General features: G+C 42.4%; 1 protein-coding gene and 1 long non-coding RNA gene across 8 annotated transcripts; one reads left to right on the forward strand and one right to left on the reverse strand.

Moving 5' to 3' along the window:
- Nucleotides 1-10518: 10518 nt before the first annotated feature.
- LOC132238625 (uncharacterized) lies at nt 10519-14665 on the reverse strand. Its single transcript, XR_009453839.1, has 3 exons — nt 14468-14665; nt 13403-13515; nt 10519-10808 (listed from the first exon to the last, which is right to left on the reverse strand). It is a non-coding gene; the product is annotated as an uncharacterized LOC132238625 (long non-coding RNA).
- A 9792-nt stretch (nt 14666-24457) lies between these two features.
- Nucleotides 24458-31800, forward strand: NR4A2 (nuclear receptor subfamily 4 group A member 2). Of its 7 annotated transcripts, none has more exons than XM_059704413.1 (8): nt 24464-24942; nt 26621-26750; nt 27432-28119; nt 28916-29045; nt 29430-29593; nt 30472-30674; nt 31057-31235; nt 31382-31800. In XM_059704413.1, the coding sequence occupies exons 3-8, from the start codon at nt 27445-27447 to the stop codon at nt 31636-31638; spliced, it is 1608 nt and encodes a 535-aa protein (XP_059560396.1). In that variant the 5' UTR covers nt 24464-24942; nt 26621-26750; nt 27432-27444; the 3' UTR covers nt 31639-31800. The 7 variants fall into 7 exon arrangements, with proteins under 7 accessions (XP_059560393.1, XP_059560390.1, XP_059560396.1 ...); XM_059704408.1 differs by having other exon boundaries at nt 24465-24942; nt 27254-28119; XM_059704410.1 differs by lacking the exon at nt 26621-26750 and having other exon boundaries at nt 24458-24942; nt 27254-28119; nt 29430-29518.
- Nucleotides 31801-72089: the final 40289 nt, after the last annotated feature.

The raw sequence follows: 72089 nt of genomic DNA on the forward strand, positions 1-72089 counted from the left end.
GGCTGGACCCCGGCACCAGGCGGGTAATTAATCACTTTAACTACGAACAATCATGCTTAAGCTACATAATCTTTACTCCCTGGAATGGAGATAAGAAACGCCTTAACCTTTGGAATAGAGATTGATAGGATTGGAATCAACTGGTATAAATACAGATGTAACAAGACAATAACGAAGCAGAGCCTCTCTGGAGATCAAGACCAGAACTTGGCTGGAGATCCTGGCTAGGCTGCTGATCAACTGAACGCTGTCTCCGTGTCATTCCTTCTTCGCCGACTCCGTCCACACCTTTGGGGACCCCTGGACCTGCTGGGGTTGGACCCCGGCATATATTTATGTATATATATATATATATATTTTGAAAGAAAGAAGGAAGGAAGGAAGGAAGGGAGGAAGGAAGGAAGGAAGGAAGGAAGAGAGAGAGAGAGAGAGAGAGAGAGAGAGAAAGAAAGAAAGAAAGAGAGAGAGAAAGAGCAAGTCACAGGAGTGGATGTGCAGGTCAGTATGAGGATGAATGTCCAGGCTACGGGTCAGCAAACTTTTTCTAAAAAGTGCCATATAGGAAATATGTCACATTTGGCAGGCCAGATGGCCTCGGTCACAACTACTGAACTTTACCTGTTTAGTGCAAAAGCAGCCATAGACAATATGTAAAGAAATGGGAGGGATTGTGTCCCAATAAAACTGTATATACAAAAACAGGCAATGGGTTGGATTTGATCCCAGGGTAATAAAATGAGCTTGGCCTTTGCATGGTAAGTGAGGTCAGATGTAGGAATGTGAGTGAATGGGTGTTTGATACTTTCCTGGAGAATGAGGAGAACCAGTTTAAGGTGGGTGATGTGAGGCTCCCAAGCGACTCTTGGCTCCTGCAGTTCCCAGATGTGGTGGCCAGGAATGAGAGAAGATCTTGACATGGAACTACTGTGATGGGGCAAGGAGCATTCCTTTTGGTGAAAACATCTGCTTTTGAGTGGACCCAGTGTAATACAGAATCGTAAATGGAGCTAGCAGCCGTGGGCAAACTACGGCCCGCGGGCCGGATCTGTCCCGTTTGAAATGAATAAAACTAAAAAAAAAAAAAAAAAGACCGTACCCTTTTATGTAATGATGTTTACTTCGAATTTATATTAGTTCACACAAACACTCCATCCATGCTTTTGTTCCGGCCCTCCGGTCCAGTTTAAGAACCCATTGTGGCCCTCGAGTCAAAAAGTTTGCCCACCCTGATAGAGGCTTAGGACTACCTCTTCTCTAGGATGCTCAGTGTTGCTGACTTCGTGAGTTGACTCCAATTCATTTAAGTCAGTGGTTCTCAACCTTCCTAATGCCACGACCCTTTAATACAATTCCTCATGTTGTGGTGACCCAACCATAAAATTATTTTCGTTGCTACTTCATAGCTGTAATGTTGCTACTGTAATGACTTATAATGTAAATATCTGATATGCAGGATGTATTTTCATTGTTACAAAGTGAACATAATTAAAGCATAGTAATTAATCACAAAAACAGTATGTAATTATACACGTGTTTTCCAATGGTCATAGGCGACCCCTGTGAAAGGGTCATTCGATCCCCAAAGGGGTCGCGACCCACAGGTTGAGAACCACTGATTTAAGTGGAAACATATTGAGCTTCTAAAGAAAGAAGACCCAAGCCCTGGTAAATATGGCAAGGTTTTCTTACTCCACTCATATCTACATCCAAAAACTCAGTCACATTGGGTATCTCCAGTTTTAAAAATTGCCCTAGCCAGTTTTGCTCAGTGGGTAGAGCATTGGCCTGCAGATTGAAGGGTCCCGAGTTTGATTCCGATCAAGGGCACATGCCAGGGTTGCTGGCTTGATCCCCAATAGGGGGCATGCAGGAGGCAGCCGATCAATGATTCTTTCTCATCATTGATGTTTCTATCTCTCTCTCCTTCTCCCTTCTTCTCTGAAATCAATAAAAATATATTTAAAAAATTATTTAACAGGCTCCAATCAAACAGGCTTTTAGATTTTGTTGGACATCAATTTGTCTATCTGAGATAATAGTGTCTTGTATCAGATTCATTAAGAGTCACTCATAAATCACTCACTATGAGAGCAACTTGAGCTCAGTATCTATAATAATAAAAGCATAATATGCTAATTAGACCTGATGTCCTTCCAGATGTCCTTCCGGACGACCTTCCAGACAAAGCCAGGGCTGTGAGGGAAGCCTGGGTCCCAGGTGTCAGAGGGAAGCTGGTGCTGGCAGCTGGGGGAAGGAAAGCCTCTTCTTGCATGAATTTTGTGCATCCGGCCTCTAGTATAGAAATAATTTTAAAAGATCCCTGCTTTGAGTTCACTGCAAATTCTAAGTAAACACTGTACCCAAAAATGATCTCTTAGATGCTAATTTTTAGTGATTCTTGAACAGGTTTTCACCCTCATTTCTAAAAGATTTTTTTTTTAAATGTTCCTTTATTTATTTATTTATTTTAAATATATTTTATTGATTTTTTACAGAAAGGAAGGGAGAGAGATAGAGAGTTAGAAACATTGATGAGAGAGAAACATCGATCAGCTGCCTCCTGCACATCTCCTACTGGGGATATGCCCGCAACCCAGGTACATGCCCTTGACCGGAATCGAACCAGGGACCTTTCAGTCCACAGGCTGACGCTCTATCCACTGAGCCAAACCGGTTTCAGCTCTAAAAGATTTTTAACTCCCACACCTAAATACACCCTGCAGAATTGGACCAAACATCATTGATGCTACTGTTGATTTGTTGATATTATTAAGACATTCCCTAAATGTTTAAATTATTCCCTGATAATAGACCAAGTAGCACTTAGGGAGATATTAACTCTTTAAGACCCCTGGAGTATACTTGGGTATATTTTGCTAGTAATCTGAAGGTATTTAATCTGCTTCTTGATAGTAAATTAGGCCCTGGGATACTGGTTTATTGCTTATAATGTGTGAGGTTTCTGTTATACCGATGACAAAGAGATGGGTCTTTTAAGAGAATGCTTCATTTGATCGTACTGAAGAAACACACAAAAAATGGTTTGATTCAATGAAAATATATAGTGTGGAAATCCATCATCTTTTTTCTTCATTCAAACAACTTCTTCCTTATAATAAATATATATTATAATTAAAGACATTTCCTGGTGGATTGAACAAAATTGAACACTCATTTATCAATTATTATATGCAGTCTTGGGGAAACAAAGTTGAACAAAGCTTGATGACTTATATATCCTTGGATTATATAGGTTTATATATCCTTTGAATATATATATATATATATATATATATATATATATATATATATATATGTATATAAATACTTATAAATATAAGTATATATAAGCATATATAGATATATATGTTAGACATCAAATCGTCTATTTGAGGGATTGGTGTCTTGCATCAGATTCATTTAGAGCCATATGTGTGTGTGTGTGTGTGTGTGTGTGTATTCTATATTTGATTCCAAAAAAATAAATAATTTAGCAAGACTACTTAAATTATACAATATCAATCACATACATAATAATAGTAGCTCACATTTATTAAAGCTCTACTATTACTCAGCATTAATTTAATAATTTTACATGCATGATTAATTTGCTTCTTACAACAACCCTATGAGGTAGGTACAGGTGTTCCATCTTAAATACAGTGGTGGGCAAAAGTAGGTTTACAAATAAATAATACAATAATTAATGAATAATAATACAAGAATAAACTCTGCATTGTGTACTCACAACTGTAAACCTACTTTTGTCCACCCTGTACAAGCAAATTGTGACTAACAGCTAGCAAGTGGCAGAGTTGAGTTTCAAAACCAGATCCATTTGACCACAAAACCCTTGATCTTATCTGCATCTCATTATGCTTCAGAAACACACATTTTAAGCTGGATAGAATCAATAAGTAAAAGTTGGTTATTATAGGATACTAGGGGCCTAATGCATGAAATTCATGCAAGAGTAGGCCTTCCTTCCCCCGGCTGCCGGCACCAGCTTCCCTCTGGCACCCGGGACCCAGGCTTCCCTCGCAGCTTCGGCTTCATCCGAAAGGTCATCCGGAAGGACGTCTGGTCTAATTAGGATATTATGTTTTTATTATTATAGATGGATTTTTGCCACTCTTGATAGACAGAAAGATGTGACATTTCAAGTGTTGGCCACAGGTCTTTAAGAATTCCTCTTGCCTTAGCTGGTTTGGTTCAGTGGATAGAGCATAGGCCTACAGACTGAATGGCCCCAGGTTTGATTCTAGTCAAGGGCAGTCCTGGGTTCGATTCCAGTCAAGGGCACATACCCGGGTTGCGGGGTCCATCCCCAGTAGGGGGTGTGCAGGAGGCAGCCAATCAATGATTCTCTCTCATCATTGATGTTTCTATCTCTCTCTCCCTCTTCCTTCCTCTCTGAAATCAATACAAAAATATATTTTTAAAAGAGTTCCTCTTGCCCTAGCCCATTTGGCTCAGTGGATAAAGCATTGGCTTGCAGACTGAAGGGTCCCCAGTATGTTTCCAGTCAAGGGTACATGCCGAGGTTGCGGGCTCAATCCCCAATAGAGGGTATGCAGGAGGCAGCCGATCAATGATTTTCTCTCATCATTGATGTTTCTATCTCTTGCTCCCTCTCCCTTCCTCTCTCAAATCAATAAAGATATCTTATATAATAAAAGGCTAATATGCAAATAGACCGAAGGTGGAAAAAACAAACCACTGGTCGCTATGATGTGCACTGACCACTGGGGTGCACGTGGAACATGGCGGGCATTAGCAGCCAGCAGCAGAGCGCAGAACATTGGCCGCGGCAGGATGGTGGAGCAAGTGAGCGGGGTTGCCAGACCAAGGCAGGGCGCTAGTGGCTGTCATTGGGGTGAGCCTCTGGTGGTTACTAAAAATTCTTTGCTCCCGCATGCTGCAGTTCTGCCTGGCGCTCGCACCTGCTGAGGGAGCCAGCCCTGCTCACACCCGCTGCTGGCACCTGGTGCCGGCCCTGATCGCCCCTGAGGGCTTCTCCACCTTCCCTTGCTCTTGAAGGGTGATCGGGGCAGCAGCTGCTGCTCGCTTCCACTGATGGTGCTGGCCCCACTCTCACCCGCTGCTGGCGCCGGCCCCAATTGCTCTGCACCATCAGTGGGTGCAAACAGGGCCAGCGCTGTCAGCACGTAGGAGTGGCGGCAGGAGTGGCAGCAGGAGTGGGGGCTGCAGTGGGAGGGGCTGGGCAGGGGCACGGAGGATGGGCCGAGACCCGCCCCTGTGCCCACCACAGCCTCATAGCCCACAGTTCCTTTCAAGGTACATGAATTTGTGCACTGGGCCCCTAGTATTAAAAAATAAATAAATAAAATAAAAATCAATGGAAAAAGATCCTCTGGTGAGGATGAACAACAACAAAAATAAATAAAATCTTGCCAAAAAATAAAATAAAACCAATTCCTCTTAAAAAATGCAAATTTGTATACCTAGAAAGATAACATATTAAAAAATAAATATTTTTTAAGTTCTTAACATGTATGTCTTTGTAAAATATTAAAGAAATTGGACAAAGGACAGATAAATTTTGATAAAATTGTGTTTTGATAGGAATAAACTAAGTAAGGGGAAAGGTATGAATTAAGAGTAGGGGATAGATAGTGGGCAGCATCAAAGAACTGGGTATGTATGGTGGGGGCTTATAAGTGGGGACAAGATGGAAGAACATCTAAGACACTATTTTATAGCTAAATAATTTTGCACAAGGCCATTATTGCTGCTCCTAAAAAAACTTTCAGTGGTACACCATTAAAAAGCATGATGAAGACATTGATTTGTGTGAATTAAAAAATATTATAGCCAAACCGGTTTGGCCCAGTGGATGGAGCATCGGCCTGCAGACTGAAGGGTCCCAGGTTCGATTCTGGTCAAGGGCATGTGCCTTGGTTGTGGGCACATCCCCAGTGGGGGGTGTGCAGGAGGCAGCTGGTAGATGTTTCTCTCTCATCGATGTTTCTAACTCTCTATCCCTCTCCCTTCCTCTCTGTAAAAATCAATAAAATATATTTTAAAAAAAATATTATAGCTGCTTTAAGCAATGACTGAGATACAATTTCTGTTGTTGAAGAGCTTACAGTAACCAAGGAAGCATATTTTTCCCTTTCCACACCTGTTTGTTCCACCATTCTTTACATAACCTCAGAAGACTTTCATCCATGACCACTTGCAATATATGATTCTGAATTAGCCTTATACCCAGGACAGGGATGCAAATAGAATTGATTGCTAATTAGTTTTGTTGCTCTTTTTCATTGTTACATTTTTAAGTATGAGCCTTGTAGATACTGTGACTCATTCACAAACCTTAACTGCAATTTTAGTTAAATATTTAGTTACCATCATTATAATACTGCTAGAGGCCCTGTGCACGAATTCATGCATGGTGGGGTCCGGCCGGCCCGCCCCATAAGGGCCGATTGGGTGGGCCAGCAGGGGGGAGGGACTATGGGCAGTTGGTTGGCCTCGCCCCCTGGTTGAACTCCCTGTCGATGGGACAATTTGCATATTGGCCTTTTATTATACAGGATTAGTTATCAGGATGAATATGCTCATAATAATAATAAACTGAAGTGGTTTTAGGGTTAGAAATGTGTCTAAAAATGATATCTTCATGATCTGCGTTTATCCTACATCAATAAATTTGCATCAAATTTGCTAAATTTACAAATCAAAAATAGATTTTTCTGTCAGCAAAGATCAGTCTTGTATCTGAAAATCAAGCACAGCTTGTACATCACCATTAACCATAAAGGCTCTGAAATCAGAACTTAGCTGCCAATTTTGTTGATGATGCATAAGATGAAATCGAGTACAGCTGGCTCTTCTGTCCTATGCTAGCTCTGCAGTACTGACATTAGTGAAAAATCTGTTTGTTTTCTGTTTCAGGAAATTAAATAGCTATGACTAAAATGAAGCAGAGGGAACAGATATATCTGGGTAATAAACAGGTGCCATTTTTATTTTTAAGTTTATTTTTTTCTTGCAGATTCACCTCAATTACTTGCAGCAGTTCTTTAATTTGGCCAATTAGCATGACCTTGAAAAGATATGTGAAACTTCTTCAAAAGACCACTTAGCGGAGCCCATTTTTTGGTAAATGGGGACCAAATAACAAATCATTTATAATTTTAAAATCCCTCATAAGTAAATATATTTTCTCAATGATTATTCCTTCTAATAAAGTGTCTGTAGGCAAATTGTATCTCTAAAAATCAGATTTATTTGCTCACATGTTAACTGCCTTTTCAGAATGGGTATTTTCTATGATTTAGGCCCAATTTTAATGCCTTAGTTGTGGATAAATAAACCAATTTTTAAATATTACCTCAAAATGAGGAAATGAGAGAATTTTCAGGAAGGCAACAGTAAGTTAATGAGTGGCATAAAACTAAATTCTGATTCCTAAGCCTATTGGAAGCTTGGTGAATCAAGGAGATCATTATCCTCTTTTCCAGAAAAGCATGAAATATGCTGGGCCAGTGTGGAGTTAAGGCAAGAACTGAACACACATGCACATTAACTGTCACCACTTCAGAAAATACAGAGACAACAATCTTCAAGACATTTTTTTTTTTTTAAGACAGGGAAAGATGGGGAGGAAGAGAGGACTTAAACAACAACATACTTTGGAAAACTAAGTCAGATCCCACAGTGGAACTAAGCTGATCATGGGGAACGCTGAGAATCATCCCCAAGAATTTAACAGAAACCTCAAATGGTTTAAGAAATGCCAGCACTGGGTAATTCTGGAACTGAAAGTGAAGGAGGGAGAGCCAGTGCTCTAAAAGAATGGGGTGGGAGCTAAAAGAAGCAGCAATTATCTCCTTTGATCTCCTTCCCAACTCCATACCACTGAGAGAAAGAGAGAGAGAGAGAGAAACATAGATGTGAGAGAGACACAGTGATTGGTTGCCTACTGCATGCGCCCTGAGTGGGGCCAGGGATCAAACCTGCATCCAGGTAGGTGCCCTTGATAGGGAGTGGAACCTGCAAAACACCCCCCCCAGGTGGTCAGTCTGATGCTCTAACTACTGAAAAACACTGGCCAGGCCCTTTTGAATGTTTTATCACAATTCAAAAATGAATAAATTGCATTCCTTAAAAAATTATAACATAGTTTTAACCAATAAATACAACTTCTAGGAGTTTATACTAAACAAATATTTGTGCCCTGGCCAGTTTGGCTCGGTGGATAGAGCGTCGGCTTGCAGACTGAAGGGTTCTAGGTTTGATTCCAGTCAAGGGCACATGCCTGAGTTTTGGGCTGGATCCCCAGTAGGGGGCGTGCAGGAGGCAACTGATCAGTGATTTTCTCTCATCATTGATGTTTCTATCTCTTGCTCCCTCTCCCTTCCTCTCTGAAATCAATAAAAATATATTAAAGAAAGAAATATTTGTCCACAAGTAAAATAATGTAAGTGTGGGAATATTTTGCATTAGCAAAGTTTGAAAACAACTTAAATGTCCATTCAATTGATACTTGTGAAGTAAATTATGCCTATCCTTGCAATGGAATAGTATGCAACCAGAAAAAATAATTTAAAACTCCTTTGTGTACTGATACAAAACTATCTCCAAAATAAGTTGTTAAGGGTTAAAAAAATATATACTTTCTTAAATAAACATGTGTGCTTACATTTTATAACATTGGGTTAGCCTGGAAAGAACTGGATGTCAGGAGAATGAGAAATTATACCTTTTGCATTTTTAGTCATTTGAATGTTACCTTTGAAAACCAAATTGAATTACAATATTGAAAATATGGGGCATTTAAAAATAGCCTAGATTATTTTCATCTTGATTCTTTCTTGTTTCTCTATTGCAAAGCCAGTATGAGATCTTTCATCTAATAATAACATTCTGGTTGTAGTTCTGCAATGCTTAAGAAATAAAATCTGTTACTCCTGCTGGGATCAGAACAGTTGTCAGCATATGTGGGCAGCAGTGGGTGAAGAGCTTTTGAATTTAAGGCATGTAAACTAAATACCAAGGTTGAATGTATTATAACATTGTTATTGATATAGGAGAAATCTTATATTAATGACATTTATGAAGACATCAGTGATGTTCTTCTCTATGATACACAGGAAGACAAGACTCTATATATCAGCTTTATGCTACCCATTCAACCAAGATAGACCAGAGATATAAACTAGAGTGGTAATGGGGACTCTATACTGGATTTCAAAGCTGTGAGTGGGTCCCTTTTCAATGGCATGATTTATTGGGACAGTAAGAGGGGCATATTTTCTTGTTCTTCCATTCTCTTCTCTGTGTTTATAAACTATTATGCATATTAGAAATTTGGGCATAAACTTAACTTCAAAGAAGACTTTTGAAAATGCTATATATCTTAATTTCAGGAAATTAAGTGGGCTCCGTGTGTCATAAAGCTCCTGATAAAACATGACAAAAATGAGCTGCAGAGGTGAAGAGCCTTGACCCCCCAAATTAATCCAAAATTTATGTTCACCAGTCCACATGCTATCTATCATATCCCATATTATCATCTCTCCCCATCCAGATTCATCTAGGACCAGAAATATTTGATGGAATTATAGATTTATTAAAGAAGCATATTCCACAAGTCTTTTGATTACTGTGTGAACATTTACTTTCCCCAATTTGACAGATTTTTGAGGGCACTGTTGCCTCTACTGTGGTGCCATCTGTCTCAATATTGAAAACTTGGGTAATCTTTAAATAGATAGTTCTTTAAATGAAATTATATTAGCATGACAAATAACTTCAATGGCACCTATTTAAATACAAGTCTCCAAAGGAAAGTTGCAACTTTCTATAGAAATCCTGAAGACAAGAACAGGCAGAAAGAAGGTTTTTATTGGAGATACTGGCAGGGGGAGATCATGGGCCAGTGCTCTTTAGAAAGACAACCATGGTGATAGAACCAGACCACAACAAGAAAGCCACTGGTTGCAAGAGACAACACAGGTGGCTGTTGCCAAAAGTCCAGGTTAAAAATGATGAGAGTTGAAGGAAGAGGGAAGAAATAGCCAGATTTTTAGAGGAAGGAAAGTGGAGGATACAGGGATTCAGTTCTCAAAGGTAGAATGGACAGGAGGCTCTGATACTTTTGGCAAAATTTTCCCTACCCCCCTTCCCCACCCCCCTTCTACCCACCCTGTCTGTTCCCAAGTTGTCAGGGGCCTTGTTTTCCATGCTCCTTCTCAGGCCACCACTCATTTCCCTAATATTTACCAGAAGTTGGGACTGTTAGTGGTGGTCTTAGACTTCAGTCCTTGAGGTTGGCAAACAAAGAATTCAGAGCCAAGAACACTAATGCAAGACCTTTATTTATCCTTTTAGAAAGAAGAACAGAGGCAGAATAAGTGAGCCAGCTGGGCTGCATGGACTCAGGAAACAAGTTACAGAGGCAAAAGAAGGCCCTTGGAGTAACAAAGCAAAGATATGTGCCTTAGAAAAGAAGGGAGGTGGAGAAGCACAGGAGAGAGAGAGGGGGAGAGAGAGAGAGAGAGAGAGAGAGAGAGAGAGAGAGAGAGAGAGAGAGAAAGCCTATGCTGGATCCTTTGTCTTAAGGGTTTTTATCTGTTTTCTAAAGGCGAGAGTTTTAGAAGAGGTCTCAGGGGAGGATCTCAGTAGAATATTCATCAGTTTTCCAGGTGTGTCCTTTCAGGGTCATGGCCTCTAATGATTGGTCAGTACTAGGACTGGAAGTCATTTGTCACTGCATCTGGTCCTGATGTCAGTCATGGTGTTGCTTCATCTGTTTTGCTGCTTTTCTGGGCCTGGAGCTGAAACACCAAGGGCCTAGATGTTACCTCTTGTTTGACCAAAACTCAGACCTGAGGCTTTGTTCCTAAGATTATTTGATGCTGATCAGAACCTCACTGTCCTGAGGGCTTAAGGCAGCGGTTCTCAACCTGTGGGTCGCGACCCCTTTGGGGGTCGAATGACCCTTTCACAGGGGTCGCCTAAGACCATCGGAAAACACATGTATAATTACATATTGTTTTTGTGATGAATCACTATGCTTTAATTATGTTCAATTTGTAACAATGAAATTGGGGGTCACCACAACATGAGGAACTGTATTAAAGGGTCGCGGCATTAGGAAGGTTGAGAACCACTGGCTTAAGGTTAAAGGGCGTGGTCTTGCAAGGGAGAAGGAAGCAGGTGGCTCAGGGTGCTGGATGGGGCCAGTTTGAATCAGCTGTCTGTCTCAGTGTCTCCTTCCACTTGCCAAGCAATTTTCCTACCTTACTGTCCTGCCCCAGGACCATGCCACTGGTCTTAGCGAGCTGCGGTGTGCAGGTTATACTTCGCTATGTTGTTCTTTTCCGTGATTGCCCCATACCCCCACCCCGTAAGTCTGTGCAGGTTGTTATAACAACTGAAGGTTAGAAACAGATGAATCATGGGGCACTTGGCAGGAGCATGGGGGCACAGTGAGGAATGCCCTGCTTCCCCCTCCTCCGCTCTCCACTTTCCCACTGTTTCTTCCCATGGGTCACACCCAGCTGGCACCCAGATCCTAAGGAATGTAGGGGAAGGCTGCTCTCAGGACCAGCTGCCTGTGACGGAGAAGAGAAGAAAGAAGAGCCAGGAATGGACCAGAGGGCAAAGAGGCCTAGAACTTTGAACCTTCGCAAAGAATTTTTTAAAATTCACTATTAACAAAATTCTGGTTTGATGTTAGAATTTATATTTCAACGTCAAAGCTGTTTGCAATAGATCCCACCAATGAGTTATTAAAGTCTGTGCAGTTTGGGGGATGAACCATGAAAACCAGGACAACCTTATCAGAAGGAGCAGTTATGTATATATGTCCATATTTTGAACTGATGTTGGGAGCCTTGTTAATTTGTTTTCTTTTTAAAAGCTTCCATTTCTTGGCTTTGTAACCCCAGTGTCTCATGGGGTTATCCAATTCCCATGAGACACTGGGTGCTCATATATATATATATGTATATATATATATTTTTTTTTTTTGCAGAAAGCTTCTAGTTTTATAACCTTGGCTGTTCCTTTCCTTTCCTTTGGAGTACTGAGAATCTCTCATCACTTTTCCTGTTAACCTATTTATCCATTTGATATTTTCCAAAATGAATTTTCTATCACCAAAACTATACTGCACAGGACATGGCAAATATTTGTGCTCATTCCTTTGATGCCTCAACCTGGCTGGCACCACTCTCTAAATATAGATCAGGATTAACTGAGCAATAAGGCAAGAGTGCACAGTAGTTTCTTTAATAACTTTTTCAATACTGTGACTATAGAGGAGTCTTTTCAAAGGATTTACCCTCGGGTAGACAGAAACTTCAAAAATATTGAGAAATGTCCACATTCTAAAACCTTCAGGATGTTTGAAAAACTGTAATAAGCTTTATGCTATCAAGGAGCCCCAAATAAAAGATTTTCCATATTTTCAGTCTCTGATTTAGCAGATTTTAGCACGATGGTTTGTTTTTGTTTGTTTGTTTTGTTTGGAAGAAATTGTGGTGGCTTTCCCCGCCTACTGCATTTCTATTAGTTCTAGAACCAAGTTTTATTTCCTTCCTCTAATATGGAGAATGTTTTAATTTTAGGCTGTATACCCTAATTCTCATTCTGTTCAACATTTAAGGGTAAGGATAATGGCGAATAGAATTGACCACATGAAAAAAAAAAAAGGATAAGAAATAAGAAAAAAAAGAGTTTTGATTTAAAGCTATGTGAGAAGCTGGAAGCATTAGGAAAGTAGCAGTGAAAGAAAGAAAAATATCTCTAAGCTGCAGAAGAAGAACCTTTGATACAAAATTAAATTAGAGATACCAAACATTTTATAGAAAGAGAGACAGATGTGCTTATGGAACCGGGAAAATACTGGTTAACTTTTAGTTGTGATCACACTTTGATAGTGTCTATGTGAAGCAAATGTTTTGGCTCTAAATGTGTTTCTGCCAGTTTTACATTTTCTGCCTTCACCAACCTGGAGACAGGAGAATGAGGCAGATTCTGACTCTCTGAGGAGGTTCCATCGGAAACAGACCTTAGCCTGCCCCACAAATACCGCTCACTGAAGTGTCTTTCAACAGAAAACTTCCTCTGCCCAAGCCAGAATGGGGGCAGAATTAGAGAAAATGGTCCTAGTACATTTTGCTACCCATAATTCATTAATTCACATAAAAGAATATGGTGTTGGGAAGACTGTAATTATGTCTGCTGTCATATAAATGAAGCATATAGTTTTAATGGTATAATTAGATTCATTCTCTTTCTCAACTGTCCCTAATATACTTTGTTTTTGTAAAATGCACACAATAATAGGCAGGAACTGAATTATTCTACATCTGGTTATCCGATTCCCATGAGACACTGGGTGCTCAGATTAGTAATTTCATACCTGAACACAATTGTGTCCTTCGGCCTCCTAGAATGTGAGTGTTCAAAGGGGCTTAGAAACCATCAGTCCTTCCTTTTGAGGATGAGGAAGCTGAGGCAGGGAGAGGCTGAGTTCTGCAAGGTGGCACAGAGGTTCAATGAAGTTATAACTAAAACCTAAACTCCCTAGTCTTCCAACACCGCACTCAGTGCACCCTTCACTACAGCATTTTGTGTGGAGATGGTGGAGCATTTCCCCAACCTTTGAACTTCCTCTCTCCATGCAGGTCACTTCAGTACTCTGCTTGCACGGGCAAAGTATCTCTCAGCATCCCAGGAAATTTGGAGTTCATATAATCTGAGATATTTTGCTCAGGAGAAGAGATTACTAGTCTACTAATTGATGGTCCCAAGAAAACTGACTACCTCCAGTTGTATATGGGCACCTTCATGGGCAGAGAAGTTTCAGGGTGTGGGGCAGAATCGCCCAAGTATGGGAGCTAGAACAGAAAGTCCCCACAAAAAATTTACCTAGAGAAAGCAGCGTTGATGAAAGTCTAGAACCATTGACAGATTGTAGACTTCCGGAATATTCAAATGTGCTATGTTCAAGGCCTTTGCTAAGGTCAAAAAGACATGAAAATGCTCTGGGACTGACAGCAGCATGAGTCCTGGGACCCATACCCACGCTGCTTCTAACGGGCACCCCAACTTAAAGGAGTAAGGTAGGCCTGGCTTGAAAACAAAACAAAACAAACAAAAACTAGACAAATAATCCAGGTGGAGTTTGAGGAAAGGAAGGGTATGGTCCATATACGGGGTGGGATGTCCTCGGAACCCCATGAGATGCAAACACACGCACATACTTTAAAGTGCTAGATCAGGACGGTGAAGGTGCAAGTGTTTTGTTTTGAATGGAGGATTTACTACCGCACACACAGTCGACCTGCAGCAGAAAGCGTGTGCAGAGCGCAGAAAGCATCCCGAGGTCTAATCCCTCCGAGAGCACAAACGACGCCCCGCGTCCCACTCGTCGCCAAGTCCCCTGCCCTCTCCTGTCCCCGGTGCGGACCCCCGGAGGTCCCACCGGGATGGGAGGACGCGGGCTCGGCTCGGTCCTTCCCGCTCGCGGGCGGTCCGCGCGGGGCGCGGGGAGCTCGGCCGCGGGAGGGCGGAGGAGCTGGGGAGGCGGCGGCGGCTTCATTGTCTCCCGCGCCCTCCTCCTCCCACGCCGGCCCCGGCGTCACTGGAAAGCCGCCCGGGCCGCCCGGCGACGGGTTATTTATAGCGCGGGCTGCGCGCGCGTCACGGAGCCCGGCCCGGCTGACGGGGCCGCTGACGCGCTTGGCCGCGGGGCCGAGTCCGCGGGGCTGCGCGTCGGGAGCGGGTGACAATGGGCTTCTGTGTGTGCAGCTGCCGCCGCCGCCGGGGGCCGGGGGCGGGGGGCGGGGGGCTGGTGGCCGCTCCCCGACCCCCTCCCGCCCGCCCGCGGTCCCCGGAAAGGTGGCCGGCCTTTCCTCCCCGTGGCCCTCGCCGGCCCTCGCCAGCTGCACTTTTTTTTTAAAATCAGTAAGTTCCCTTGGGCCCAGCTTTCGCTTGCACTTCCCCGTCCCCCCGTCTTCCCCTGCTTGGTGAGAAAGGGGGGATGTAGCCTGCAGGGAGACGCCTTTGTGCGCCCAGGGGAGCAGGACGCACACAAGGCACGGCCGGCGGGGAAGGCGGAGACCGAGGGGCCGGGAGCGCCGGCAGGTAACGTATCCCGGACCCGGACCGGGCTTTGTGCGGGTGGGGGAGGGACGCGGGGGTGCGATCGCCCGGCCGCCCTTCTGGGACTCCAGTCGCCCCGCTCCTCCGCCCCGAGGCCGGCGCGCAGGAAGCGCATGTGGGTGTTTAGCGCCAAGAGCGAAAGAGAAACTTCTGCGTAACTGACTAGAGGAGGCTCCTCCCGGGAGGCCGAGAGGATGGAGGAACACCGCCCCCCCACCCTCCCCGCAGCCTCCCGCCGCCCTTCCTCCGTCCATCCCCCACTCCCCCCGGACGCCCGGGTCCTGGAAGTCCTCTCTTCCCACCCTCTGCCCCCTCCCGCGGGATCTGCCCATTTTCCGCCCGCGGCTCGCGGAAGGAGGGGCTGGCGAGGATTTTGGGGGACTTCCTGGGCTGCGGAGACCAGCTCTGAACCCTCCCCTTTCCGCTGCCGGGAGCCGGGGAAGCTCGCTCCGGAGCCTCCCCGCACGTGGCAGGCAGGCAGAGAACTCGCGGTGCCTTCTAGGAAATTGCAATCGATTTGTAATGCCGTTTCGCTAATTGGGAGTTCAAAATTAAACTTTAATAAAGCATTTGTGTCGTCTCGTCTAATTGTGCAAGCTTCCATCCGTCCTGGTAGATAGACTTTTAAGTCTCAAGTTAATGGCGCTAAGCTAGATTCCCCCCCAAGTACAATTCCGTCAGCCGGCGTCGGCGCAGCTGGATTTCCGTGAGGTGCAGATGTTGCTAATGGCAGCTTAAGCACGGATGGGCAGATAGCAGACGGAATGCAACATGTTGCCATATGGTTCTTTTAGCCTTTCACCTCCACGGATGTCAATCACATCTATTCCGGGAGGAACTTAATGACTGTCTGAACGGTAAAATAAATTACCTGGTACAATTTATATCCCTTGACCTGGTACGTTATAACAACAGGAAGATAACATTTCACCGTTTCTGTGGTATAGATTGAACCACAGAGCCACATTTCAAATTCTATAACGCCTCTTTACAGTTTTGAGGGGCTCTGTCAATCATTCTGGCTTAAAATCTGTTTCTGTGTTGCCTTCCTCTTCTCCCCTCTGGGTGATACAAAGTTTGTAAAGTTTAGCAAAACTATTGTCTTGGATATTGCCAATCAGCCCTCCAAATAGTAATCAATGAGGGTGTGGAAAAATGGAAAATATGATTTTCAGAGCTAGTTACTTAAGAGTAGCAATCTTAGGAACACCATACTTTTGAAACTCGCAATTAAAAGACTCCTATGAAAAGTGGTGTTGAGTTGTTTCAATATAACTCCTAAATCCATTCATTATCTATTTGAAATTTTGTGTATTTTTTTCAGTAACTTCAATCATTATTAAACTTTGGAAAGTAACTTACAGAAAAACCGTGCTTAGAAATTTGAAATATAAGAAAAATAAGGAGGAAACCAATTTCTATACATTTACACACCACACACTACATGTGCACTTCCACTTGAATCCTGGATGTGATGGTACTGGTCATTTGTTTCCCCCAACACCCCACCCCCAACCTGTCAGTGACAGCATACTGAAGTCTCTGTTCAGACCTGCGTGGGATGATTCTGTAATATTTCACAGGTCTTATTTTTACAAACCCTGGTGACTAATATTTTAATTTATTGCCTCTAATTTCAGATGACAAACATGGTTGTCCTTTACTGTATCCCTCCTTTTTCCTTCACTAATGCAGAGAGGTAACACTGAGAAACAAGAAACTTGGGTAAAAAAAGTAAAATGACTCACTATAACATTTTTTACATTTACCTGAAAGCTATAGACATATTATCTTTCAAAAGACTTTGCTTACAACAATATGCAAATCGTATTAATTCATGTGAACTGATGGATTAGCAAAATATAAAGTAGACATGAACAGTCTTATAAAGTATATATTTTCAGTCATGTCAAGTTTCAGAAACTTAACATTTTGAAAGTTTATCTGTACCTCATGTCCTTTCAGGGCTGTTTTCAAATTACCATATAATGTTTCTCCATTTTTCTCCTTTTGTGATGGCTGATAATTTGTTACTTAGTGCTCAAGTTAATGCAATAAGTTTGACATTATTGTCATAATATAAGATGATTTGTATCTTTATATAGCAGAAACTCTTATACAGAACGCACTAAGATATGTGTGAGTTATGGCAACCTTTTCTGGAGTCTGTTTTTGGTAATCTTGTAATGGCTGAGATTTTATTTCTGTGACATCAACACTCAATGAGTTTTAACCTTGATCAGTGTGAGCTTGTCAATAATGACTCCAACTCCATGACTTCTGAATAGACAGTAAGTGCACCCTTCAATCAGTCACACAGAACTTGTCTTATAAAGTTGTTATCGTCATGGACAGATATTGCAGCCTTTTGTTAGGCCCTGAGCGTATTAATGTGTTCCTCCTTCAAAAGCCAGGCTAAAGTCCTGCTATGCTTCGTTTCAGAATTCAAGTCCATTAGTCAATAAAATCTTAAGTGGCACTATTTGATTTTGCTCAAGTTATAACATTACATATAGTTCATGAGTAATTTGGGCCCTTTTATAGGCAAACTATGTATGTTTTTGGTATATATATATTTCAAGATATGTATCTTGCATCATGACTTTATTTTAAATGAAGATTTGATGGATTTCCATTGTTACTCTAAATGAGGTGGCTGGCTGCCAAGGCAATCCTATAGCTGGAAAGTGCTAGCATTATTGTCTATACAGGGACTGCTTTCTTTTTCTTTTCTTTTTTTTTTTTTAGCTCTCAACCTCACTTCTCCCTTTCAATATTATCTTGCCTTTCATATTGCTAATCTGATAGTTTGGATATGAAAACTTTTGAGAATGTGTTTGTATTGGCCAAGAAGATTTTTACCAGTGTTTTTTTTTTTTTTTTTTGGTTGCTTTCTGATATACAGCCTTTATCTTGAGTTGGTATGTTTATTTTTACTGAAAAAATGAGAAATACTTTTAGGACAGGGTATATTCCCCATGTTCTAAGTAATTTTAATTGTGATGCAATTCTAGATGCTTTCTTCTTATTATTATTTTTAATTCACGAATGTATTTTAAAACACTTAAAATGGGACAGATTTATGCATTTCTCAAGGTAACATGGGACAGGTTATGAATAGGCATCAGGCCTGTAATAGAACTTCATTCCAGTGAGTGGGGGAGGGGAAGGAGAGCCAGCAGGAAAGAGTATATAATCCCACTGCACTGGCCCTGTTTGCTTCTCAAATTTAAACCCATGTTGCTGCATTGAAAACTTGTTTCTCTCTTTTATAGCATTTCATTTTTAAAGAATTTTTAAAAACTGTCAATCTGTAAATATGTAACCAGCCAAGCAGAAAACAGTCTTTTATTCTCAGCTATATATACAGCTTTGTTTTTATCTGGGTTAGAGTGAGTGCCATGTAAATACCACATAAAATTTTGACTTGATTTTCCCTACTTTGAAGATTGACAGGGGTTTCTTTAATCTTGTTCTATTCATGTTCTGTATTCAGATATTGAAACACAGTACTTTATACATTTCTAAGATTATGTTTGCATTTATTTAATTTATGTCTCGCTTTCTTCCTTTCTTTCTTTCTTTCTTTCTTTTTTTTTTTTTTAAAGCATGTAGCCTGGAATGTTTGTTCTACTTTTTTTTCCTTCACATCATTACTCTGGTACTGCTTGATGTAACTTGATTAGCTCCCTCCCCAGTCATGATTGGTAATTAAAATAGGCATTAAAATTAGTCACTTAGCAATTTTGCTGTTCAATTGGCAATTAAATTACTTAATTGCAATTAAAGTCCTAATTTTAATTGGCAAAATGATAGATGTAGATTTAAGATAATATGTATAAATACTTTAATAAGTGTCTATATAAGGATTACTTAATTACTTAACTTCAAGTTTATGCTGTTAACTTTAGAACTTTTAAGTGAGCAATGAAATTTATATTACATGTATTCAAAGGATATGGTAATTAGATTTATTGCTTATCACTATAAGGGTCCTTGCTGTAAGTTACTTTTGTGGTATTAAAGTTATAGGCTTGGTAATTGCAGGATTATGATGAGAAAATGGCATATATTTGTCATAATATATCAGTATTGTATCTTTATTTTTTATTAAATTAAGAGGTTTCTATCAACCAGTTAGTTTGAGGAAAAAATCAAAAGTGGTTATTTTATCATTAAAGATAGAGCAAAAACTAGCCAAACTGAGGTATACACATAAAAACTGTTGCAAAGTGTATGTATTTCGTCTACTTAAAGAAAATGCTATATAATACTGTGATGGTTACTAATGTTAATAGCTACTTTTAAAATGTCAAGTATCCTGGATATTTTCTTAGCATATAGCAACTTATGTTCAGAATCTTTAAAATGTCTTTTAGGATTTTGTACATTGTAATGACCTCCATGTTTACTGAAATTAGCAATGAAATCTAAAACCAAAGTTACACTTCCTTGCTTAATAAAAAAAAATTTGTTACAGATGAAAATATTGATGGTTGCCAGGGGCTGCGAGGAGGGGAACAGGGAGAGTTATTGTTTAATGGGTATACAATTTCAGTTTTATAAGATGAAGAGTTATTGGAAGGAATGGTGATGATGAGTGCACAACAGTGTGAATGTAGTTAACACCACTGAACTGTACAATTAAAAATGGTTAAGATGGTAAAGATGATAAAATTTTGTTATGTGTATTTTATCAAAATAAAAAAGAAAATATGAAATGGTTAAAAGTGAATATTTAGGCAATGATTACACAGAGTCAAACATTAGAGAAAAGGAAGGATTTTTATTATGCAAAATACTTTTTGAGTGGCATGAGGTTTCACCATATATTCAGTTTTACAATTTTAATTTACAAATAGATGGTTCTAGAAAAAAAAGTACTCTTTTCTTCTGCACATCTAGAACTGGGTTCTGAATCAAAGTAAGAAAGAATTTTGAAAGTCTGCAATAAGTGGTTTTTGATGAAAATGCGCCAAGTAAAATTGAGTAAAAGCACAACTACCCAAAATGTGAATGCCAGCTAAGCAATTGACATGTTCTCTAAACATCTGATAGCAAAGGAGCAAATTATTGCTTGATTAATATCTTATTAAGTCAAATGAAGTGGCAAAAGCAAAAAAAACCCCCAAACAAACAACAAAAAACAAAACTAAAAACCAAACCAAAACAAAAAAAACCCCAAACCAAACCCCTTAATATTAAAAATGGATTTTACATTTTCATAAACAGATTTTTTCAAAAAATTTTTCCTCCAATCAATAAAGTAAAACTTCCTGCCAAATGGAAATAATGCCATGAATGTGTTTGTCTAAATATAACTTAAAATGTATATCTCATTTTTATGCTTAAAATAAGTTCCATTAAGTAATTTTATTATGACATATCCTAGTGTTACCTTGATTCATACAACGTAAGAGTTATGTATATTCACCATATCTGAATTGTAAGGGCTAGTCTGAGTTCATTTTGGGAGACTAGTGAAATAAAGGCCCCCTTGCCAAGCATTAAGATAGAAAATCCTAAGGGATTACATTCATGTTTGCTTTCTAAATTATACCAAAAGCTCAATTTTATTAAGTATAATCTACCTAGCCTTGGTTTAGATGTGCATGTATGTATTATTTATGTTGATTTTTCATATTTTTCTACTTAGGTTGAGATGTGAATGTATATATTATATTGATTTTTTTATAAAAATATTTTTCCATCCATGTGCCAATATATCCTGCTTACTATTGGTTACTATGATAACATATAATATCATAATATTACTTTCCTAAATGCTTTACTGAGGTCTTCTAAATAGTAGCATATGTTGATAGGAATAATAATTTTAAATTTTATTGGATTAAAAAAAAGGAGCTACTTAGGGGTAGGACCAACTTTTACTCCCATTTATTTTAAATTGTTAAGAAAATAGACCACCAATTGGGAATAAGTGTAAATGGCAATAATTTAAAGTTATATCAGATTCTGGGCCCTAAAAACCATTATTGTTAATTTTAATTGAGTTATGAAATAGTTTCTTTTCAAGAATCTATGTTCAAGAATCTTGAAGGGCTGCAGTCATATAAATGCACAATTTCAGTTCCTTTTAGCCTAAAGCATAATTTTTAACATTTTCTAAAAGGTGGTTCAATTGTACATTTTGATTCCATTATATGTGTAATTAAACCTGTATGCACAAAAGCATTTTCTTATGTTCTAGCAAATATACCCACAGGAATCCTCTTCTAAACTATAATTTATTTAAACATGTAATCATAGGATTTTAAAAACATGCTTTCATTTTTCCAAACTGTATGCCAATTTGAACTGCTTTGTGATAAAATGAGAGATTTTTATTACCATTTTGATTTCTCCCCCCACCCCTCCCCGTGACCTAACAGTGAGTTAAACATGAGCAGGAGGAAATAAAGAAAATCTATTGTGAACCTAACTCCATGTGTTAAACTCTTTCCCTTTTCCAGACAAATGGAAGAGAATCACAGATTTGTAAATATTTATGAATTCCAGCACAATATGAATATTGGGGCCTGCAGCATGCTCTCCTGGGGATAGGCCTAAGTAGTAATAGCTCTCTCTCTCTCTCTCTCTCTCTCTCTCTCTCTCTCTCTCTCTCTCCCTCTCTCCTCCTGAACGTTGTGGAGTCAGGCCCCCTACTGACAGAATCAGTCAATTACAGTCGTGGGCGGTTCTACTGACACTTTCATCAGAACGTGGTGGGGACACAGGAATTTGGAGTTTTGAGCCTAGTCCTCCTCTACACTTTCTGAAGTCTGTGCTGGATCCTTTCCACCCCAGCACATCCGACCCGTACCCAAAATGCCAGCTCTAGGAGTAGCTTAGCCAATAATTGGTTTAAGTGAGTATTTCAGTCTTGCATCTGGTGTGTCTAAGAAGTATAGCTTCCCAGGAACTAGTTCTCTTCCCAGAGAACTCTTAAACGTATTGTAGGACAGAAGGAAATAAGCCCACCTTTTCTCTCATTTGAATGTTACATTTAATCACGCCATTCCAAGTCATTAATAAGTATTATATTAAGCTGCTGTGAGGACTGTCTCTCCATCTTGGGTGCATTAAGACTTGGGCAAAGCCTATGGTATCAAGGAGCCAGACTCCACAGGTTGCTGGTATAGAGTAACGAATCACAGTATGTGTTCCTCGGAGCTCACTTGAAGAACTCCAGAACATTTTCCCACTCTCCGGGAGAAAATCCTCACGTTGTCCCCAGACTCAACCCAGGGCGACGGGACTGTTTTTTTAACCGCAACAAGGGTGGAGGAGCCTGCGGAGGAACTATATCTACTTACGTATGCCTATTTGTGTATGGAGGGTAATGGTTCTCCCAGCCCCCGCTTTCCTAGGAATACATGAAAAAATAATAACCGCCACCCCAGCAAGGCTGTGCGTGAGTTTCCGCCTGCCTGAAATAGCGGCCGGGAGCCTGGCCCGCCGCTGGGATCAAGGCAAGCTCCCCTTGGGCGCGCCCTGCTCCCTGGCGGAAGGGGAAGGGAACCCGGGAGGGCGCCACCGAGCTAGAGCTGCTATTTTGGGCCCAGCCGAGCGGGTGCGTCAATGCCTGCGCCCCTGCGTCACCGCCACCTCCACCCCTTTCCTTCTCCCCGGCTCTCCAAACTCTCACTTTTTCCCTTTCGTTCGCGTGCAATCGACTCTGCCCACGGGGCTCTGACGCTGCCGAGCTCATGCTAATAAGCTATTCTTCGCCCTCCCCTCCTAATCCCCCTACTCACACACCTTCACTCGCCACTCCCCCCTCCCCCAAACACACACACACACACACACGCACACGCACACTCACACACATTTACACATTTCCTGGTTTAATGTTTTTTCTTCTCGCGCCTGCACGGGCACCGCTGGGCCGCGGCGGCGGCGGAGCAGCGGCGGCAGTCGCAACATCTGGGGGAAACTTAAGGTGGTCACGTAGGTTTTCGCGAGGCTGCAGAGCAAAAGAGCCTGCGGCTTCTCGGGGCAGCCGCAGGGCACCCGAAGGCTTCTCCTCTCCGCCTCTGGGGAGCAGGGGGCGGCGGGGAGCGGGCGAAGGCGGAGGTGCAGATTCGAGCTGGGTGGCTCCGAGGCGCGGAGAGGTCCACGGCGCTTGGGGCCAGTCCTGGGAACACCGGGAGGGCGGGGGCGGGGAGTTGCCGAGGGGCCTGAAACGGCTGGAAGCTCGCCGCGTGGAGAGAGGAGAGGCGGCTGGAACCCCGCGGGCAGAAGGAAGAGCCCCCGATCCCTCCTCTTCCGTCGTCCCAGCCTCTTGTAGCCCCACGGGAGAAGCCCCCAGAGGCCGGCCCAGCTCTGGCCCAGGGACCGGCCCGGTGTTGGGAGAAGCGGCATTTCCTTTGCTAGAAAGCGCCTTGCCCCAGCGGCGCGGTGGGGGGATGGACTTGCCCAGCGGAGTTGGCGGCGACTCGGAGGGCCGCGGGGTGCGGCGTGCGCCCAGAGCCCACGCTTCTGGGAGGGCGGCACACGGTGCTTAGCGGAGCCACCCTGCCCCCCCCCCCCCCACGTTTTGTCTTTCCTTCTTGGCTCTCACGGGGAGGCGGTCAGAGCCCTGTGCTTCAGAGGAGGGTCCATGTATTTACCTAAAACTCGTGGAAGGATAGGAGGTGATGGGCACCGAGGAGTGTCGAAAGTACCAAAGTTAGCATATGGTGAGGAAAGCGCATCTATCTGCCAAAGGCGCACCTGTTGCCCTCTGCTCGGCTGCATTGTCTGTGAAAGGAACGTGAACGACGTCTCACTCTGGCTTTTGGGGTCCCAAAAGGGCTGGGTCACTGCCTACATCCCCCTTTCCCCTCCCCTCCCCTCCCCATCCCCACGTGGGCACTGCAAGGAAAGAAAGGAACACAAATTAGCCCCTTCCACCTTGGACTGTGTGTGTGTGTAGGGGGCGGGGGGGCGGGGGAGAATATGAATATTCCAGAGGAGGAGGCGGCGGCCAGGGACAGGGAAAGGGAGAAGAGGAGGATGCCCTGGGCCAGGGAAATCCCACCCCCATTGCCTGAGCCCTCGGAGCGTGCGGCGTCCCGGGACATCTGCTCGCGCCTGCGCTAATGGAGATGACGATTGTGGGTTCGTGAGGTTAGAGCGCGGTCAGGCACAGCCATCCCTGCGGGTCCCGGTGCCAGCTGCCTGGCCCACACCAGGGTTCCGCTCCGCCCAGGCTTTTGTTGCACCTCCCCTCCGGTGTGAGCGGCCGGGCGGCAGCAGGGGCGCGGGGGGCTGGGCGGGTGGGTGAGATGTCGCCGCTCTGCGGGCTGAGCGGTCCAGAGTGGAGAGGTCACACCTCTTTCGGAAAAAAAGCACACACGCACCCCCAACACCCACCGAGCTGGCCACCAAGGTGAACCCAGAACGGTTCCCACCTTAACATCGGCCCTGCTCGTGACGTCAGGTCGGAAATATACCAAAGCGAGCGGCGGCCAGGAGTCCGGGAGCGCGGCGGCGCGGCGATTGGGCGGCGGGCTCTGACGCGCGCTGACGCGCGGAGACTTTAGGTGCGTGTTGGCAGCGGCGGCGCGAGCCACATAAACAAAGGCACATTGGCCGCCAGGGCCAGTCCTCCCGGAGGCTCGCGCCCGGCTCCGCGCTCCTGCTCGCCGGTCCAGCCGGCCGCCTTCCGCGGCTCCCTCCCGGCTCTCGGCGCCTCGGCTCCCTGCGCCCCTGTCGCCCACCCCACCCCGACCCTGCCCCCGGACTCCCAGGGGGAACTACACTTCGGCCGAGTTGAATGAATGAAGAGAGACGCGGAGAACTCCTAAATGAGTAGGTGCCGTCCGTGCGGCTCGCGGTCTTTTTTTTTTTTTTTTTTTAATCCTTCTTTCTTCTTTTGCACGTCTCTTCCTTCTGCCTCTCTGGAATAGGTTCTCTGGAAGTGGGCGCCAGAGGCGCGGGACGCGAGTGGGGCGTGAGGATGGGGAGGAGGTGCGCGCAGCTACAGAGGGCATTTGTCCGAACACCGGCTTTGGCACCAGCGGGGAGTTGGCTCCCAAGCTGCCAGGCTCCTCGTTGGTGGACTTGAAGGGAGACTCGCATAGTTCGGGGAGCCGTGGACTTGTCCGCGGAAATCAATGTTCTGGAAGTTTGCTCTTAGTGCGAAATTGAGTGTGGCCTTTGGACACGGAGACTCCAAGTCCTGTGTCTACGAGGGGTCCGGACGCTACCCACCAAGTGACAGGGAGAGAGAAAGTACTTCAGTTCGTGTGTTGCTTGGGAACTGTGTCACCGTGGCTGGCCAGGGTGCCAGTGTTTCCTGGGTATTGTTGAGTAAAGAGAGGGGTGGGGAAGAGTGTCCTGTTACTAATTTGTGTGAAATTTCTGGTTTGATATATGCCGCGCTTGTGTATGTGAGTGTGTCAGAGACAAACAGACGGAGAGACTATGTAGAGAGTACAGTTATGAAGCTGTGAAGTAACGAGGTGGGTAAAATATCCAGCACAGGCATATTTCTCAGGGGCTGTGGGGGTCAAGAGTCTAATGTCTTTCCACTTTTTCTGGTTAGCCTCCTTCCCCATTGAAGCAAGATTCTGAGGGGGGGGGGGGCAAGGAAAACAGAAGGTGTAGATGTTTGACTTTCTTTTTCATTGTTAATACGATCATCTATGCTCTAGAATGCCTTCCAAGAAGGAACATCTGAAAATTACTAGGATACAAAAATGCCTTGTTCCAGCAAGCCGGCAGACCAGGGCAGGCTGTATAGGGGAGGTGTTCAGTTTGGTGTGTAGGAAAGCCCTTCTAGCAGGGGTGCCAACACCCGATGAGCAGCATTGCTGCAATTGACCTAAGATGCTTCTGGAAAAGTAGGGTCTGCTCTTCCCACCCCTTGGCCATTAAAGATGTTGAAAGATAAGTTTCTTGGAAAACTACGTGCCAGTTCACCTGTTTCCCCAGTCTCAGTGCTCTGTCAAAAGCACGTTCAGATTATCTTCAGGCTGCCCAGGCCTCGTTCACTAACGTTTTTTAACTCATAGGGGTGGAGGAAGAGGTTTCCTTATTTTATACTCTAGACCTCTACTTTCTTCCCCACTCCCCAAAGAAAAGCCAGTTTCACCACAGGGAAAAGAAAAATCAGGGAAGGTTCCAATGCTGTATTTTATTAAGCTCTAGTTTCCTCTTTTCGGGTCAGAATTAAACTGAAATGGAAATGACACTCCCCCACCCCCATACACCCTACCAAAGGGGCCAATTTATTACCTCCTAAGAATTAAATAAGTACATGGGCTGCCTTTGATTCTCCAGAACCCTCTCTCTGCAAGGACTTGCACAGTGTAACGGGTGGCATTTTCTGTTGTTTTCAGCCACCTCTTTCACACCTTCCTTTTCACTGCTGGTTTCCAATGAAACAATCGCGGGAGGCATAGAAGGGCCTGCCCGGTGAGTCTACAGATGCTGGGCTAACTCTGTCCGGAAAGGCACCCTGAAGCGGTCTGTGTCTGTGTTTCAGGGAGGAGATCTGACAGGCTCGGCTCTCCAATGCTTTTCTAAAAATCTTGGAAACTTTACCCTTCATTGCTTTACGACACTGTCCACCTTTAAGTTCCTTGAAAACGCCTGTGCCTGTAACTCGGCTGAAGGTTAGTGCAACTTGATTTCTTTCTCTCAGCTCCCCCCCACCCCCCACCCCAATTCCCTAAATATCAAGACCAGGGGCAATGCGATCTTCCTCAGCAGAGCCTGTACCTTAAGGTTTTCTAAGCCGTCGCCTTCGGAAACAACTTTCTGCTTGTGCAGGTCAACTTCATCTCTAGGATGAGTTTGCTGAACCGGAGCTGCAGAGGGAGAGGCTCATTTGAGCTGGGTTGTCGACGAAAGGGGGTCGAGGGGGAGGCGTTTGAAAAGAGCCGGGAGACCCTCCATGGCTGTCCGGCCCTGGGTCTTTAGTTGATCAGCCTTTTCCCGTGCCCCGCACCGTCTAGTTCCGCAGCCTTCGCGATCCCCGCCCTTCCCCTCGCGCCCCTCCGCGCCCTCTGACCGCCGCGGGCTGGGCTGCCGGTGCAGCTCCAGGTGAGCCCGAGCCCGGGAGGAAGTGTTCAGCTGACCAGGCTGAGTGTACATTATTCCCCTGTTTCATTTCCAGCCATGCCTTGTGTTCAGGCGCAGTATGGGTCCTCGCCTCAAGGAGCCAGCCCCGCTTCTCAGAGCTACAGTTACCACTCTTCGGGAGAATACAGCTCCGATTTCTTAACGCCAGAGTTTGTCAAGTTTAGCATGGACCTCACCAACACTGAAATCACTGCCACCACTTCTCTCCCCAGCTTCAGTACCTTTATGGACAACTACAGCACAGGCTACGACGTCAAGCCACCTTGCTTGTACCAAACGCCCCTGCCCGGCCAGCAGGCGTCCATTAAGGTAGAAGACATTCAGATGCACAGCTACCAGCAGCACAGCCACCTGCCCCCCCAGTCCGAGGAGATGATGCCGCACTCCGGGTCGGTTTACTACAAGCCCTCCTCGCCCCCGACGTCCGCCACCCCGGGCTTCCAGGTGCAGCACAGCCCGATGTGGGACGACCCGGGCTCCCTCCACAACTTCCACCAGAACTACGTGGCCACCACGCACATGATCGAGCAGAGGAAAACGCCCGTCTCCCGCCTCTCCCTCTTCTCCTTTAAGCAGTCGCCCCCCGGCACCCCTGTGTCGAGCTGCCAGATGCGCTTCGACGGGCCCTTGCACGTCCCCATGAACCCGGAGCCGGCGGGCAGCCACCACGTTGTAGACGGGCAGACCTTCGCTGTGCCCAACCCCATCCGAAAGCCCGCGTCCATGGGCTTCCCGGGCCTGCAGATCGGCCACGCGTCGCAGCTGCTCGACACGCAGGTGCCCTCGCCGCCGTCGCGGGGCTCCCCCTCCAACGAGGGGCTGTGCGCGGTGTGTGGCGACAACGCGGCCTGCCAGCACTACGGCGTGCGCACCTGTGAGGGCTGCAAGGGGTTCTTTAAGGTGAGCAAGGACAGGGGCTGAGGAGGCAGGCAGGGGCCCCCGACAGCCTGGAGCCTCGGTGTGCGCGCTCCGCCTGGGTGCAGGCAGCTCAGCTCCCGCTCGCCCCGGAATGTTCTTTTCCCGGCGTCCGCAGAGGTGGTGGTGGGGGCATCCGGGTGCCTGCCTGAGAAAAGAAAGCGGGGAGACCCCGAGACCCGGAGATCCCGAGATCCGGGGTCGCATCCCCCCCGCACAAAGCCGGCCCGGCAGGCCTCCGCCCCAAGTTGCTGGAGCGCGAGTTGGAAGAGGGTCATTTGCATGTGCGCAGAGCTGTCTTTTCTGTTCAGATTGAAATTGGTTAGGACAGAGAACCGTGTCTGAGCTAACCAAGTGGAACAGAATTCCCTATGGTCAAATTAAGTGATCTCTTTATTTCGCCATCCTGATTGAATAATCTTATCATTTTAAATAGAGAAGGTCTCCAAGGAATGTAAATAATATGAATGCCCACGGATTTGTATTTACTGAGCGTCTCCTTCTCCTTCTCTTGGCATATAAAACGCAGCAAGGAGCGGCAAGGTTAGCTCAAATGTTAACGCTATCAATTTTCTTCTGTAACGTGCCCTGGGGGAGGAAAAGGAAAGGAAAGAGAAAGGAAAAGGAAAAAAAAGAAAAAGAAAGCAGTTATGTATATGTGTTTGTTTGTGGCAAGGGAGTGTAGACCCCAGTCTTTCAGAAATTGTTCCTGGATTCCTTGGGTTGCTGGCTTTTCAAGAGAAAATTAATTTTCGGCCTTGACTGTCTTTTTGTTTTGCAGCGCACGGTGCAAAAGAACGCAAAATACGTGTGTTTAGCAAATAAAAACTGCCCAGTGGACAAGCGGCGCAGGAATCGCTGTCAGTACTGCCGGTTCCAGAAGTGCCTGGCTGTGGGGATGGTCAAAGAAGGTAGGTCCGGGCGAGCGGCCCACTCCGCAGTCTGTGCCCTTGGAGAGCGCTGCCCCCACTCTAACCCCACTTTCTACAGACCGAGCCAGGGGTCTCCCGGCCCCCCCATCCGCGTCCGGCCTCCACCCGGGCAGCTGCCTGCTTGCCCATCCTGCCCTAGAGAAAGCCGACAGGCTCTTCTCTCTTTTAACTATACGACCCATTTGGAAGAAGACATAAAACAGCCCCGCGTTTTTTACGCTTCTCGTCAGTAAAGGCTTTACAAGCAGTGGGGCCCAGTGCCGCCCGGCCGCACTACCCCCAGCTGCAGCCACCCCGGGAGGGGCCAAGGAGGCAGCTGGGTCCCCCTAGGCCGAGCGACACTAACCGGCTCTTTCTCTGCAGTGGTTCGCACGGACAGTTTAAAAGGCCGCCGAGGTCGTTTACCTTCCAAACCGAAGAGCCCACAGGAGCCCTCTCCCCCCTCGCCCCCGGTGAGTCTGATCAGTGCCCTCGTCAGGGCCCATGTCGACTCCAACCCGGCTATGACCAGCCTGGACTATTCCAGGGTAAGATGCTGGAGGGGGGTATCATGTGGACAAACCGACAGATGGGCAGGAACCCTCCCCACTCCCATCAGTAACCCCCAGACTCAGGATAAAAGGAGGCAAGCAAGACTGTCCTCACAGCTCTGGGGAGAGCCACCGGAGGCGGGCAGACCCACAGACAAGTGTAGACAGGAGGACAGTGCAGCGGAAGGAAGAAGTGCTAGGCCAGGGTGGTCAAACCTCTTGGAGCCCCTTTCCCACCACCACATACTCAGACGCTAATGCCTCTGATGGCCACACCAAGGCTGCGTGAGAAGCCCCCACTTGGATGTATTCCTAACCTTCCACAGAGATGCTTTAATCCTCACCCTCTCTGGCACTGTCAGGGTGGGGGCTGCCTGCTTGGGGGTCGGGGAAGGGAAGGACAGTGGGTCCCAGGAATGGCAGTGGGGTGGGGGATCAAGTGGTCAGAGTCTTCTTTTACCCCAGCTGCGAGGAATGGGAGGGCTTTAATTGGAGGAAGTATGTCGGGCAAACTTAGAAGTCACGGCAATTTTATTAAGATTTGCAAAGGGCGCCTCTGCTCGAGACCCACTCTGGGACTGGCATGAATACTAACATGTCAATTGTTTTGTGGAGATAAGAGTGAACGTTTCTCAGGGCTGGATGGCACTGTATTTAGTCTGTATGGAAATGGTAATTTACATATTTAAAGCAGCGACCTCATAGCACCATCCCTAATTGAATTAATTGCCCCGGAACATCTAATTTCCTTACTGGTCAGAGAGAGGTTTAATTGTTATAAAAACCTGGCTCCACTACTAGAAACGGGGTTAGCAATTTCACGGGTTATATATTTTAGAGAACCTCATTAAGTGCTTTTTAAAATGAAATTCCAGTTCCAGGCGAACCCTGACTATCAGATGAGTGGAGATGACACCCAGCATATCCAACAATTCTATGATCTCCTGACTGGCTCCATGGAGATCATCAGGGGCTGGGCCGAGAAGATTCCGGGCTTTGCTGACCTGCCCAAAGCCGACCAGGACCTGCTTTTTGAATCGGCTTTCTTAGAACTGTTTGTGCTGCGATTAGCATACAGGTAACTGAGGAAGCAATCAGGGAGGTTGGGAAAGAAGGAAGAGAGCAATCAAGACTAGAAAAGAAAGAGGGAAAAGGAAATGAAAGGAAGGAAAGAGAAGTGGTCAGAATAAGGGGGAAAGAGGGATAGGATAATAGAAAAAGGTAGAGAAGGGAAGGAGTGAGCCCAGAAGTCTTGGATGAATGTCATGGAGGTGGGATAGGGGGCGTTCTTGATTGTTATGAAACTGAACCCTTTCAAGGTCCACTGGTCTACATTTTATTAACTCTTCGGTAATTAGGTGCCTCTTAAATCCCTCATTTATTGCTCTTCAAGTAATTAGTTGTTTAGCTTTTCTCTCTCTCTTTTTCTCCCCTCTCTCTCTCTTTGGTATTAATTGCAGGTCCAACCCAGTGGAGGGTAAACTCATCTTTTGCAATGGGGTGGTCTTGCACAGGTTGCAATGCGTTCGTGGCTTTGGGGAATGGATTGATTCCATTGTTGAATTCTCCTCCAACTTGCAGAACATGAACATCGACATTTCTGCCTTCTCCTGCATTGCTGCCCTGGCTATGGTCACAGGTCAGTACCATAAGCGCAAGGCTCTTCTCCAAAACTGTCCAGCAGGATTTGTCCCAGTTCCCCCTTGCCTCCCATCTTCCTGGGTTTTGCCAGCTAGCTAACTGTTTTCCCCATTCTTCTTTTGTTTCCGATTGTGTTTTCTGCAGAGAGACATGGGCTCAAGGAACCCAAGAGAGTGGAAGAACTACAAAACAAGATTGTCAATTGTCTCAAAGACCACGTGACTTTCAATAACGGGGGTTTGAACCGCCCCAACTATTTGTCCAAACTGTTGGGGAAGCTCCCAGAACTCCGTACTCTTTGCACACAGGGTCTACAGCGCATTTTCTACCTGAAACTGGAAGACTTGGTACCACCGCCAGCAATAATTGACAAACTTTTTCTGGATACTTTACCTTTCTAGACCTCCTCCCATGCACTTCAAAGGAACTGGAAAGAACACCTAAAACTGTCCTGAGGGGGCAAATCACAAGGGCAGAGATAACCCCTTGAGCTGTCTCAGCTCTAGCCATCCCACCCCTTCCATAAACCCCCAGCCCCTTGATCCTTAAAGGAAAACAAACAACAACAAAAAAAACACCAGAAAACAAAAACTGTTGCTATTTCCTAACCTGCAGGCAGAACCTGAAAGGGCATTTTGGCTCGGGGCATCCTGGATTTAGAATATGGACTACACACAATGCAGTGGTATAAACTTTTTATTATCAGTTTAAAAATCAGTTAAATGTTCAGGAGAAAGATTCCTAATGTATGATGGGAAATGTTTGGCCACATTTGGTTGTTGCAGTTAAGAGAAATGTTATACACACACACACACACACACACACATACACACATCGTAAGGGGACCCATAAGTATTGCCCTTTAAAAGACTTCAAAGTTTTCTGCTGTAAAGAAAGCTGTAATATATAGTAAAACTAAATGTTGCGTGGGTGGCATGAGTTGAAGAAGGCAAAGGCTTGTAAATTTACCCAATGCAGTTTGGCTTTTTAAATTATTTTGTGCCTATTTATGAATAAATATTACAAATTCTAAAAGATAAGTGTGTTTGCAAAAAAAAAAAAATATAACTACACAAAAAAGGGACCAGCATGTTGATTCTAGGTTGAAATGTTATAGGCACTTGCTACTTCAGTAATGTCTATATTATATAAATAGTATTTCAGACACTATGTAGTCTGTTAGATTTTATAAAGATTGGTAGTTATCTGAGCTTAAACATTTTCTCAATTGTAAAATAGGTGGGCACAAGTACTACACATCAGAAAATCCTGACAAAAGGGACACATAGTGTTTGTAACACCGTCCAACATTCCTTGTTTGTAAGTGTTGTATGTACCGTTGATGTTGATAAAAGAAAGTTTATATCTTGATTATTTTGTTGTCTAAAGCTAAACAAAACTTGCATGCAGCAGCTTTTGACTGTTTCCAGAGTGCTTATAATACACATAACTCCCTGGAAATTACTGAGCACTTTGAATTTTTTTTGTTTTTTTAATGTCTAAAATTGTCAGTTAATATATTATTTTATGTTTGAGTAAGAATTTTAATATTGCCATATTCTGTAGTATTTTTCTTTGTATATTTCTAGTATGGCACATGATATGAGTCACTGCCTTTTTTTCTATGGTGTATGACAGTTAGAGACACTGATTTTTTTTTCTGATAAATTCTTTCTTTGAGAAAGACAATTTTAATGTTTACAACAATAAACTATGTAAATGAACAGAACTTGGTCTTCTTTCTGGGTGAGGGAAAAAATAGCAATATACAATAGATAGAGTTGGAGTTTGATTTGGGATAGGTCACTTATTCAACACCTGAGTTTCAAACTGACAGCCTAGATTCTACTGTGCTGGCAAAAGGAACTGGGGGATTGAACTAATTTCCAGAGATTTCAGTTCAATATTTTCCCCTAATCAGAATTTTCCATTGTGGCAACCTACATTTATCAGAAGCAATCGAGAATATCTCCACTCTTCTGTTAAGTTTGCTGATAGGTGCAGCTTTCAGAGGGAAGTTCAGGAGGCCAAGCAGCTTTTGAACTTTTGCAAGGTCCAAAGTCTTGTCAAGTTTTTGTCTGGCACGATGTTTAGGAAATACCTTATTAAGATTCCGGAAGTCAACATGGATGTGAAGTATGCTGCACTTAATCTCGGATTTTTCTAATTCTTCTACTTAACTCTTGTAAAGAGTCGGTGGAAGGACAAGCATTCGGGGCCCTTTGGGCCTTGAGTCAGTGGTCTCTGACGTAGAGCAGAACTGTGAAGAGACATTTCTTAGGACTTTTTCTTTCTTCCATGGATGGTGATGAGGTCCAGTTTGTAGTTTTATAATAATATTTCACCTTAAAAGTTTCTCAAATAAATAATAAAATATCCGTTTGTCAGGTCCGGGTCTGGTATAAGTAAGTTATATCACAACCTCTAGGATTCCACAGCCTCAACTTTTATCAAGAAAGTAACTTCATGCTGTAGAAGCCGCTTCAGTCTGAGCTGCCTCTCAGCCCCGGGCCCTGCGCAGCTGTCCACTGAGTTTCGCCTCAGGACAACTGTGACTTCATAGAGAGCCGAACGTGGGGACCGCCTTCGCCACTGACCCCGGGGAATTCCCGACCTCCTTCGGGCCACTGAAATTTCCAGTATTATTGTTCTTAAAAAACAGAGTTAGAACAGTAACTTACCTTGAAACTCCTCAGTTTATTTTTACTTTGCCTCCCCGCCCCTTTAAAAAGACGCGTTTTGCGGGTGGGTTAAAGAGAGAAAGCAGGTCTCCTAGTCATTGAGGTGGCTTTTAGGAGTGGCGTTTCTCTGCAGGTAACTGAGGGGCAAAAGTGGGTGACTATATAAGCGATGAAATATAAGCGACATGTTCACTTTCCTGGCTTGGTTGAATAGATGAGGCTTGCCTTTTTTATTGTCACAACTTCCCCAATCAAAGCCGACACTAATAAGCAGAAGAACGCTCTTTAGAAATGCTGCAAGTCGGTAGAGCCGTCAGCCCTCACCTCCCAGGTGTCTGTAGCTCGAGACGATGACTTTCCGACTCAGAATCCCCGAGAGTTGAACCCAGAAAGGAACTCTGTTGCCGGTTCTCCCTCAAGGAAGCCGCTGTGGCTGTGCATCACCCCAGGCCAAGAGGTGCCAGGTGGTGCGCCTGTCTCCCGAGACTTTGGGGTGAAAGGAGGGGGGGGTGGCCCTCTCCCAATGGCCGCGTGCGCACGGCACCGCCTCCGCATGCATTCAATTGTCAAACCCAAGTTGCCGGGTGGCTAGTGCTTTTCTGCTCCACAGTTACTGACTCGCTTTCCAACTCCAGGCTGCGCATCCGGGGAGTGAGGGTTGGGAGTGAGGGTTGTGAGCCCCGCACGCATCTCCCCTGGATCTGCTGAGATCCGCGCCGCTGAGGACTTTTCCTGTTCCAGTCTTTCCAGGGGTAAAACTCAGGAAAAGCCACAGACACGCTGCGTTGCAAAAGCGAGCCGTCGCATAAAACTTCTTTGGAAAGAGAGGAAAACTTTATGATGGGGGCTTCATTTCTCCTATCCCAACATCCTTTTAAGAATGTCAGTTATTGTGTATCGTTCCAGCTATGAAAATACATAATCATAATTCCGAAGACTTGACCATACCTTTTTCAGCTCAGGGAGAAGGTCTAATTTAAAATCTTCTAGACCCACTTTGAGTGGTTGCTTAGAGGGCCCTGACTTTATGGAGAGATGCCCTTAATTCAAAGCACAAAGCTGCGCTACCACCTACTTGTTGGGCTCTGCCTCTCTGAGGTCTGACGGCCGCAGCCGATTCCCTAGGTGCCCAGGCTGCTCTCGCTCTGGCCTTCCGTTTTGGGGGTGGGGGTGGGGAGTCTCTGGTCCTGATTCTAACAAGAGAGAGATGTCTGGCTCAGGGAGCCGATAGCACCCTGCGATGGCAGCGGCACCCAACCACCCTGTCCCGTGTATTTCTTTGTGGTGCCTGACTCCATCCCTAGAGAGTTGGAGTGCCTTCTCCACTCAAAATACCCATCCTGAGTCTTACGGGGCACGTGTTCACAGAGTGCAAGGAGCCCGACAAAGAGACGCAGATATCCTGCCAACTTAAGAATGTCACTTGAAGGTTCAATTTCGCTTTGCCCGGAGAATGTTTTGGCTTTGCGGGCATCAGTGCGTCCACGCGGATATCCAATTAGCCAATTATTTTAAACCTACTCGGCAGCGGTGAATACTTTCAAGATACAAACAGGTCTGGGAGGGAAGGATTTTATTTCATTGTCCTATTTTAATCACAGAGTTTCCGGCTACAGGATCCATTTCCACCCTCACCAGGTCCCGTAGAGGGTGGCGACCCCAGAGCACTTGTAGACGCCGCGCGCCTTGCGCGTCTCCGCGCCTCCAGCATTCTGCCTGGCACCGCACGCACGTCCGCTTCCCTTTCTATCCGCGGCGCAGCAGCGCGGAGGTGGCTGCCGAGAGTAAGGGCTGGGGGGTCTCCCGGGCGCGTATCTCTTCTCTCAGTGAGAGAAGATGATCTGGAGGTCCTGTGTGCAGGAAGCCACCCCAAAAATGAAGGAGGGAGGTTCTATCATGGTGAGAGGGAAAATGAGGGTATCTAGTCCTACGGATTTAAAAACTTTTTTTTCCAGGATTATTTTAACAATTGAACAGAGTTATGGATGTCTAAGACATCCTTCTCTGAAAGGATTTTTAAGGCTTTTTTTGGGCCCCCAACCTGTCCCCGCTCTCCGGGAACGGGAATTGTCGCTTCCTGGGCGCACCTGGGAATTTCTCTGCAATCCAAGCTTCCCGGGCATCCCTCGAGCCGGCACTTGCCTCAGTTTTTCAGTTTCAGAGCACGGATGGGGTTGGGGTGCAATCTTCCCTTTCTCCCCGTAGGTCTCAGCCACTACTAAGAAGCGCACCCGGTCGCAAGCGTCTTGGGGAAAGGATCTGCTTAGCTCCCGCCTCTGACAGCACTCAAAGCAGCAAGAGCACGTCGCCCATAGCAGCATGTTCTGGGTTTACGTTTCCCAGAGCTGATTTTACTGGGAAACCGAGATATGAATTCCAAACACGGCCGTCGTTTTTGAAAGTAATTCGTTCTTAATAATAAAAGAAGCACACAGCACCCGATTTTCATTTTTTACTTCTTACTTTTACTAAAAACACCAAATTGGATGTTACACATAACCGTGTAGGATGGCGAAGCTGTCATTTCAAGCCATTTTCCCTTAGCGTGTTTCCTGAGCGCGGCTGGAAACGACCGCTGGAGTCTGCAAGGTCTTTCCTTCGACCTTGACTTTGCGTTTCCTAAGGGGAAGTCCCGCGTGCGCCGAGTGCGCCCGGGCGTAAGGAGACCACACCCCTAGTGCCACTCTCCGACCTGAGCTCTGGGCCCAACAGAAGGTGGCGGAAAACTCCGGAGAGCCGACTTTTACCTCTTTCGCCCAGCCCCACGCCTTCTCACTTCCCACTGCCCACTGCCACTCCCCACTCCCCAGTGGTGTCTGATTTTTGAGGCCCCAAGGTCACTGGAGAGGACGTGTGTCCATTTGTGGGTGGGCTGGGAGCGCAAGTGGAGACGCAAGCGCCCTGCTCTGCTCATTGCGTGTTGGAGACCAAGAGTTTGACTCGGCAGGTCGCGCCAGGAGACTTTGCCGAGGGAGCTCGGGAGCAATTAGGAAGAAAACGCCGGGTTAACTCTGTTTCCTCTGTTTCCAGCCCTGCCCACTCCAGCTGTTCCCTGCTTCTTTCCCAACTGTTCTAGGTCCCCCAGGGCCAAAGGCGGCAACAGGTTCCAGTCGTGGTCTGGCCAGGTCCTGTGCGTCAGGGCGCGAGCACGTGCAGCCCAGGGTGCCCCCTGATTTCCCTGCACCCACAGATCAGTGGTCAGTCTCGGGTTCCCCGAGGCATGAGAAGGATTGGAGCTCCATGTGCACCACACTAGGGAAAATGTTTTTGTTTTTTACCCCCTAGTTGTGGGCGGGGCGACAGGCACCAGGGCAAGAGTTGGAGGCGCGTCCCAACTGCAGGAAGGGCTGGGAGAGGGGCCTGTATACCCAAGCCACACGTGTGGTTTGTGCTCCACCCGCAGCTCCGAGGAGAGGTCGAGCGCATCCGCGCCCTGCTTTCAGGTCTCCTGGCAACGCGTGTTGGTCGTCCAACGCCCACGCGCACCAGAGATAGTGACTCCTCAAGTGGCCAAAAGAGTGGTGCGTCGGGTGGGGCGGAGGAGCAGCCGGTCCTGTTATTCTCCTGCCCAGGCGTACTCTTTTCTCCAGTGAAGACACCGGCTGCGGGACAGGGCTTAGCCCGGCTCTGTGTGTCCTGCTCAGCTGGACTAGACATAACACCGAGCAGGGACCAGGTTCCTTGGATAGATGGGTTTCTGCCCGCCCCCCCCCCCCTGCTCATCACTCACTCCTGTATCTTTATAGTTCTATCTAAACTCCTATATCTTTATATTTCTATCTTTATATTTATAGAAACTAGGATTTCCAGGATATTCCCCACCTGTCATATCACATATAGTGCCTGAGTTTCCTTCAGAGACTTCCCCGGGTTAGTAGAGGGTGGCCCAGGGGCTGCTGTGCATGTTCTCCATGGGGTGCTACAGGGACTGCCGGAGGAACTGGATCCGCTAAGACGTTCTGCCTGTGGGAGCTTGCAGGAGAGGACTGCGTTGACTATGTCATGTTAAATTGGGCTTTAGAAAAGGGTGCGGGGTAGAGAGAGGGGAGATGCTTCATCAGTAGGCCGCAAGTAGGCCAGTGTTTTTCAAACTGAGGGTCCTGACCCATTAGTGGTCTGCAAAATCAATATAATGGGTTGTGATCATACTTTTCTTTCAGAGAAATAAACGAATGACAGAATAGAAAACATGAGTGCTTTGCGTAGAGTAGTTAAAATATAAAAAGTCTTAGCATTGTTTTCTGAAACTTTTCTTGGGCCACAGTATAAAATATATTTATGAGTGTTGGGTCCCAGTCAGAAAGTTGGAGGGTCACTGATGACTATCCAGACTGTGCTAGAAATGAAGGAGAGGGGCTGCTGATAAAGGAATTTTAAAAATGTAATTTTGTGATCAGTCTTCTCCTGTCCCCCGCTCCCCCGTCCCCCTTCCCTTCTCCCCCCTCCCTAACTCCCATGGGATTCTACATCTCTCTTTTTTTAAAAAAAAATAAATATTTTTTATTGATTTCAAAGAGGAAGAGGGAGCGAGAGATAGAAACATCAATGATGAGAAAGAATCATTGATTGCCTGCTTCCTGCAGGCCCCACACTGGTGATCAAGCCTGCCACCTGGGCATGTGCCCTGACTGGGAATCTAATCCAACTTCCAGGTTCATAGGTCAGTGCTCAACCACTGAGCCATGTCAGCTGGGCAGAGTCTAGATCTCTTTATCCTCTGGCTTGTTATGTGCTTGGACCTTTGCTAGGTATCCCAAGAAAGGGCCAGGGTACAGGCATGTAAAGTCACCCTCTTTACCTTTCCCTTGGCAACCTAGTACCTGGGAAGAGAGTGACCGGTGATGATGTTCATGGGGGAAGCTAGAGAGAAGGGAGGGCAATGAATGGCACGTTGTCCTCTCACCATATGCTAGTCATTCTCATCTATATGCTATTGCCCACAATAAGCAAAAGCTTTTTAGGAAATAGGTAGAGATAGGGATGGATAAATATAATGGATTATTCTGCCAATGATCACATGAGTGGCGACTGAGGGGATGGAAGGAGAAGGGGTAAAAACAGAGGGGTTTCTTTAATCAGAGTACTAGAATTGAAGGCATGGAAGATAAGGACTAAAGTGTCCTAGAAATACAGGATTCCAGGGCATCAACAATAGTGTGGATGGGCTTCAAGAAAAGAAGAGAGATAAGTAACAGCAAATAAAAAGGGCACAGAAGGTACAAGGGGTAGGTGGGCAGATATGAGATGAAAGTTGGATGTGGAGGCTACAGTAGAAAGTCTATGTAACACTTTAGGTGGCTTGGGGACCTCACAGGAATTTCAAGTTGTCACAAAAGAATTAAAAGGAACAAAACCACTGGAACGGTTCATCCCCTGTTGTCCCAATTCTAGCTGAAGGGCTTTGAAAGAGGGCCTGTTCCCTAAGGGGGCTGCCATCTCCACACAGGGGTGGTGTAGACGCCAAAGATTTGGGCCAGTGTGAAGGTCAGAGCCAGGTGGCATAAGAAGCCAACTTCCATGGTTTCTGGGGTTCCCCCATCACAATAACTCTACCTGCCATAGGTTGCAAAGCTGGATTGCATTTCATGTAATCCTCTCAACTCCAATCTGTGAGGTTCAAATTATTACTTCCATTTTACAAATGAGGAGATGAGGCTTAAAGCTGTTGTTAAATGTCTTGGCCTGTAAAGTAGGTGGGAGAGTGGAATTTGAACTCAGAACGAGGGCATGTAAGTCCAACGGCCTTGCTTTTGCCCTAGCCTTGCTTTTGCCCTACTTGGTGCAGGATTGTACCTTTCTCCACCACTCCTGCAGAAACTGACTATGGGTTTCTTTTATTTATTTCTTTAAATATGTTTTTTATTGATTTCAAAGAGGAAGGTAGAGGGAGAGAGATAGAAACATCAATGAGGAGAGAGCATCATTGATTGGCTGCCTCCTGCACGCCCCTTGCTGGGGATCAAGCCCTCAACCCAGGTATGTGCCCTTGACCGGAATTGAACCAGGGACCCTTCAGTCTGCAGGCTGATGTTCTATCCACTGAGCCAAACCAGCCAGGGCTGATTATAGGTTTCTGCAGAGAGTTGAGGACATTGTCTCAGGAGTGTTCAGACTCCTATCATAGGGAATAGTGATAATAGTATATTGCTCTTGTTACTTTTAAAAAGAGAATAACACTTCTCTTAGATTGCTTTTTGTAATAAATGCTTGGAGTTTGGGTTGCATGCTTACTGCTCAAGAAAAGAATGGGAATGTGATTGTCACATGTTTTTTTTGTCACTGAAAAAGTCTTATTAAAGTTAGTAAAGAGAAAAAGAAGTTTTTCCTCTTCAAGCCGTTTGAATTTTCTTAATCATTTGATTTTTAGCCAGCTTCTCGGTTTCCTATCAGGTACCTCAAATTGCACATCAGCAAGTTCACGTTAGTCACAGCCTGGAACAGACCACTTTGTAAATGGCTGTGTACGAGCCATTTTCTCTTTCTTTCTATTTCTCCTGTTTTTGTGGCCTACAATGTTTAACTCTAATTCACATCTTAAAAGCTACTCTCACAATCTACCTAATGGCATAAATAGATTTTGCTTAGTGTCAAGCTGAGAGTAATATTTCTTCAGGAGACTATCTGCGTCTAACTTGGCGTGGTCAAAGGGTTGCAAAAATAGTCTAATTATATTACAAAATTTATTGGAATATACACACTTGACAAACAAAATATGGTGGATTTAGGTCAGCTGTTTGCTTATACAATAGATTTTGCTCGTCTTTGACATTTAATTTAAGCTTCTCTTATCTCAGTGCCGGGAATAGGATAAGTATGTTCTACATGTGTTATGCTTCTTGTTTTTATAAAACTCACTTGTCTGCAGCTATCCGGAAATAATTCATAAGCAGTGACTTAAGGACAAGGAAGCATTGTGAGGGGTTCTGAAAGTGCCTTTCTGACGTGAAGTTCTGAAAAGTTGAATTATGGAGACCCTAACAGGGGCGTTCAGTTTTGAGGAATGTAGATAGCTACATTTGCTTTCTCCATCTTTTGCTTAATGATCCCCCCCCTACCCCCCACATCCTGAATTGATACAGCTAAAAACAAGCTTCCAGAGATCCATAATGACCCTATTTGACGCAAAGAATCTGTGTTTTGTGGAATGGTCCTGCTCTCAGCAGAAGTGTGCATGGGCCACAAGCGTGGAAACAACATCAAAAGCATGAGACACACCAGTGCCTTATTTTTAATATACCTAAGAATAATCAAGTCAGCTGCTGTAAAGCCTGCACTTGCAGATGTGTGAGCCCTAAGTAACCTTTACAATTGGTCGTGGTGTGGTGGGAGATGTTGGTATTCATGAGCGTTTTGACATGTTTGACATTTCATGTATGGTGTGTACTGCTCTGTCTTTCATTCCCACCCCCTCAATAGTGCCCGTTTTCTCCCTGAAATGCACCTTTTGGTGTTTATATTTGGGGTTTATGAATCTGCTTATTGGATAAATGATTTGTTGGTATTTATGCAAATAATGATCTAATGAGTTAGGCTATGACTGCTTTTCATGGTATGGCCTGAAGAAGAGGGTTCTATTTAAATAGAGATGATTTTATTTTTATTTTTTTTAATTTTTAAAAAATATTTTTGTTGATTTCAGAAAGGAAGGGCTATGGAGAGAGAGATTGAAACATCAATGATGAAAGAGAATCATGCCCCCCCCATTGGAGATCAAGCCCGCAACCCAGGCATGTGCCCTTGACCAGAATTGAACCTGGGCCCCTCCAGTCTGCAGGCCAATGCTCTATCCACTGAGCCAAACCAGTTAGGGCTGGCTTTTAGTTTTTAAAGAAAGATATATGATAAAATATATTTGATACGTGTCAAACATCTAAATTGGCTATTGTCCTGGATTAGCAAATAAGGAAAATAAGGAAAAGCAATTCTGTGGAATTATTATGCTCTTAGAAGCTGAGGACTTTATGTACTAGAATCTAATGTAATGAATATAGGTTTTGAAATCAGTCTGAGTAGCCTTTAAAATTGTCCCTTATTCAGCCCTAACCGGTTTAGCTCAGTGGATAGAGCGTTGGCCTGTGGACTGAAGGGTCCCAGGTTTGATTCCAGTCAAGGGCATGTACCTTGGTTGCGGGCACATCCCCAGTGGGAGGTGTGCAGGAGGCAGCTGATTGATGTTTCTCTCTCATCGATGTTTCTAACTCTTTACCCCCTCTCCCTTCCTCTCTGTAAAAAGTTAATAAAATATATTTAAAAATTGTCCTTTATTTATTTATTTATTTATTTATTTATTTTTTTTTTTAAGAGTCATTTATAATTTTATTGAGGTAGCCAAATAACCAAGTAACTCTTTTTTTTTTTTTTTTACTTGACATAATTTTAATGTAAACAGAATTAACAGTAATTGAAACTATATCACATGGATCATAATCATGGAATCATTTTTTACATATTCACAATTAGTATTTCCCTAAGTCATTTTCCATTTGCATTATGTAACTTTCCGTATTGCTCATGTGTTAGAATCTAAGAATTTGTTTGGTTTTTTTTTTTCTGATTATTCATTTATTTTTGAAAGGGGTGAAAAAGTCCCTAGTAGGGAATTGACAATTGAACTGAGAAATCTAGGTGGCCTTGAGGTAAGTATATTGTACAAAAATACATGCCTAAATATATATAGAATCGGAGACTACAACAGCATTCTGTGACTAAGATAGCGGCTTGATACTGTGGTCATCTTCCCTTTGTACCATCTTCTACGTCAGTTCTCCAGATGAAACTCAGTAAGTGAGTTCAAAAGAATTAGCTAATCTTTGGTGAGACATTTTTTTTTGAATTTATGAATATCATGTTGCTAAAAGAGTGTTGGAAAAGGCAACCACTTTGACTGAAAAGCATTTGCTCCCACTTTTGCCTTGTGGGCCAAACATGAGTGCTACACAAAGTCTGTTCTAATGTCTATGGAGACTTGTCTAAGGAGAAATGTGGCTGAAAGTTTTGGAACTCAGAACTAATAAGTTGCTCATTACCATTTCCCTCTTTAAAGCCTGTGTTGCTAGTCACCTGGCTTCTCTTTAAATGCTCTTCTCTTTAAGACGATAACTGACTCTAAGGCTTTGACATTTTTCTGTCCCAGATATTGCTCCTGTTTTTCATCTCCACCCGTTGTCATATGCCAGGACAGCACCGTACTTCCAGGTGGGAGGACAAAGGGGCAACTTTCTCTGTCTCGGGTGTCAGGGCTGCTTTGCCTCTGGAGTGGACATTTTATGTGCACTTTCCTTTGTACCTTCTTCCTGAAGACCAACACATCACCTCTGTGACATACATGGTAGCTGTGGCCTGGGGTTTGACAAGAATACCATAAATTCGCCTTCAGTTAGCACAAGTATTTAATGTTGCATCTTGGAATTCAAATAGTATCCAGAGACCAGGTTGCACATACCATCTACCAGTTTCTCTTCTTGAATAACAAAGCCTTAGGTCGTTCACATCCCTTTGAGGATCTTCCTGAGAAAAATTACATTTATAAAACACGCAACAGGAAGCTTTAACATTGAAGGTGCACTGCTGTTCTTTTAAGAATATTATTTTGATTTGTAGGGCGATGTGAATGATTGTAGTCTGACACTAACAAGACTGTGAATCTCATTTCTAATGTTATGACTTAGGTAAAGATGCAAGGGTTTTTTTTCTTGGAGGTGCAGTGTTTTGTATGCTTAACATTGCTTTCATCAAAATATGTACTGTTGACTCATTCATTACATTTCTTGTATGTACTTAACTGAGAAGCAAAAAAAGAAAATCAAGAGCTTGTCTTTTCTTGAGTTAATTTCCCTTAACATGTATTCAAAATAAGCATTCCAATGTAGCATACTATAAAGTAGTTATGAAATTTGATGATTATAGGGAAATTGGTGTGGGTGAGAAATGCATCATTCATTAGATTGCAAGTAGCAGTGTCTGATATAGAAAAGGCAAGGTACTATAAACAAGAAGCTGTAAATAAGCATTTTCTTTTGCTTTTCTGTAACTAGAATACAAATACTTGCATTATGTAGACATATTCATAAATTTTGATGATAACTTAGTGAAACAGGACCATAAATATGAAAAGTAGGCATATTATTAAATGTATATGATTTTGCAATGAACACTTATTATTTTTAAAAGTCTGTGTTCCTATGGCTTTCACTTAGAGAAATCAATCTCTCAGTGCCATGAATAGCCTAATCATTTTTTCCCCCTCCAGCTAATAACAGTAAGTTCCCAAACTGAAGACTGAACCACAGCAGTCAAACTTAACAACTCTTTGATCAAATTGCAAAACTGGTGACTAAAAGGAACATGAACCTCATGATACATTTTCACAAAATCTTATCTGAAATCTTATTCAAATTAACATGAACACTGTCACATGTGCTGAAAATTCATAAATTACATGAAATTAAATCAACTGCTGTCTGGCAATGAGCTGACTGATGTGGAGTGATTCAGTAGGGGGTCTGTCATAAGGTTTTTATTTAACCTTATTATTAATAATTCTTATAATGGGCAAAGATCATATTAGTGATCTTTGGTACTGAATGGAGAACTTGGTGAGACTGGAGACATAGAGCGGCACAAAGAGAGGTCAGGCATCCAGGGAGAGAATACAACTTCTCAGCTGAGAGTGATGAAAGCAAATAGGTCTCAGCATAACAAATTTGACATATGGAGTGTCCATGCCAGAGAAATATTTGTAAAATGATAATGCTTGGCATAAAGGCTAGATTAAAAATTGGGTAAAAACACTCAATGTAAAATTAGAGCCAAGAAACTTTTTTTTTTTTTAAAGCCCACGGAGTTCTCACCATCAGAACAAGAGAAGTGCTAATCTTTCTCCGTGGAAAGCATTGCCTAGGCAGTGCCAGAATCCTGCATGCCGCCCCGAACTTCCTAGCACCGGAGGGATGTTGACAAATTGGACAGATTTCAGAGAACCACAGCAAAAATGATAAAGGGCTGAAGCAATTGACTTATGAGGCAAGATTAAAGGAACCAATTATGTGTTGCTTACCTAAACAAGACAAGCAGTAGAGGGGGAGGAGAGACAAGAAACCATGTGTGATTATTTGAAGAGTGTAAATACCAAGGTAGGAGATGAATTGTTTAGATTGGTCCAAGGTGGCAATAACTAAGAGGAGGAAAAGAAGTAAAGAGGAATTTGGTAGATTCCCAGAAAAATGTTGTGAAGTGATGTTATTTGTAAAATAAAAGCAGCAATTTTGAGGCGTTAGTAAACTATATTATTTAATTTTTTAAATGCATAAAAGGCTGCTTATTTATTACCAGGAAAACTTTTAGATGAGAAGGAAGAAAAGGAGGGAAAAAACCAATAGTGTACTTCAATTTAGAACATCTTTATATGTAGTTTAAATTAAATATGGCATATTCAAATAAAGGCCAGAGTGAACCTTAAATTAAGCTATCCAAAAAATAGCTCCATGTCTATTTGCATAGGTCTTAGCACTAGGTCTACCCTTGACCATATTTTCTGTAGTAGGGTAATCTTGCCTTGGTCAATGTAAGAAGAGGATTTTAATGTTTTCTTTTAAAGAATATTCTTGTCATGGAATTGTGCTCCTCATGATGGAAGTGATGTTGATGGAACTCAGCCCAGCATCAAATTGATAAAAGAAGTGAGAAGTGTTCTCACTTGTCTTTTATTAGTATTTTTTCTGGCATGCCCCTCTGAAATCTGGCTCAGCTTGGAAGGGAAAAGTATAACTGGAACGAAGTGGCCACTTTAAAATATAATAAGCACAGGAGTGAGGGAAAGGATATTACAAAGCATGCTGCTCTAGAAGACAAGCAAAGAAAAAGATTTCTCCCAGTATCAATGAGAAATAGAAATGGATCTAAAAACATTGATGGCGAGATGAAAACAAGGAAGAAGCAAACTCAAGGCTCATAGGGTTTCCTGCTTTCTCTTAGTGAGAGAGTGATTTTCCTGTGCTGGAAGATGCAGCATGGGAGGTAGAGGGATGCAGAAGGAGAATCTCATTAACATGAGCTCTCCACTCCCCATGCACTTTGAAACTGCCTGCTGTCAGGCTGCTGAGAAGCCAACATATGCAGGCTTCCAGGGCGTGCATGCTGCAGAAGGCTGCGTGTAATTATTTCTGGATAGGATCCTGTGTATGACTCCCTGATAATACTGCCTTATAGTCTGTCTGTATCTGAACTGATATTTCCTATACGTATAATTTCAGCTTAAAACAGTGAGGTATCATCCCGGGGGAGCACACAGGTATTTTCTCGTAAGCGATGTAGTGATGTAGTAAACGTTGATATCTGAACTCTGGTGGATTTACTGTGCTGATTAGAATAAAGGAAAGAAAAAGACCACCACCATTTGTTTCTACCTTTTTTGTTTTGGGAGGGGGGATGTTGTTGTTTATAGCCAGTGCATGATAGCTTGCGTCAATTATAGGCCATTGGCTCTCTCTGGAGTATTTTTAATTTCTAATAGGTGTGTTTGATGCCAAAACTTGACACATACTTGCAGTTTCACGATGACATATAGAGTGCCCGTGTGGTATCCTCTTCCTCTCCTGCAGGAGATCTCAACTGGTGTTCTTTATTACAATTATTTCTTTAAAAATGCATTGCCCTAATAAAAGTCAATAAACTATATTTACTAGGCAGTTTTATTAAGTGGAGAGGATGCTATATGATTTCAGGAGATTTTTTTTTATTTTGTAAATGGTTATAATTCCTGTTTTTTATTTTAGCAAACTCTTCAGCCGAGAGATTTAATTTAATCATTTTGCCTTAAAAGCGATAGCAAAGAGATTACACAGGTAAACTATGCTGTAAGCAAACATTTATAATTGCTAAACTGCTTTACTTTTGTTTCTGTGTTAATGACTTAGTGGAAAAATGACCTTATTTTTGCACAAAAATTAAAGCAAACTAATCTGCTATCATTGACTTTTTTCATGTAAAACTAATGATAAACTTTTCTAACAAGAAACATTTCTGCTGTAAGTAATTGTGCACTTAAAAATACCAAGGTGGGTGAAGGAAGAGGTTGGTTTTTGTTTTGAGTTTTATGATGAGTTTATTTCAAGCATTCTTAATTCTTCGGATCATTTAAAGGAATGTTGATTTTTGGATTACCATATTTACAGTGCTTATACCTACGTTCTAAAATTGTTTAATGGCAAAGCCTTTTTATTATTCTAATTTATTCAATAACCAAAAATTTGTTGTGATACTGAGTTATAAAAAATAACTACTTTTTTCTTTTTATCTTGTAATGGCTCCAATGTGAAATCTTAGTCTAAACCCTTCAATTTTCCTGTTAAAACTTTTGTTCAGTTTAATCTTTACATTATTTTGAGCTTAGGTTTTTGACCACAAAAATTTTTGAAGTGAACATGCTTTTTTTTTTTTTTTTTTGCCTGTGCTGTTTGTGGACCCTTTCTGCCTGTCTTTTGAAAGTATGGGACAAGGCCAATCAGGATGAAAGGGCCTTATTAAGGAAGCGGAGTCTTATGCAAGGAGACTGTATAAATGAGTTGTCTAGAACCTTTCAAACTCACTACATTATTGTACACCATAACCAATTTTCTTTGGGTTCAAGAACATTATTATTAACTATAACCTAACTTGTGTGGTATTTATAATGTCTACTTTGTAAATTAGATTTATTTTGAGACAGCAGTTTCTATCTTCTTAGATAAATACTTACTTGTTTATAGGATAATAAAGTGATAAAGCTTAAGGTGGCTTCACAAGTTGACTAAGGCTGTCTTCTCTTGCTTCCCTTTCATGTCAAAGACAATATTCCATTTTATCTCCAACTGAACAAAGAGTATCATAACATGGAATGGGGTTCTGAAAAAGATTTTATGAGCACTTCAATATTTAGAGGCTAACTACTTTTCGTATGCCATTCAAATAAATGAAAGATTTATCTTTTGATAAATTTCTGGGACCTACTGAAAATTCTTAGACACTCAAGTGTTCTATCCCATGGTGCATTAACACATTTATATTCCAGATAAACATCTCAGAAATGACTGTTTTTAGACCCATTTTAGGAAGGGCATATTTTGCACATAAAATATTATGATACAGTGACAGAATATTATAGCATTTAGTGAATGATTTAGTGAATAATTTCCCAAGCATTTTTAGGTTGCCAAGTGTATCTAAATTACATTATGTACATTTGGCTGACTTATACAGAATGTATTTATTTATAGAAAAAGTAGCTTTTTTGAAGTGATTCTTTAACATAATGTGAATAACTTCAATTGATTTTTTTCACAAGGAATAAGATGTCTTTGAGTTGGTGTGACTATGAGGGTTTTTGACAATGGTAAGCTTTGTTGCTTATCACTGTTGTTGTGGATTTATAAATAATGACTTATGTTCTAAAGATGTGCACAATGTGTAGGAAATGCTTGAGAGAATAGATCTATATTATTACATATAGAGATACTAAATTGCTATGACACTAATTAGGGCATAAATAATGGCATACCTAACCAAAGGCAAGCAAAACATTTGTTCGGTAATTAAAATAAAAATTATTTCTTTACAGGTTCAAAGTTAGTCTGTTTAAAACAAGCTAGGTATATGGAAATAGAATGTGTTAACGTCATCAATAAGACAAAACCTTGTTTTAGAGCTTTTTCATTTTTCCTAAGTGTATACAATACTCAGTTTACAGGTCTTACTCCCCTTGTTCTTTTCTATTTGGGGTTTTTAAGGGAAGAATTAACCTAGTTTATGCTGATGACAAGAATGGTGACTTTATAATTTTTTAGGGGTACGCTGGGCAACCATTTTGAAGACTTGTATTTAAATAGGGACATTGACTAAATGTCCGATAATAATTATTCCATAACTTAAGAATCCAATGCATTGTATCATATACAAGATAGAGCAAGATTCCTTGTACTCTGTGTGAGCACTGAAATAAAAGCAACGATAATTGGTAAGCAACCAAACATCTATGTTTGTTGAACATTGCCAACTACTGCATGTTCCCTTGGACAATTTATCTATTTTATTAATGCCTCAATGTACCCATCTGTAAATGAGAGAAAAATACCCAGGTACATGATAATCCCCAGTAAGTTATTATTATTTTTATTACTGCTATATTACTGGGCTCTGAAAAGATAAATATATTTTATTTCAATTTCACCTTCCCCTCTATTTAATTTTGCAGTTGTATTTGGTGGTTTGTAATGCTGTTCAGTGTGAAGGGCCTCTTCTGGATTCATTTACTGGACCAATCTTTTTCTTTTATTTTTAGATATATTTTTATTGATTTCAGAGAGGAAGGGAGAGGGAGAGAGAGATAGAAACATCAACGATGAGAGAGAATTATTGATCGGTTGCCTCCTGAATGCCCCCACTGGGGATTGAGCCCATAACCCAGGCATGTGCTCTGACCGGGAATCGAACCATGACCTCCTGGTTCATAGGTTGTCGCTCAACCACTGAGCCGAGCTGGCCAGGCTAGTGGACAAGTCTTGATGACAAATTCTCTATGTGCAAGTACAGGAATGCTGACAATACAAAGAAGAAAATCCATAGTCATTGCCTTCAGGTCTCTTACAGTCTAATAAGAAAAACATGTCAGAAAAATAAACCCTTTCCAGCACTGTATGTGAATAGCTCCTGTGAACCATATGTTGGGATAGAGTGCCCAAGAAAGCTGGGAACATCTCCTCTTTTGCAGAAAGTTTAGGAGTTTACTTCTACAACAAAAAAGGAATGCAAGATTAAAGGCATATACTATGAAAAGGCTTGGAATTTTTTTTTTTAAATGCTGGTATATAAAATTCAAGATAGGGTATTGGGAGGTGATTAGTTAGATTGATATTCAGAACCTGGATTCTGTACAGCCATACAAAGGAATTTATATTCTATATTTTGACCAATAGGCAATAGGCAGAAATTAATTAAATTTCAACTAGGAAATAAAATCATCTGATTAAGTTTTTATAAAGATCATGTTAACTACATAGGATGAATCGAGGATGAGAAGTTGACAGAAGAACCAGGGAGACTGCCTAGGAGGATGTTGTAGACATTTAGATGGGCACGTAAATTAAGGCAGTGACAGTGGTTATCCAGGGAAGGAGCATGCATCTAGGAGATGCTTTGGCTGGGGGTGGGGGAGACACGTCTGGTCTAGGGCCATAAAAGGCCAGCAAAATCCTTTGGTCTGGCCCTGTCAAGGCAACTGCAAGAGGGACTCGAAAGTCAATCAATCTAGGAGCTCTTTGCATAGCAACATACATTTATATTAATTGAATTATATTAAGTAAATACTGTTATAAATACCCAAATGGCCCTGGGCAGAAAAAGGTTCCCGTCCCTGCTTTAGAGGAAGCTTGGAAATAACTTGGAAATGGACTAACTGTGAGGAGTAAAGGGAAGGAGAGAGTATAATCTGATTCTCGGGTTTTAGGTTTGAGCATTAGAGTGGTGGCAATAGATGCTATGGGTGGAGAGTAGTTATTAGGAACTCTAAATCCTCCAACTTTGTTTTCTATGACCTGTACTGGGCAATGTGGAGACTTCAAGAACCCTCCCTGCTATTGATATAAGACACACCCTTTTAAAATTTTCTGCAATATCTATATTATAAAAGGCCAGTGACCTTAGTGCCGTAATGACCAAATTACCAGTCACCAGAAGGTGCATTGATGGGTCTCGTGGTGCAGCAGGTCTGGGGTCCCGCTGGCACGGTGGGTCTGCAGTCTCACATGATTTCGTGCGCTAGGCCTCTAGTTCTAATATAAAGATGAAGTATATCTTTTATTTAAAGCAATACTAGTATATTTATATAGTTTAAAAGCAATTAAAAGTATTAAAAGGGTTGTAAGTTTAGCAGTTCCTTGAAGCCACCAGTGTCTGTCCCCAGAAGTAACCCTATTCAGCAGTTTTTCAAAACATTGATTACTTTTCTATTTCTTGATTTTTCTATTTTAGATACTTGTTTATTAACTTCCCATTATGACATGTGGGAAATTTTCTCTCTTCCAAGCCTATTCTACTTCCCTCTGCTTCTTTTCATTTCTATTTCCTCCATTATTTCAGTGCAGCAATATCATAATTTTAATCCAGTCAATAGCACATTATTATAACTTTTATAGACAAAATTAAACTATGATTTATTTTTAAAACATGTTTATTGATTTTTAGAGAGAGAAGACATGATAGGTTGGAGAGATAGAAACATCGTTGATTGACTGCCTCCTGCATGCCCCTAACTGGGATTTAGCCTAAAACCCAGGCATGTGCCCTGACTGGGAATCAAACCAATGACCTCTTGGTGCATAGGATGACGCTCAATCTAATCACACCACCCAGGGTTTACTATCTTATTTTTAACTTTAATATTATTAAATTTTATAACCCCGGGCTCAATTTATTATGCTGTGTTGTGTGTTTAGTGAGCCTTCTTCATCTAGAATGCCAATCAATTTTGAGAAAATATTCTCAATTATTTTTTTGATAATTTTCCCCCTGTTTATTCTTTGTTCTCTCTTTTGGCAACTCCTGAGGGAAATCTAAGGATTTTAGACTTTCTGAATTAATTTTTTTAATATAACTGTTTTTGGGCTATTATTTCTAACAAGCAATAATCAGAGACCCCTTTTTCAACAGCAAGTAAGCAAAAATTCAGTGCATTGATAATATCCTTTGTTGGTGAAATGAGGGGAAATGAGCCTTCTCCTAAAACTGTTGAGATAACATTTTTGGAAGACAGTTTGGCAGTACCTATGACAATAGTTTCCAAAATTAAGTTTCCCTCCTGGAGAAATTCTCCTTAAGCAAAAGGATATAAACCACATGGGTGCATAGTATAGCATTGTTCCTAAGAGTGAAGTCTGAAACAGCTAAATGTCTTTTAGGGAAATTATTAAATAAACTATGATCTATTCAAACTATAGAATCCAACATAATTGGTAAAAAATATATAAGGTAAGGTGCATATGTCTGGCTATGGTAAATCTCTAGGATATAATGTTAAGAATAATAAATAGTTATGTAGCATGTGTAATATGATCTCAGTATATGCATTTATAAATGATATTATTCTATGCATGTGTCTCATATAATGCTTCATACGTATGTATAATGCATAGACAACCTTCTGGAATGTTGCTATCACCCATTTGACAGTGGAGGAGTATAGGACAAAGAGAAGGTGAAGAAACTTTTCCACTTTATTATGTAGACTCCTGCATTGACATCCCTTCTGTCCACCCCAACCATAGGGACCATGTTCTCATGTGTGAGGTTGCAAATAAAAAAAACCCCACAACTAAATTTTTCATTATCAAATGAAATTAACCAAGAGAAATCCAACCCTCATTTTAATCCTGTGGGTTTAATATATTTTCTTCCACTGTAATCTATAGCTTGAAAAGTGTGAATATCCTAGTTTGAGAAATAGTTTTATAGTTGTGCAACAAGCTGTACTTTATTTCTGATTGTTTTATACTTTATTAATTGAAAACATATTTGTCACATTGTTTTCTAACATTTTCTGCTTTTCTTGAAGAATTCATAAAGTATAGAGTACAAAGAAGATCATTTATCAAGATTGATTCAATAGCCTTTGGCTGTGAGAGTCTCAAGGAATGACTGATAATTAATTTTCTTTAGTGAGAAGAGAGAAGCAAAGAAGGATACATCAGCTACCACATAGGTGAGTCAATCTATGATCAAGAGGTACATTTCTTTTTTCTGTGAATGACTAACTTAGTTTTCTTTTATTTTTATACTATGTAGAAGAATAAATAGTATATGAATACTTCAAGTTTGTAACATCCTTGAAAAGTTTACAGAAAAGGAAAATATTTGCACATAAACCATATCTGAATTAAAAATATACACTGCTGTAAAGAATATAAATTTATTCAATAATAGGTCATGGAAAAAATACCTGTCCTTTGTAACAAGCTGTATCAAGAAGACAAGAATTTTAAGGGACCTTGGTATTCTTTTCTCTTATCATGAAAAGCTTGTTGATAGCACTTGATCCTGATGTCACCTGTTTCCTTTAAGAAGAGACCCATTTAGGGTTCTTTGTATCAACTCTCAGCTTCAGACTCTAAGTTCAATTTGGGGTTTGTCATCCTATCTAATAAAGAGGTAATATGCAAATTGACCATCACTCCAACACACAAGATGGCTGCCCCCATGTGGACACAAGATGGCCACCACAAGATGGCCAGCAGGGGAGGGCAGTTAGGGGTGACCAGGCCTGCAGGGGAGGATAGTTGGGGGGCACCCAGGCCTGCAGGGGAGGGCGTTGGGGGGGACCAGGCCTGTAGGGGAGGGCAGTTGGGAGGGACAAGGCCTTCAGGGGAGGGCAGTTGGGGAGGACCAGGACTGCAGGGAAGGACAGTTGGGGGGACCAGGCCTGCAGGGGAGGGTAGTTGGGGGGACCAGGCTTGCAGGGGAGGGCAGTTGGGAAGGACAAGGCCTGCAGGGGAGGGCAGTTGTGGGGAACCAGGCCTGAGGGGGAGGGCAGTTGGGGGTGACCAGGCCTACAGGGGAGGACAGTTGGGGGTGACCAGGCCTGCAGGGGAGGGCAGTTAGGGGTGACCAGGCTGGCAGGGGAGGGGAGTTAGGGGTAATCGGGCCGGCAGGGGAGCAGTTAGGCATGAATCAGGCCAGCAGGGGAATGGTTAGGGGGTGATCAGGCTGGCAGGCAGAAGCAGTTAGGGGCAATCAGGTAGGCAGGCAGGCGAGAGGTTGGGAGCCAGCAGTCTGGAATTGCGAGAGGGATGTCCAACTGAAATCGGGAATCGGGCCTAAATGGGCAGTCGGACATCCCTCAAGGGGTCCCAGATTGGAGAGGGTGCAGGCTGGGCTGAGGGACACCCCCACCCCAGTGCACAAATTTCGTGCACTGGGCCTCTAGTATATATATATCTATATATCTTGCTGCTGATAAATCGTATGCACAGGTAACCCCAAACCACAATGTAGTGATGTGTTCTGATTTTAAAGGCAGTGCTGGGTGTCCAGGATGCCTTTGAAAGTATCAGATTGCATGGTCCACTTGTGGGCTATGAATTCTTCTATAGACAGATGTTTGTGGAATATGACCTCTTTTTAATTTTTGCATGTCATGATTGTTCTTTTGAAGTTTCTGTTAAGGTAAGAAAAAAAAAAAAACCATGCGTGTGGACTGTTCAGGGAGAAAAAAATTGTTATTCCTAAACTATTTTATTTCTCCATCAAGAAATGTCCATTTTATGCCATTCTTCTTTTTCAAGTAAATGCTTAATTTCTGAAATAAGAAAAAACATACATGCCCTAATAAAAAACAATATATTTAAATTATGATCTTTTAAGTAAGAGGAAGAATATATAAATATTGATGTAGCTAAAATATAGCTCATATTAAAAACAAGCATTTGGTTTTGAAAGAATTAGAAAACACAATAGATTCAGCAAACGTAAGAATTTTACCATTTACAATAATAGATGTGCATAAATCACTATTGCATGGAGATGTGTTAAGCACTCAAGTATGGTTAGAAAGATGCCACTATGTCTATGGAAATTATACACTTTTCTATTTCATTGGCATTTTATTTATAGATTTATATTTTATTGAAAACTTACGGTGAAAACAAATATAATGTCTATTGTTAAAAATCAAGTATTTGTAGCTGCCTAATGTATCTGTTTCAAAGTTATAAATATTTACCAAAGAAAGAATCAATCTCTAATCAAAATAAATTATAATTCAGGAACAAGATAATATCATGCTTAGAAATTAACAATCAAAAAATCAGAGAAAAGAACCATCATTGAAACCCTTGTTGAGTAACCTGCATTTTTTCTTATTGATTCCAACCCGATAAAGAATTTGTACCTAGAATTATTCTTTTGAATAATAGATTAGCTAGAGTCTTGAAGTTTTTCTTTTTGAACCTCACAAAGAATTGGTTAGCCAGTTCATAAAATGCTGCTCACTCAGAGCTCCCTGTAAGGTAGAGAATGACAGGATATGGGTCTGAAGAAATAAGCAGGAGCTGGATTACACAGGACCTTACAAGCAATGTTAACATCATCCTGAGGACAATGGGCAGCCACCGACACAAAATACCAAGAGATGCTATCATTCTTATTTGAAGGTGATGACTTAGATAAAGATGACTTTTCTATGGGGTCAAAATACCTAAAGGAGAAATCATTTAGAAAGCAAGTTATTGATTGATTAAACTAACAGTTATTAGGTTTCTTCTATATCATGGGGGATATAAAAATTAAAGACAGCCTGGCCAGTGTTGCTCACTGGTTGAGCATCGACCTATGAACCAGGTGGTCATGGTTAGATTCCTGGTCAGGCCACAGGTTGTGGGCTCCATCCCCAGTGGGAGGGTAGGGGGAGCATGCTGGAGGCAGCTGATCAATGATTCTCTCTCATCATTGATGTTTCTCTCTTCCTCTTCCTTTGTCTCTGAGTTCAATAAAGATATATTAAGAAAAAGAAAGACACAGATGCTTACTCTAATGGAGCATTCACAAAAATCACAGATACACTACATAGCCAGCCGTGCTAGAAGGATTTACGTTGTGTTACCTGGATACAGGGAGAAGATGTTTGTTTGTTTATTTTTAAATCGTTATCGCTGAAAATATTACATATGTCCCTCATTTCCTCCCATTGACCTCTTCTATCCCACCCTGTCCCCTACCCTAGGCCTTCACCACAGGGAAAGGATATTTAGTTTACATTGTTAGGAAATGAAAAATATCTGGGTAAATGATTTTTTTTTATAGACAAGTGAAGCTATGCAAGTTACTTAAAAATATTTCTAGTGTTTGTGGGTATATATGAAATATTTTTTAAAAAAATATATTTTATTGATTTTTTTACAGAGAGGAAGGGAGAGGGATAGAGAGTTAGAAACACCAATGAGAGAGAGAGACATTGATTAGCTGCCTCCTGCACACCCCCCACTGGGGATGTGCCCGCAACCAAGGTACATGCCCTTGACCGGAATCAAACCTGGGACCCTTCATCCACAGGCTGACACTCTATCCACTGAGCCAAACCAGTCAGGGCTACATATGAAATCTTACTTAGAAACAATATACACACATGAACTTCACATGTCCATTGTTTTAGGTTGACCTAGAACATTTCAGGCCTTAATATAATTTGATGTATAGAATAACTATGTCAAAAATCCCCTCCCCCCCATAGAATGAATTATAGAGACAAGTAGAAATTTAATGTTTTGCATAATATACTCTGCTTCTTAAGACTCCTAGTATCAATTCATTTCAAATGTACTGAGCACCTGGTATGTGCCAGGCAATATGCTAGCACTGGGAAGTAAAATGAAAAGAAAGGCATAGTCCCAGCTACTTTAGAAAATACAATCTAGTGGGAAATACAGATAACTAAAGAGGCAGCTCTACTTTATTGTTTTCTAGTTGGTGAATTTTTTCTTCTTTGTCACTTCTCAGTATTGAGTCATTTCAAAGATAGGATTTGAGTGATAGTAATTAGTATTTATCAATGAGTACCATTGTTTTTTTTCTTGTTCAGCAGCAACTTCTTTTGTTCATTATTCCTAAAAAGATAGCATCATAAATATAGAATTGGTTTACATACACAATCTCTTATTTATTCATTTGGCTTGTTTAAACCTTTTGGGAACAAGCCAGTTACAAATGAATGAATAATTATTTACAACTATCTTTAATCAAGTGCTTACTATGTATACTTTATGTGTATTAACTCTTTTAATGATCAAAACAACCCTATGAAGAGGGCATTATTATATTCACCATTTTATAGATGAGGAAACTGAAGCACTGACAGATTAAGTAACTTGTCCAAAGTCAAACAGCCAACAAATTGGAACCAGAGTCATTGATTTTAATCAATACACTATACTGACTCCAGAATGAATTAACACAAAAACATTCAGTTGTATATAATGAAAAATTTTAATGTTAGATTTCTGAATTCTGACGTTTAGATTGTTGTTCATCATGTCACAAAAGACCATTTATTTCCAGATTGCTCCCAGACACCTGCTGTGGAGCCTGACAATTCTGTCACAAGAATTATTCATTTGAGATGAGACAGGTTTTCTAGAAGGGGTCTATAAAGCAAATGGTTATCTTGCTATGGAAGCAGTAAACGTGTGGAGTACCCTATCACATTAGCATGGATTACATTGCTAAGTAATCTAGCTGTCTCTTAAACAAGTTTGGGGCCTAAGGGGAGAACACATGGGACAGATATGTTTATTTTGTTATTTTTGGACAAGTCAATTTTTAGGAGGAAGATGAGAGCTGTGGGACATCGCATGCTTCCTGTGGAGGAGAACACGGGTGCTGAGCTGCATTAGCCAGGCTACTAGGGCTCAGCACAAGGGTGGGGAGTCCTTTGATGGAGAGATTGGTGCCAATGACATCCTCAGCCTTCTGGGCAATCTGCTCTAGCCTACTTGGAAGAAAACAGTGTTTCTAAACTCTTATTTAAAAACACAACTCAATCCAGGTCAGATTATATGTTTAGGAACTTGAACCACTGAAACCCTTCTGATCACTGATTTAAATGTAAATGTAATAATTCTGTTCTAGTGGTTCTCAGTGGGGTATCCTGAACCTGGCATAGGGTATTGAGTAATTTAAAAAAATATTTTTATTGATTTCAGAGAGGAAGGGAGAGGGAGATAGAAACATCAATGATGAGAGAGAATCATTGATTGGCTGCCTCCTGCATGCCCCACACTGGGGATCAAGCCTGTAACTCAGGCTGGCACCGCCTTCGCTCTGGCCAGAGCCGCCTTTATGCCTCCCCACACTGCCTAGAGGCCCAGAGCTGCTGGGGAGGTGGGGGACGCTTGCGTCATCGCCATCGCGACAATGCAAGCATCCCACCCCGCCCCCGGCCACTTGGCGCCTGTGTATGCAAATTAATCTGCCATCTTTGTTCGGTTAATTTGCATACTTACTCCTGATTGGTGGGTGAGTGTCACAAAGGTACAGTCAATTTGCATCTTTCTCTTTTATTAGTGTAGATAACAGGTATCCATCATTATAATATCATGCAGAGTATTTTCACTGCCCGAAAAATCCTCTGTGTTCTGCCTGTTCATCTATTCCTGCACCCAAATCCTGACAACCATTAATCATTTTACTGCCCCTATAGCAGTGGTTCTCAACCTTCTGGCCCTTTAAATACATTTCCTCATGTTGTGACCCAACCATAAAATTATTTTCGTTGCTACTTCATAACTGTAATGTTGCTACTGTTATGAATCGTAATGTAAATATATGATATGCAGGATGGTCTTAGGCGACCCCTGTGAAAGGGTCACTACCCACAGGTTGAGAACCGCTGATATAGCTTCTTTCACTTAGCAATATGCATTTAAGGCTCGTCCATGTCTTTCATGACTTATGGAGCATTTCTTTCTAGCTCAGAATAATATTCCATTGTCTGGATGTATCAGTTTATTAATCTATTAACTTACTGAAAGATGTCTTAGCTGTTTACAATCAGCAATTATGAATATAACTGCTATAAATATACCTGGTATTTTTGTGTGGACATAAGTATTCAGTTCTTTTGAGTACATACCAAGGTGTGCAATTATTGTATTGTATGGTAAGAATATGTTCAGTTTGGTAAGAAATGACCAAAATGCCTTCCAATGTGGTTGTATCATTTTGCATTCACACCAGCAATGAATGAAAACCCCTATTGCTCCACATCCTTGCCAGCATTTGGTGTTGCTGATGTTTCAGATTTTGGCCATTCAAATAGGTATATAGTGGTGTCCCATTGTTGTTTAAATTTGCACTTCCATGATGACGTATAATGTGGAGCATCTTTTCATGCACTTATGTGCCATCTGTATATCTTTTTTGGTGAGAGATCTGTTCAGGTCTTTGGCCCATTTTTCTTTTGTTGTTGTTTTAAGAGTTCTTTGTATCAGAGTTGATTTTAGGATTCAATGTAAGGTAGGGTTTAATGTAATGATAATAGGATGTAAGAGGCATAATATAATGCAAAACATGGAGTAGGAGCATCAGGAGTGTAGAAGAGATAAATTGTTGCTACCTAAAAATGTTCAAAGTCAACAATGGACAGGTTGTAAGAAAGTCCAAACTGGTCATGCAGAAAGGATGTGTGTTGAAAGAGAGATGTAAGCTGGCCCGCATTTACTTCAATGATCCCAGCTCAGGTGCCAGATATGTGAGTGAAGGAATAATTTTAAATATTCCACACTCAGCAGATACCAAGTTAAGAATATCCAAGGCCCGAACCAATATGCTCAATTAATATTTGACAAAGGAGGCAAGAACATACAATGGAGCCAAGATAGTCTCTTCAATAAATGGTGTTGGGAAAATTGGACAGATATATGCAAGAAAATGAAACTAGACCACCAACTTACATAATATACAAAAATAAACTCAAAATGGATAAAGGACTTAAATGTACGACAGGAAACCATAAAAATTCTAGAAGAATCCAAAGGCAACAAAATCTCAGACATATGCCGAAGCAATTTCTTCACTGATACAGGTCCTAGGGCACTTGAAATTAAAGAGAAAATGAACAAATGGGACTACATCAAAATAAAAAGCTTCTGCATACCAAAAGAAACCATCAACAAAACAACGAGAAAACCCACTGTGTGGGAAAACATATTTGCCAATGTCATATCTGATAAGGGCCTAATCTCCAAAATTTATAGGGAACTCATACAACTTAACAAAAGGAAGATAAACAATCCAATCAAAAAATGGGCAAAGGACCTAAATAGACACCTTTCAAAAGAGGACATTCAGAAAGCCAAGAGACATATGAAAACATGCTCAAAGTCACTAATCATCCGAGAGGTGCAAATCAAAACAACAATGAGGTACCATCTCACACCTGTCAGACTGGCTATCATCAAAAAATCAACAAACAACAAGTGTTGGAGAGGATGTGGTTAGAAAAAGGAACACTTGTGCACTGCTGGTGGGAATGCAGACTGGTGCAGCCACTATGGAAGACAGTATGGAGTTTCCTCAAAAAACTGAAAATGGAACTCCCATTTGACCCTGTGATCCCACTTCTAGGAATATATCCCAAGAAACCAGAAACACCAATCAGAAAGGATATATGCACCCCTATGTTCATAGCAGCACAATTCACCATAGCTAAGATCTGGAAACAGCCTAAGTGCCCATCAGTAGATGAATGGATTAGAAAACTGTGGTACATCTACACGATGGAATACTATGCTGCTCTAAAAAGGAAGGAACTCTTACCATTTGCAACAGCATGGATGGAACTGGAGAGCATTATGCTAAGTGAAATAAGCCAGTCAATGAAGGAAAAATACCACATGATCTCACTCATTCATGGATAATAGAGACCATTATAAACTTTTGAACAATAATAGATACAGAGGCAGAGCTGCCTCAAACAGATCGTCAAACTGCAGCGGGAAGGCCGGGGAGGGTTGGGGGGCAGGAGGTAGGGGGGTAAGAGATCAACCAAAGGACTTGTATGCATGCATATAAGCATAACCAATGGACATAAGACACTGGGGGATAGGGGAGGCTAGGGGACTGTCTAGGGTGGGGGGGAAAAATGGACACATATGTAATACCCTTTGTATTACTTTAAGCAATAAATAAAAAAAAAGAATATCCAAGGCCCAGACATATGGGCCAGTTGAGTTATCCATCCATCTATGGCTAGTTGAACAACCACAGCTGAGGTCTCAGACATTGTGGAGCTATGACAAACCTTTCCTGCTGTGTTCTGCCAGCCTTCCAGATGCTCAGAATCATAAGCACAATAAAATGATTGTGAAGTAATTTTCTGCTGATCAATAGATTGCCAGGACATCCTTTCATAGCACTCCTATCACGTGGATTAGGTTTATGGCTTGGGTTAGGCTGAGCCTTCACATGAGCTAAACCAACCTGAGCTGCTGTGTCAGGTACACAATTGTTTTTTTGTTTGCAATTTGTCTCTAGACATTTTCTTTGAAAGTGCAAATCATTCATGGTTAATTGAGCTTTAATAACAAATAATCCTGCCCTGATTGGTTTGGCTTAGTGGATAGAGCGTCAGCCTGCGGACTTAAGTGTCCCAGGTTTGATTCCGGTCAGGGGCATGTACCTTGGTTGTGGGCACATCCCCAGTGGGGGGTGTGCAGGAGGCAGCTGATCTATATTTCTAACTTTCTATTCCTCTCCCTTCCTCTCTGTAAAAAATCAATAAAATATATTTTTAAAAAATAAAAAAGATAACAAATAATCTTTTAAAAAATTATCTTTATTGTTGAAAGTATTACAAATGTCTAGTAACAAATACTCTTGTTGGCATCTTAACACTTTTTCAGGTGTACCCTTGACTTAGCTCTGATTTAGGACTCTCTCTGGTTCCATTGGGTTTGCATTCTTTTTTTTTTTAAAATATATTTTATTGATTTTTTATAGAGAGGAAGGGAGAGAGAAAGAAAGTTAGAAACATTGATGAGAGAGAAACATCGATCAGCTGCCTCCTGCACATCTCCTACTGGGGATGTGCCTGCAACCAAGGTACATGCCCTTGACCGGAATCGAACCTGGGACCTTTCAGTCCACAGGCCGACGCTCTATCCACTGAGCCAAACCGGTTTTGGCTGGGTTTGCATTCTTCTCTCTCTCTCTCTCTCTCTCTCTCTCTCTCTCTCTCTCTCTCTCCCTCCCCTCTCCCTCTCCCTCTCCCTCTCCCTCTCCCTCTCCCTCTCCCTCTCTCTCTCCCTCCTGCCCCCCCCCCCATTCTCTTTTACTGGGATAACATGAGAAAAACAGAAGAAATAACAGCTGTAGGCATAGTGAATCAGGATTAAGAACAAGACTTGTGGATTAAATAGAAGAATAGAATCTGTGATGGCTTTGACATGTGCAGGCTTTGGAAAATTCATATTTTAAGGAAGAATGGTGAGCTCTATGTGTAGTGAAAAGTGGAAGCAATAAGGAAGAAAAAGTATTTTTTATTATCTAAATAAATAAAATGAGAAATGGTCAAATATTTGAGTAATTTTCTGTGCATTGAGTGAGGGATAACTGCTTGGGTGTTATAAATTAACAGGGTTGGATTAGAGGCCCTTTAAAATGGCTCCATTTCTAAAATGTTTAACCCTAATTGTAAAATAAAAGATCTTGATATATAGTATATGCTCAATAAATATCTTGTCAATGATTATTATGAGGCATGTATCAGACCTACCTAGCAGGGTCTAAGACAGTGAAACCTTAGCAATATTCAAATAATACATTCAACAATAAAGAATTCAAATTAAAAAAGAGAATGTTAAAAAGGAGTAAGACAGTGAAACCTTAGCACTATTCAATAATGCTATGATTTCCTAACTTTAACAGTTATATTTAGAGCAACACTCAGCAAAACTGATATAGCAGATATGTTTCTTAGTATCATCATAAAACTCCTTCTTTTCCTCCAGGAATGCCAGTCATACTCCAGAATATCCTGGTGCTATCCCTAAAGGATTTTGCTTTTTAAGCTGGACAGCAATTAAGGTGCTTGGAAATCAAATTAAAGCATACTGTCCCACTGCCACTGACATACAAAAAACCCACTAAACTTATTTTGAGTTCATTTGTATAGTCACATGCAGTTGTAAGAAATAATATGAAGACATCCCATGTATCCTTTATTCAGTTTCCCCCAACAGTAACATCTTGTATAACTATAGTGTAATATCACACATGGGAAATTGACATTGATATAATTCACTGACCTTATTCAGTTTTGTCAGCTTTATATGAATGTGTGTGTGTGTGTGTGTGTGTGTGTGCGCACGCGTGTGTTTAGTTCTATACTATATTACCACAGGTATAGATTTGTGGAACCACAGTCAAGATACAGAAGTTAAGTCACAGGTATCCCATGTGCTACCTTTTAATAGCAACCGGTGTCCCTCCCCCACCTCTTTTCCTAACTCTTGGCAACCACTAATCTGTTCCTTATCTCTATAATCTTATCATTTCAAAAGTGTTATATAAGTGGAATCATACAGTTTGTAACTTTTTGAGATTAGCTTTTTTTCACTCAGTATAATTCCAGGCCACTGACTTTTAAGACTCAGAAATGAAGGTATAATAATGGACTAAGATATGAGGGAATTGATATTTTTGAATAAGAATTTCTATGTGTTGTCTGTTTTTCTGATCCCCTTGACCAAATTACCTCCTTTTTCTACTATCTTTGTCAATTCACACCATGTCAGCAATCTTTGACCTCAGTAAAAAGCTCTTACCTGAGAAGGTGGAATCAGAAAAAGTGGATTGAACCTGCTCTATCATCTACCAAATATGTCATTTCTGACAATAAGGGGCTACATTTGATGACAACAACAGTCTTTTCATCTTGGAAATTGTATGACTAGAGTTATCAAGATACCATAAAACAAAAGAGTGGTGGCCACTTTAGCCTCCAGAATTGGGAAGGCAGGGAAAAAGCTCTAAATGGTAGCGTCATGATACAAAAAAACCAGAATTGGAAAGTAATTAATAAAGGTGAAAAAAATTTGGTTATTTTTAAATATTAATTTGGAAGTAATTTGTAAAAGAGATTGGGTAGAAGTGATTTATAAAGCTCATGCAGTGAACTAGGTATGAAATGGTAAGAGCATTGATGCTGGAAGGGAATGAGAAGGAAGGAAATAGAATATGAGAAACATTTAGGGAGAAAATCCAATATGACTGGGGGTTAACTTGCAATAGAGAGTGAATAAGAGGGAGGAAAGAACAAATAACAAAGTGGGAGACCTGATCCATGTGATAGTAATGCTATTGACAGAAATATGGGCTCAGTTCAGCTAATGTGCTTTGGAGAGTTAACCAGATACTTTCGAATGTATTCAATGTGAAATAGTGATGAAGCGCCTAAGTGTTACTGCTCATTAGATAAGTGAATAAAATCGATGCTTTTTCCAAGGATCAAATGATAGAGTTGGATCATCTTAGGAAACATTATGGTGTTTTTGCCTTGAATTTTTAGAATTCTAAATAGATCTGTGTGGCTTGAAAGGCAAGTTATCCCAAACTCTGAAAATGTATGGTCCCAGCATGGTGGTTTCTTGGTAACAGGAATATACTAGTAGTAATGGTGGTGGTTGTGATAGGGCTTTGGTGGTAGGAGGGACTGGGGACGGGTATTGCAGAGAATGGTGGTAATTTTTAAATAAAGAATTGATTAATCTAAGATATTATTCTTTTTTTAACTGTTATATGATCCCATTTATCTTTTATTTTTTTCCTAATTTTTTATTGCTTAAAGTATTACAAAGGGTATTACATATGTCTCCTTTCCCCCCGCCCCCCTTGACATTCCCCTGGCCTCCCCTACCCCCCAGTGTCTTATGTCCATTGGTTATGCTTATATGCATGCATACAAGTCCTTCGGTTGATCTCTTACCCCCACTCCCACCCCCCAACCCTCCCGGCCTTCCCGCTGTAGTTTGACAGCCTGTTCGATGCTGCTCTGCCTCTGTATCTATTTTTGTTCATCAGTTTATAATGGCCTTTATTATCCATAAATGAGTGAGATCATGTGGTATTTATCTTTCTCTGACTGGCTTATTTCACTTAGCATAATGCTCTCCAGTTCCATCCATGCTGTTGCAAATGGTAAGAATTCCTTCTTTTTTATAGCAGCATGGTATTCCATTGTGCAGATGTACCACAGTTTTCTAATCCATTCATCTGCTGATGGGCACTTAGGCTGTTTCCAGATCTTAGCTATGGTAAATTGTTCTGCTATGAACATAAGGATGCATATGTCTTTTCTGATTGGTGTTTCTGGTTTCTTGGAATATATTCCTAGAAGTGGGATCACGGGGTCAAATGGGAGTTCCATTTTTAACTTTTTGAGGAAACTCCATACTGTCTTCCATAGTGACTGCACCAGTCTGCATTCCCACCAGCAGTACACGAGTGTTCCCTTTTCTCCGCATCCTCTCCAGCACTTGTCATTTGTTGATGATAGCCATTCTGACAGGTGTGAGATGATACCTCAATGTTGTTTTGATTTGTATCTCTCAGATGATTAGTGACTTTGAGCATGTTTTCATATGTCTCTTGGCTTTCTGAATGTCCTCTTCTGAAAAGTGTCTATTTAGGTCCTTTGCCCATTTTTTGATTGGATTGTTTATTTTCCTTTTGTTAAGTTGTATGAGTTCCCTATAAATGTTGGAGATTAAACCCTTACCGGTGATAACATTGGCGAATATGTTCTCCCATGCAGTGGGCATTCTTGTTGTTTTGTTGATGATTTCTTTTGCTGTTTTATTTTGATGTAGTCCCATTTGTTTATTTTCTCTTTAGTTTCCAATGCCCTAGGAGCAGTATCAATGAAGAAATTCTTCTGCATATATCTGAGATTTTGTTGCCTTTGGATTCCTCTAGTATTTTTATGGTTTCCCGTCTTACATTTAAGTCTTTTATCCATTTTGAGTTTATTTTTGTGTATGGTGTAAGTTGGTGGTCTAGTTTCATTTTTTTGCATGTATCTGTTGAATTTTCTCAACACCATTTATTGAAGAGACTGTCTTGACTCCATTGTATGCTCTTGCCTCCTTTGTCAAATATTAATTGAGCATATTGGTTCGGGTCGATTTCTGGGTTCTCTGTTCTATTCCATTGATATATATGTCTGTTTTTGTGCCAGTACCAGGCAGTTTTGAGAACAGTGACTTTGTAATACAGCTTGATATCTGGTATTGAGATCCCACCTACTTTGTTCTTTCTCAGGATCGCTGCAGCTATTCGGGGTCTATTTTTATTCCAGATGAATTTTTGGAGAGTTTGTTCTAGATCTGTGAAATATGCCATTAGTATTTTAAAGGGAAGTGCATCGAATTTATAGATTGCTTTGGGTAGTATGGACATTTTAATGATGTTGATTCTACCAATCCATGAACACAGTATGTTCTTCCATCTGTTTATGTCTTCCTCTATATCTTTTTTCAACATCCTGTAGTTTTCTGAGTAGAGGTCTTTTACCTCTTTAGTTAAGTTTATTCCTAGGTATCTTAATTTTTTTAGTGTGATGGTAAATGGGATTGCTATTTTAGTCTCTCTTTCTGTAAATTCACTATTGGTGTATAGAAATGCCATAGATTTCTTGGTGTTAATTTTGTATCCTGCTACATTGCCGAATTCATTTATCAAGTCTAATAGTTTTTTGATGGAGTCTTTAGGTTTTTTTATGTACAGTATCATGTCATCTGTGAATAAGGACAGTTTTACTTCTTTTCAAATTTGGATGCCTTTTATTTCTTCTTCTTGTCTAATTGCAATGGCTAATACTTCCAGTACTATGTTGAACAGGAGTGGTGAGAGTGGGCATCCCTGTCTTGTTCCTGTTCTTAAGGGAAACGGTTTTAGTTTTTGCTCATTGAGTATGATGTTGGCTGTGGGTTTGTCATATATGGCTTTTATTATGTTGAGGTATGATTCTTCTATTCCCACCTTGCTGAGAGTTTTTTTTTTTTATCAAGAAAGGGTGCTGGATTTTGTCAAATGCTTTTTCTGCATCAATTGATATGACTATGCGGTTTTTTCTCTCAATTTGTTTATGTGATGTATCATGTTTATTGATTTGCGGATATTGTACCATCCTTGCATCCCTGGGATAAATCCTACCTGGTCATGGTGTATGATCTTTCTGATGTACTGCTGGATCCGATTTGCTAAGATTTTGTTGAGGATTTTGGCATCTATGTTCATGAGGGATATTGGCCTGTAATTCTCTTTCATTGTGTTGTCTTTATCTGGTTTTGGTATCAGGGTGATTCTGGCTTCATAGAATGAGCTTGGAAGTGTTCCTTCCTCTTGAATTTTTTAGAATAGTCTGAAGACGATAGGTTTTAGTTCTTCCTTGAATGTTTGGTAAAACTCCCCTGTGAAGCCGCCTGGCCTTGGGCTTTTGTTTGCTGGAAGCTTTTTGATGACTGCTTCAATTTCTTCCATAGTTTTTGGCCTATTGAGATTTTTAGATTCTTCCTGATTGAGTTTTGGAAGATCCTTGGTATGATTTCAATTTTCTTGAATTTGGGGAGACTTTGCTTGTGACCCAATATGTGGTCTATTTTTGAAAATGTCCCATGTGCATTTGAGAAGAATGTATATTCTGCGGCTTTGGGGTGAAACGTTCTGAAGATGTCAATTAAGTTCATCTGATCTAGTGAGTCATTCAGGATTGCTGTTACTTTGCTGATTTTTTGTCTAGAAGATTTATCCAGTGATGTCAGTGGTGTATTAAAGTTCCCTACTATTATTGTATTGTTGTTGATCTCTCCCTTGATATCTTCCAGGAGTTTTTTTTTATGTATTTGGGTGCTCCTACATTGGGTGCATATATGTTTATCAGGGTTATATCCTCTTGTTGTATCGATCCTTTTAGTATTATGAACTGGCCTTCTTTATCTCTTGTTATGGCCTTCACTTTGAGGTCTATTTTGTCAGATATAAGTATTGCTACCCCAGCTTTTTTTCATTTCCATTTGCCTGAAAGATATTTTCCATCCCTTTACTTTCAGTCTGTGTGAATCCCTTCTTCTGAAGTGGGTCTCTTGTAGACAGCAAATGTATGGGTCATGTTTTTTTATGCATTCAGCCACTCAATGTCTTTTGATTGGAGCATTTAGTCCATTTACGTTTAAAGTTATTATTGAAAGGTGCTTGTTTGTAGCCATTTTTATTTTTGTGCCTGTTTTCTTTCTTAGCTTTTTATTTCTTCTTTTTACATAGTCCCTTTAGCATTTCTTGCATTGCTGGCTTGGTGGTGGTAAACTCCCTTAGCCTTTTTTTTTTTTGTCTGTGAAGCTTCTTATTTCCCCTTCAATTTTGAATGATAGTCTTGCTGGATAGAGTATTCTTGGATTCAGTCCTTTGCTTTGCATCACTTTGTAAATTTCCATCTATTCTTTTCTGGCCTGATGTGTTTCTCTTGAGAAATCATTTGATAATCTAATAGGAGATCCCTTGTATGTAACTTTCTGTCTTTCTCTTGCAGCCTTTAAGATTCTCTTTTTGTCCTGAACCTTTGCCATGGTAATTATGATGTGTCTTGGTGTGGGTCTTTTTGGGTTCATCTTGCTTGGGACTCTCTGTGCTTGTCTGACTTATTTCTTCCCCACCGCAGGGAAGTTTTCTGACATTATTTCTTCAAATAGGTTTTCTAGTCCTTGTTCCTCTTCCTGTTGTTCTGGCACCCCTATTATTCGTATGTTGCTTCGTTTCATGTTGTCCTATAGTTCCCTTAGGCTCTCCTCCTGTCCTTTAATTTTTTTCTCCAATTGCATTTCTGTTTGGGTGTGTTTTGCTTCCCTGTCTTCTAATTTGCTAATTCAGTCCTCTGCTTCTCCTAGTCTACTGTTGAAACTTTCTATTGCAGCTATATCACTCTTTATTTCTTCTTGATTTTTACATAAGTTATTGATTTTTTTCATCCATTTCTTCTTGATTCTTGCATAAGTTGTTGATTTTTTCCTCCATCCGGTTTATGCACTCTAGGACCCTTAATCTGAATTCTTTTTCTGACATATTTCATGCCTTTGTTTCACTCAGCCACTTTCTTGGCAATTTCTTCTTTTCTTTCCTTTGGGGGTCTCACTGACTGATCTAGATGTCGAATCGTGCAGGGGCTGCTCCTTGGGTGGAAGTGATTCCTCGGACTGCAGTTGCTCAAGTGGTCACAGTAGTGGCTGCTCCTCAGTTGGCAGCAGCTCCTCTGGTGGGTGCTGTTCGCAGCAGTGGTGTCTTCTCTGGCTGGTAGGTGATGCTGCTCTCACAGCTGCTGTTCCTTGGACAGGGGTGGGCTGATCACAAGGCTGCTACTCTTCAGGTGGGGGCGGGCTGAGTGCAGCTGCTCCTCCTTGGACAGGAGTGGGCTGTTCACGTGGCTTCTGCTTCTCAGATGGGCGCAGACTGCTCACGTGGCTGCTGCTCCTTGGATCGGGACTGGCTGCATGCTGCTGCTGTTCCTCAGATGGGGTGGGCTGCTTGTGAGTCTGCTGCTCTTTGGACAGGGGCAGGTTGCTTACAGGGCTACTGCTCCTCGGGAGGTGGTGAGCTGCGCGTGTGGCTGCTGCTCCTCAGATGGGGGCAGGATGCTCACCCAGCTGCTACTCATTGGATGGGTGCAGGCTGCGTGTGGCTGCTGCTCCTTGGACCAGTGTGGGCTATGCAGGGCTGCCTCTCCTCAGATGTGGTCGGTCTGTCTGTTCGTGTGACTGCTACTCTTCGGACAGGGCCGAGCTGCTCGGGCGGCTGCTGCTCCTTGAATGGGAGCAGGCTGTTCATGGCGATGCTGTTCCTCGTATGGGTATGGGCTGCTCACACCACTGCTGCTCCTCGTATGGGGACAGGTTGCTTGTGCAGCTGCTGCTCCTTGGGTGGGGGCAGGTTTCTCGCACACCTACTGCTCCTCAGACAGGAGGAGGGTATGGGCTGTGCAGCTGCTGCTCCTCGGGTAGGGGTGGGCTGTGTGGGGCTGTCGCTCCTCAATCATGGGCAGGCTGCTCGTGTGGCTGCTGCTCCTCAGACAGGGCAGGCTGCTCACATGTTTGCTGCCCCTCAGATGAGAGAGTGGGCTGCTCACACATCTGACAGCTGCTGCTCCTTGGATAGGGGCAGGTCACATGATGCTTCTGTTCTTAGGCCTGGGGCAGGCTGCTTGTGGGGCTGCTGCTCCTTGGACAGGAGTGGGCTGCTCACATGTCTGCTGCTTGCATGGTTGCAGTGCCTCGGGATAAGGCGTTGGGCCGGTCAGAACTCACAGGAACCTGCGCCTAGGGTGGCTGGAAACTCGTTGACCGTGGGACCCCAGCCGAGGTAGCAGGTCCCTGGCAGGGGTGTCTGTAGAGTCCCAGGTGTTATCTGAGGGCACCCTGGGTGGGGGTGAGGCCTGGCTCCCAGTTACAGCAGCTCTCCCTTTGAAAACACTAAGCTTCTGAGGACAATCCGGCCTCCTGGAACTGCTTACAAGTTGCAGAGGCTGCCTAGTTAGGTGAGCCCGTTTAGCCTGATCCCGAAGGCCCTGAGGGATCTATCTGTGACTCACTCACATATACACACACACATCCCACATGACCACACACTCCTCTTTTGTTCCCTCACTGACTCACACTCTCTCCCTCAGTGGCGCCTTCTTTCTGCCTCTGTAGTTGGGTCTGGGGTGTTATTGACCCATTTGTGGATGGAGTTTCCTCTCCAAGTGTCTGGTTATGAGACTCACTCTCTAGCACCTGGCCAGACAGGATAAAATTCACCTCGACAAGACACAACACAAAGGGACCAAAGCACAAATGTACTCACGACAATAATAACCCTACTATAAGTGACCACCTGAGAAAAGAGAATTAGGGGTGAGAAAAGAGAGCATAAATGATATGGAAGAGAGTGAAAAAGATAGGAGAGAAAAGAAGAAGGAAGAAAAGGAGATTATATATATATGGGGAAAACACCACAGAACCAATACATAAACAAACAAACAAAACAAACAAACAAACAAATAATAATAAAAAAAAATATACAAACACCAAACTCCCAGCAAAGAGGGTGAGGGCAGAATTTGTAGATGCTGAGCTTATATATAGAAGATAAGGTTAAAAGTTGGATGAATATGGGGAGAATCTCAGTTCAGTATAGAGGAAGTAGAAAGGGGATGGGTGGGTAAGAGGAAAGAGAATGAGAAATAATAATAATAATAAATTTATAAAAAATTTGATGTAAAAAATGGTATAAAAATAGAAAATAAAAATAAAATAAAATAGAGTGATCGAAAAATAATGTGAAAAGAAATAGAAGATAAAGCATCAAACAAAAACAGAAAAACAAAGAAAAAAAAGAGATAACAAAGTAATAAAAAAAATAAAAATAAAAATGAAAAAGTGAAGTGTTCCTTTGGCTGGCTTAAGATCCCAGTCTTCTGTACTGTAGTGTCTCTCAGGATCTGATTGCTGGGACTGAAAGTCCCTCTATAGTCCAGCCCCTTTGTGCTCTCAGGGACTATTTAGGTTTTTTTTTTTTTTGTTGTTGTTGTTGTTTTTAATCCTTTTACTGTTCAGGGTGGAATCTGGGTGTGGCTGTATTAGTTGCCTGGATACTGGAGGGAGGAGCTATCTCTTCCAGGCGAAATGGCTGCCCAGGTCCCAGGCTCAGGCATGATTCAGCACCACACTTGCTGCCACTTCTCTTGGATTCCCCTCTCCCCTCAGATTCCACAATCCGCACCTTCTCCCATGCTCCAGCCACGGGTAAGTGTCTGTATCCGAAAGGTCCTATGAACTAGGCTCTATGAAGAAAGGCACAAGCCACAGAGGCCAGAGCGGCTGCACCTCTACGCACTCCTCTCCTGTCAGCCCTCTTCAGCCTTTACTGACTGTGGACCCAGATCTGGAATCCCCTGCAAAGGGGGAAAGGCTGCGCCTCTGCGCACTCTTCTGCAGCACTCCTCAGCCTTTCCTGATTGTGGACCCAGATCTAGAATCCCCTGCTGACCAGCAGTTCTGTGTACCTTTTTTTCCACTGCGCCCATCCCAAGAGACGCGGCCCAAGCCAGTGCTGTGTGGGTTCCCTCTGATCCTCAGGGCTCACAGTTCTGGCTGATTATCCTTCCCAGAGCCTTGACTTTACCTTTCTCCGGGAGTCCTCTGCCTTTCCGGCTGCAAACTGTCTCCCAGCTGAATCTCCTCTGCCAATTCGGGCTGGATGTTACTCGTTTCAGCTGCTCACCTATCTGCTCTGGGACAAGGCACGGGACATGGGGACACGACTGTCTATACCGCTGCCATTTTGTCTCTCTCAGATATTATTCTTTTTAAAAAAATTTTAAATTTGTTTTATTTTAAATAAATCTTTATTGTTCAGATTATTACAGTGTTCCTCTTTTTCTCCCCATAGCTCCCCTCCACCTGGTTCCCACCCCACCCCATGCCCTTACCCCCTGCTCCCATATTGTCCTTATCCATAGGTGTTGGATTTTTGTCCACTCTCTTCCCGCACCCCCCACACCCTCTTCCCCCCAAGAATTGTCAGTCCATTCCCTTTCTATGCCTGTGATTCTATTCTATTCACCAGTTTAT

Source organism: Myotis daubentonii, chromosome 7, assembly GCF_963259705.1.
Source record: "Myotis daubentonii chromosome 7, mMyoDau2.1, whole genome shotgun sequence".
NCBI lineage: Eukaryota > Metazoa > Chordata > Mammalia > Chiroptera > Vespertilionidae > Myotis > Myotis daubentonii.

Excerpts from the sequence above, each read along its gene's own strand:
- NR4A2 (XM_059704407.1), top strand. Across the intron at positions 29,046-29,429 it reads TGTGGGGATGGTCAAAGAAG|TGGTTCGCACGGACAGTTTA; the intron begins GTAGGTCCGGGC and ends CTTTCTCTGCAG. Across the intron at positions 29,594-30,471 it reads CCAGCCTGGACTATTCCAGG|TTCCAGGCGAACCCTGACTA; the intron begins GTAAGATGCTGG and ends ATGAAATTCCAG.